Genomic DNA, 70,873 nt, shown 5'->3' on the forward strand with positions numbered 1-70,873 from the left:
ACGCCGCCGGCGCTCCTCCAGGTAGTCTACGTCGTCGCGCCTTTGATGCTCCTGCTCACCCTCAGAGTATGCATGCACTCGAGGGGAGCCCAGAGTGAGCTCGGAGGGGAGGACTGCTTCGGCGTCGTAGACGAGGAAGAAAGGAGTCTCCCCGGTAGCGCGGCTTGGCGTAGTCCGATTGGCCCATAGCACGGCTGGCAGCTCGTCCACCCATCCCTTCCCGTGCTTAGCGAGCACGTTATAGGTCCGGGTTTTGAGGCCCTTTAGTATCTCCGCGTTGGCGCGCTCAACCTGCCCGTTACTCCGAGGATGAGCGACGGAAGCGAAGCAGAGCTTGATGCCGAGATCTTCGCAATAGTCCCCGAACAAGGCACTTGTGAACTGGGTGCCGTTGTCGGTGATGATTCGGTTCGGGACGCCAAAGCGGCTAGTGATGCCACGGATAAACTGGAGCGCCGTGTTTTTTGTCACCTTGATGACTGGGACCGCCTCCGGCCACTTGGTGAATTTGTCGATAGCGACATATAGGTATGCATAGCCCCCGACTGCTCGGGGGAATGGACCCAGAATGTCCAAACCCCAGACCGCGAAAGGCCATGACAGGGGAATGGTATGGAGAGCCTGAGCTGGCTGGTGAATCTGCTTTGCATGGAACTGGCATGCCCTGCAGCGCCGAACCAGCTCGGAAGCATCCTGGAGAGCTGTAGGCCAGTAGAAACCTTGCCGGAAGGCTTTCCCGACCAGCGTGCGGAACGATGAATGGCCACCGCACTCGCCCTCGTGGACCTCAGCGAGAAGATCGCCGCCTTCTGCCTGAGAGATGCATTTCAGGAGGATACCTCCTGCGCTACGTCGGTAGAGATCCCCATCCACAATGGCATAGCGTTTGGACTGCCGAGCAACCCTTTCGGCAGACGCCTCATCCTCGGGTAGGAACTTTTCTTTCAAGTACCCTCGGATGTCAGACATCCACGAGGCATCTTGAGAACATTCGGCGAGCACAGCGCACTCGTCGGACGGCGGCGCCCTGACGGGGCTTCCCACTGAGGGCACCGCCGGGGTCTCCTGAATTGAGTTCGAGGTTTCCCCTTCATCCTGTTCGGCAGGCAGGACGGAAGGCCGTGCGAGTCTTTCTTCAAAGACTCCGGCAGGGACGCGCGCACGTGATGAGGCCAGGCGAGAGAGCTCGTCGGCCGGAGCATTGTCGCGGCGAGAGATATGCCGCAATTCGAGGCCGTCGAAGCGTCTCTCGAGCTTTCTGACTGCAGCCACGTACGCCGCCATTTGAGGATCCGTGCACTGGTACTCCTTGGACACCTGGTTGATGACCAGCTGGGAGTCCCCTTTGACCAGGAGGCGACGAATCCCGAGCCCCACCGCAGCTCGGAGGCCGGCGATGAGACCTTCATACTCCGCCATATTGTTGGATGCGCGGAATTGCAACTGTACGACGTACCGGAGCTCTTCACCCGTTGGGGAGGTGAGAACCACTCCGGCCCCTGCGCCTTTCAGCGAGAGGGAGCCGTCGAAGTGCATGACCCAGTACCCGGGCGCGTCGTGCCCGGGATAGGCAGAAACCTCTTCTGGGACGACGCAGGGGACGGGCGTCTACTCTGCCAAGAAGTCGGAGAGTGCCTGGCTTTTAATTGCCTGGCGACTGATGAAGTGTAGGTCGAACTCCGCCAGCTCTACTGCCCATTTGACAACGCGCCCGGTGCCTTCCCGGTTCCGGAGAATGGGTCCCAGTGGATAAGTGGTAACCACCGAGACTTTGTGCGCCTGGAAGTAGTGGCGCAGCTTCCGGGAGGCGATGAGCACGGCATAGAGCAGCTTCTGAGCTTGGGGATACCTTGTCTTGGCCTCCCGGAGGACCTCGCTGACGAAGTACACCGGTCGCTGTACCCGGCGGGCCCGGATGGTGGCCCCACCCGGGGGGCTGCCACAGCCCCCAGGGTCGGCGGTATGGTCGGGGTTGGCCGGGCATTCGAGCTCGATTCCTTGGCTGGGAAGAGCAGTGTGCTCGGGCTCGACCCCTCGCTCCGGGGGAGCCACGAGGACAGGTGAGTGGTTGGGGGCCTCTGGGAGCTGGGACCCAGCACCCGGCCCTGAACACTCGTCTCGCTCCACCACCAATACTATGCTCACAACCTGAGGAGTGGCTGAAACGTAAAGCAGCAGGGGCTCACCTTGAGAAGGAGCCACCAACACGGGTGGCGAAGTAAGGTACTTCTTTAAGTCGCGGAAGGCCTGCTCGGCCTCCGGCGTCCAGTCAAAATGACCGGATTTTTTCAGAAGCTTGAAGAGGGGGAGCCCTCGCTCCCCGAGCTTGGAGATGAAGCGCCCGAGGGCGGCCATGCAGCCGGCGAGGCGCTGGACCTCCTTGAGTCGAACCGGGGGTCGCATCTGCTCGATGGCCCGGATCTTCTCCGGATTGACCTCGATTCCTCGGCCAGAGACCAAGAAACCAAGGAGCTTGCCCGCCGGGACCCCGAAGACACATTTCTCCGGGTTGAGCTTGAGGCGGGTAGAGCGGAGACTGTTGAAAGTCTCGGCAAGGTCCTCGAGCAGGGTGGCGCGGTCTCGGGTTTTGACCACGAGATCGTCGATGTAGGCCTCGACGTTGCGGCCAACCTGCGAGCTAAGAGTGATACGAATGGCGCGCTGGAAGGATGATCCAGCGTTGCGCAGGCCGAAAGGCATTGACATGTAGCAATAAGTCCCCACCGGGGTAGTAAAAGCAGTTTTTTCCTCGTCCCCTACGGCCATGCGAATCTGGTGATACCCAGAGTTTGCATCTAGGAAGCACAAAAGATCACATCCCGCAGTTGAATCTACGATTTGATCAATGCGAGGTAAGGGGAAGGGATCTTTAGGACAAGCCTTGTTAAGGTCGGTGTAGTCCACGCACATGCGAAGCTTGCCGTTGGCCTTCGGGACGATGACTGGATTTGCTAGCCAGTCGGGGTTGAGGACTTCTCGGATGAATCCGGCGTCGAGGAGCTTGCGGACCTGCTCGCGGATAAACTCCTGGCGCTCTGGCGCCTGCCGCCGGACCTTCTGCTTCACCGGGCGGGCGTCCGGACGCACGGCCAAGTGATGCTCGATCACCTCCCTAGGGATCCCGGGCATGTCGGACGGTTGCCAGGCAAACACGTCCACGTTAGCCCGGAGGAAGGCGACGAGCGCGCTTTCCTATTTGCTGCCCAGGTCGCTGCCGATTCGGACAACCTGGGTAGCGCCTTCGCCCACCTCGACCTCCTTCGTTGGAACAGAGGTGTCGGCGGCGAGTCGGGGTCTGGATGAAGAGGGTCCCGGGCCCCCTGAAGAGCCATCAACCTCGGCCTGTGCTGAGACCAGAGCCATGTATGATTGTTCGGCGCAGGAGACGGCGCCGCGGGAGTCGGCGACCACGGAGATAGAGCCTGCGGGGCCGGGCATCTTAACCGTAAGGTATGCATAATGCACGGCCATCATGAACTTGGCAAGCGCCGGACGCCCGAGGATGGCGTTGTAGGGGAGAGGGAGCTCCGCAACATCGAAGAGGACGCACTCCGTGCGGAAGTTGTCCCGGCTCCCAAATGTGACAGGCAACTCAACCTGCCCGAGGGGCAGGGAGTGCCCGGGAGTTACTCCACAGAAAGGGAGTGACGGCTTTAGGCGTCGGGAAGATACTTGCAGCTTCTCAAAAGCCTCCTTGGAAAGGAGGTTGAGGCCGGCACCACCGTCGATCAGCACTCTGCCGACCTTAACATTGCAGATAGTGGGAGACACAACCAGAGGTAGCCGTCCCACGGCTGCAGTACTGACAGGGTGATCTGCCATGCTGAACGTGATCGGAGCATCCGACCACCTCAGGGGCCTTGTGGCCTCCTCGCTCGGGGTTGCCGAGCACACTTCGCGCCGCATGACCTTGATGCCACGGCGCGAGCAGGGTGTGTAAGCGCCCCCGTCGATGAAGGCAACCGCATGCTCGGGCTCCTGGAAGCCGAGCTCGGCGTTGTTGGGGACGACCTCGGCATCGCCTCCTCCGTGGGACTCGTCGCGCTCCCTCTGGCGCTGCTCCACGAGTCCTTTGACCGTACGACACTCCGTGAGGTCGTGCCATCTGGTCAGGTGTATGGGACACCATTTACCTGGCTCGGGCCCCGCGGGAGCGGGGACCCTCGCTGGAATAGGAGCTCGGCCAGGGGCCGGGGCTCTTGCTGGAGCTGACGCCCTAGCCGGTGCCGGGGCCCTCGCGGGCACAGAGGCCCGAGGAGGAGCCCGAGCAGGGGCCCTGACGGGGCGCCGATCAACACCCGGCCGACGCTCTTGCCGGCGATCGGGCTCTTGCGACTCCCTGTGAGCGGGGACTTGGGCTAGCTCAACGGGAGCGGCCTCGCGCTTCCTTCTCTTTTTCTTTTCCCGCTTATCAGAGCGGGAAGAACTTGGCTGGTCGGAAACGGGGCGAGGAGCATGCCATGCCCTGGCCTCCGCAGCCTTGGCGCACTTATCGGCCAGTGCGAAAAGCTCCGCAGGGGTCTCGATCTCGTGCGTACCTAGCTTCTCGAGCATCCGCTCATCACGGACGCCCTGCCGAAAAGCAACAATAACAGCATGGGGGGCCACTCGCGGAATAGTGTTGCGAACCTGGCTGAAACGCTGTATAAATCGCCGTAGCGTCTCCCCTTCCTGCTGTTGGACGGCGTGGAGGTCGCACTCCAGACCGGGACGTGCGAACGTGCCCTGAAAGTTGGCCACGAATTGGTGGCACAGGTCATCCCAGGAGCTGATAGATCCTGGGGGTAAGTTCATAAGCCAAGAGCGGGCGGAACCCCTCAAGGCAACATGAAAATAGTTTACCATCACCTTTTCGCTGCCTCCGGCCGCTTGGACGGCCGTCGTGTAGATCTGGAGGAACTCGACGGGGTCGATGGACCCGTCGTACTTCTCCGGCAGCTCGGGGCGGAACTTGGAAGGCCACCTCACCCGGCGGAGCTCGGTGGTGAAGGCACGGCAACCGGTGCCGTACCCCGCAGCACGAGCGGGGGTTCTTGGTGGCGAGAAGCGGCGAGCCGGGGATCCCCGGTGGTCATGCGCCGGGAGAGAGGAAGCCTGGTCCTCTGCCCCAACCCCCTGCCGGGTCTCCCGCTGACGTTCGAGAGTGACTCGGGCATCTTCGTGGCCCCTCCGCTCGTCAAGGTGCAAACGAAGGTCCCGGGCTCCGGACATGGCCAGGGGGACGGCACTCCGCCTGGAGACCCCTCGGCCCATGCGGGTGTTGCCCGCTGAGGAGCCGGCTCTGGCGGCACCGTGCTGAGAAGTGGCGCGAGGACTCCCGGCCTGCACCTGGCGACGAGCAGTGCCGACCAAAGCGACAACGTCTTGCATCCACCGGCCTTCCGGAGTGTTTGGCGTGGCCTGAATGGGCGGGTGTCTGAGGAGAGCTTGTGCTGCAAGCAACGCGCTCCCTGGGCTGGCCTCACTGAAAGCGAGCCTGCACCGAGGCGGCACCCGACGTGGTCCAGAGGCAGACCTGGCGGCCGGGGTCCCGACCACCTGCTGGGGGTCGGAAAGTACGTTGGCAGCGGCGGCGGCGCTGATGGGCCCAGCGCCTTGATCCCCTTGGGCGGGAAAAGCCGCACGCGTGGATGGCGGCTGCCGCGGGTACGCAGCAGCGACGGGGCTTTCTTCGTGGGGCAGCGTTCCATTACTGGAAGTGGAGCCGGAACGCTGGAGACGGTGCCCACCTACCATCTTTTCCTGTGGAGAAAAAAGTGAAACAAACAATCCAGGGATATTCCCCCCTACCTGGCGCGCCAGCTGTCGGAGAGTGAACTCCTGTCGCAGGGATCCCGAGAGACCCCTTTTTAGAGATTCGGCCGGGGGGATGATCCTGGAAAAACTTGTTTGGGAAATAAGCGGGAACGGAAATAAATGCGATGGCTGGCGGGAGACGATCACCCTAATGCAGGAAAAAGTGGGTACGCCGGGTTTTAGACAGGTTCGGGCCGCACGGAGGCGTAACACCCTACTCCTGTATGAACACTATATTTATCCTTGAAGGGAATTCTTCAAGGAGGTATCTGGTTCTAAGGGGAGAGCTGTTTACAAAGAGCTTGAGGCTCTTATGTTCTAGCTTAACTTGAGCTGGTTCGAGTGTCTGTCGATCTATCTTTGGCCTGGTTCGTCGGAGATTGTTCGTCGTCTGGTGGTCGAAGGCCTTTTTTCCTTTCTTTTAGTGTTCTCCATCCTTTCCTTTTATAGGCGCGCCGACCTCAACATATCCTGAATGGGAAAGAGGGGACGCGAATGCCAAGGTGCCACGGAGAAAGGCGTAATCATTTCATTTTGGCGAAGTGACAGGGGCGGTGGAGAAATGCGGCGCGCATTCGACCACCAGCCGCTGCGGAAGCCTCGGGGCGCCCTAAAAGGGGCCCACCGGTCAGCCTCAGAGGTGCCCAGTACGCCCACCCTGTCTTGTTCTTCTGCCAGGGCAGGGTGGCAGGCGGAGTGCTTCGATTCTGGCAACGTTATCCCGAGGCACCTGGATGAAACGGGACGGGACCCGTGCATTTAATGGACCCACGGCCCCCTGCTAGTGCATGGCAGGGTCTGACACTGGGGCGTGGGCAGCTGAGAATGTCAGGATGTCAGGATGTCAGACCGCGCGTGCCTATTAAATGCGGCATTGGGCCTTTGACTGGATGACACCCTGACGACGGGACCCTTCGGGTCGTTGAATGATCTTGCGCGAACCTTCGGGGCACCGAGTCCTCGGGGGCTGCCACGTGCAGCCCCGAACACTCTCTCCCGAGTACTGCGGTGGGACCTTCGGGGCACCGAGTCCTCGGGGGCTGCCACGTGCAGCCCCGAGCACTCTCTCCCGAGCACTTCGGTGGGACCTTCGGGGCACCGAGTCCTCGGGGGCTGCCACGTGCAGCCCCGAGCACTCTCTCCCGAGCACTTCGGTGGGACCTTCGGGGCACCGAGTCCTCGGGGGCTGCCACGTGCAGCCCCGAGCACTCTCTCCCGAGCACTTCGGTGGGACCTTCGGGGCACCGAGTCCTCGGGGGCTGCCACGTGCAGCCCCGAGCACTCTCTCCCGAGCACTTTGGTGGGGCCTTCGGGGCACCGAGTCCTCGGGGGCTGTACCCCGAGCACTCTCTCCCGAGCACTTTGGTGGGGCCTTTGGGGCACCGAGTCCTCGGGGGCTGCCACGTGCAGCCCCGAGCACTCTCTCCCGAGCACTTCGGTCTTAGTATTTGGACCCTGCAGATCATCGGGGAACTAGGGTGCTCGGGAACCAGAGGCGACGGCCCCGAGCACCTTCTCCCGGAACTTAGCTTTTTCTTACCTCGCAGGGTGGTGACATGTGGTGGATAGCCGGCCTGGCCTCGGGACTTAGGGACCCCTGGTTCTGAATACACCGACAAATAGCAGGGAGGACTCACCAGAGTCAATGATGGGCTCAAAGTATATCTTTGGATCGCCTTTTCACATTCCTCACCTTGCTCTAAGGCATAGTCCCAACCCGCCTGGAGGGGTCTGATGCGCAACATTGTGAATTCCTCCACGAGGTCGCGTATGCTCATCCTTCGTGCCACCCATCAGAATAGCTCCACCCTCGAAGTCATCCATGCCTCAGGCATCTCCACTATTGGGGTCCAGATGTATAGGACTTCCCGGTTGGTAGAGCAAATAGGGGACAGAGCCCACGACACAGTAAAACCACCTCCTCAACCACACGGTGTACCATCGCTCATTGATGGCCATCGTCGGGAACACTCCATGATACTCCAGTCGGAGCTGGAAGTTCAAACTGGTGAAGCAAAGGGCTTTCTTCACCCTGTCTTCCATCTAAAGCTGCGCCTGATAGTTTGCCTCATGGAGGGTGACAAAGATCTCCACGTGCCCCTCGTAGCCTTCCGCCCGCATAGCCCACTCAAAGATGGCCAAGCGGGCGCTAGCGCTGGCTGAGATCTAGGAGAGCTCCACAAAATAATGCCAAAGCACCCCGTCGAGGAGCAGCGCCACTGGGAACCCGAGCCCAACATCAAGGAAATCTTCGAAGACCACGGTTTTGTGGCTCCGTGGAACTGGGATAGTCTTCTCTTGCAGAACGTGCACAACCAATCTAGAGGGGATCTTCCCCTCCTCGACTAGCCGATCGAGCTCGGCCTCGGTGATGGTCGATATACCCAGCACACTGTTCTAAAGAGGGTATTTCCTGCTAGTGCAGCGGAGCTCTCTAGCCGATGGCGGGCTGGGCAACGACGGAAGGTTTTCCACTGCCCAGGATTCTACTGACCCATGAACATCGGCGGTTCCGCCTGTGCCACCGCCAGCGGGGGCGGTCACCGCCGTGGCAGCACGATCTCCTGATGACGCACGACCCCTCAATGGTGAGCCTGATCCATTGCAGGTGCCGGAGCAATCTATGGCTCCCTGAAAAAAAAATGGCGTGAAGAGCTTGTCTACCCAGGAGTCTGCAGACGATGGGGCTGGAGGGTGCGTGCGCAAGAACTTGTGTAGGGATCGGTGACGTCCTAAGAGGGGGGGTGAATTATGACACTTAAACTATTTTGGCTCCAAACAACACAAGGTAAACCTATATTAATTTCTATCTAAATGTGATCTAAGTTTATCTAGTGGGTCTACTCTACCGATCAAAGCGTTTGCAACCTATCTAAGAAGGTAAATTGCAAGTAAGTAAATGCGGAAACGTAAATAAGGTAGAGAGAGAAAACTCGGCATAAGGATTTTTTTCTGTGGTATCGATGGCATGAATGCCACCCCTAGTCTACGTTGGAGCTCCACAAAGGATATGCTCCCGGTCGGCACCCGGTTACAGACTTTGAGCCACCGAGTCACAAAGACCAGGCCTCTACCTGGATGAGCCACTAAGGCAAGGTCTCACCACTAGCTTCTCTTCCGGTTCCTCGCTGCTGTGATCACTTCGAAGCTTGAGCTACAAAGGCAAGGGTCTTCGCGTCCCCAGACATTCGTCTTGCTGCCACTTCACACCAAGTCGGAGGGTTAGCAAGCTTGCCGGCAAGTCACCAAAACTTCAAGGTTCCGACGTACCAAGAGGTACACTGTTGGATCACTCATTGATCCACTCTCTAGGCAACAATCACATAGCAACTCACTCTATAGGCCTATAAGCACTAATCACTCACTAATCTTGTATTTAATCACCTTGGATGATCACTTTAAGCACTTTGGCTTAGATGTCTTCTTAGGTGTATATGAACTTCTCTAGACTCTAGTACACTCAAATGACTGAGTGGAGGGGTATTTATAGCCTCAAACTCGCGCACTAGCTGTTAACCTAACAGCTCTAAAAAGCTGTTAACACCGGATGATCTGGTAAGAACAGTGCTACTAACACCGGATCATCCGGTAAGTACACTCTCACAAACTAGCCGTTGGAACCCCACTCAAGCCTCTGTGAACACCGGATACTACGGTGTATACTCTACCTTCATCATCAGACTTTCTAGTGAGTATACCTTAGCCATCCGAGCCAATATCTTCTCTGTGTAAATTGCTTCTGTGTATTTTCTGGTGCACATCACTTCATCACCGAACCATCCGGTACATTATCCTCAGCCAGCCGAGCCAATATAACCCTCTCTAAAAAAATATATTCCGGTGTATAGATTTTCAGAGCACCGTACCTTCTGGTGAGGTCACTGCAGTCTCCCTTTATCAATAATGCTCCGGTGCATTCCTCCGGTGAGTTCAAATCAATCATCGAACAATCTGGCGATGTCTTCTTCTTCTTCGTCTTTGCACTGTTCATTGTCCGATGTATTATCCAGTTCACTTCTCTTCATCATCGAATCTTCTAGCGTGTTAACCTTCGATCTTCAACAGCTGCAACCTTCTCTGGTGAAAATGCTCTGGTGTGTATCCTCCTCTAAGCACCAGATCATCTAGTGATGTCAAATGCCTCTGGACACAATGCTCTAGTGTGTTCGACCATGTAAACACAAGGCCATCTGGTAAAGTCATTTCTCTTAGGACTTTTTTCAATTCAACCAAACTTTATCCTGGCTTCGGTGGCTTCTTCAAGTATTGCATCCATTAGACTTATTAACATATATTATTGATAAACATGTTAGTCCCAATGACTATGCTGTCTTTAATCACCAAAATCACAATCATGATCTAATAGGATCATTTTCGCTACAACTTGATCAGCAAAAATAGAGATGCAGGATAAGAATAATGCTCGTTCGAAACCCTCCACCTTATAGATTAGGGAATGGGTCGTTACCTCCTCGCAGTTCATGTGCACATTCTGTTTCCTCTCCATGATGCTCTAATACCAAGGCGTCACGCATCCCACTACTGACCGAACTGACATGACTACATCACCCATCGCAGGCTGCATTTAATGTTTTTCCCCATAGGTAACATTAGGTATTTAGTCTGCACCCTTGACCGACACTTCCAAGTTCATCATCATCGGAGGGCTGAACCGTAACCGCGGAGACAAGGATCGTCGAAAGCCCTGCTCAGGATACAGCGGGGATGGCCGCACTGCTAGCCATCCTCGCGAGGGGATACTGTTGGGGGAATCATAATTAAGGACCCTCGACGTCCCTTGGCCCTGGCAGTCTGGACCTGAAGACCACCAGGCTTCAGCCCCCTTCGGACCCCTAGAGCCTTTAATCCTTCAGAAAGATCAACCAAGAGGCGGCCCACAGGCCACCCCCACGTGTAGCGAGGTGACCAGCATTTAATGTTGGAGTAGGTGGTGGCCGCTTGACACGATGGCACAAGTAGTGGCCGCCTGACACGATGGCGCAATTGGTGGTCGCCTGACACGATGGCACAAATGGTGGTCACCTGACACGCTGGTGTGGTGCGGCGCCGGAATGGACGACCTGTCGCTAGAACAACCGCCTTACTAGCCGTAGGGATAATTTACTGGGCTAGCCCGCTCTCTGATTATACAGTATAAGATATATATCTCTGTCTGTCTCCTATGAGTATATTTGTATATTTACATTCTGAATATCAGTATAAATACAGACCCTTGTTCATCAAGCCAAAGACAGAAAAAAGATTGCTCAGACAATTTTAATGTTACTTCCTTCTTCGCTTCTCCTTCAAACTTGAGACATTCTTGTGACTTAGCTCTCGTCGTAATTTATTCGTGGAGGACAGTTTCTTTCACTAACAGGAGTCAAAGTGTCAGAGAAAATCAAATTAATATAGACAGAAAAGGGAACTATAGTTTAGAACAGCAGCCATGTAATAAAATGCTTCTTGGCTTGCTGCATTTCTTAATGTGCCCCTGTTTTTCCATGTCTGCACTTTGGACTGAAGTTTTGTTCAAACTTCAAAGGCGCGTACACAAAGAGATGCGCATGTACAAACCTTAGCTGCAACTGAATATTTCCTTTCTGAAGCAGTGAGCATATTATTATTTCAGTCATAAAAAAAGTATACTACTATAACGTGGCATCAATTTTCTTCAGAGATTTTTTTTTTTCAAAGTTTTGTCCCCTACGTACAAGCAAGTAGTCTACTTGACGCTCGGTGATTTGTGCCCTACGTGACCGTCAAGCGCGCATGCATGGATTGATCCCATCCAACCATTTTTCTCTCTAAATTTGACCAAATTTCCAATCGGCAAGTGCGTGTAGAAATCGGCAGGCACACACCAGGAAAACCAACCACGTCATTGCCGTCTTTTTCAGCTTCACCTAATGACTTATCGTCACCAGCGTCTAAAATCAGCTAAACGTCAGTATAAGATCGGCGAAGTTGTGTGCCGCCGATGGCCGCGGCGGCGGCCGTGATAGGCGGACGGATTGCATACATACAGCAGTTGATGCTGCTATACAAATAGTGTTAGATAGTCAAAGCTTGTGCTTTTTTTTTCAGTTCTTCCTTTTTTTCTTCCAGTTGTAGGATTTGAATTTCTGCGCTCGTAGGTAAAAGAAGTTGAGCAAGATGTAATTTTCAGTACAGCTGTTATCCAATATGAAACTGTTTTTTCTTTCCTTTTCAACAAAGCAGTTCTGACTGATTTTGTCAAACTTAAAGTTGTATTTTACCTACCAGATCCAAAAAGAATTGACATGCTAGCAATTTGGAGGCAACAGACAGATCCAGAGATGAATTTAGAATATGCCACGAGACTGACGATGATCTGAGGTCGGCACATGTCCATTTGTTTCAAGACTTGGCGACTAATTTGCAGACGCGAAATCGATTTCTTTCTCTCCCTCATTATTAAGAAAAAACAAAGTGTCTGCACGAGATTGAACCGCTTCAAAAATTTAAATGAGAAATAAGTGAAAATATGTCTCGGTTCATATGTAATGAGTGATTGATAATTTTGATGAATTTGGTTCGATAACTTTTGGATTGCTTAAACATGTATATATACTGCAATGATAATTATGACTAACTAAAATTAGAAAGAAATGAAGTTGTTAGTTTTATCTCTCTCTCAGGAAATTTACACATATCAGAAGGTCTAGTGCACAGAAGTTTATGCACGCCGGATGCTCTAGCGATGAGGCATTAAGCACGCCGGATTGTTCCAGAGGTGGAGCTTAGAAGATCAGTATACCAGATAGTCCAGCGATGTACTCTTGTGAACGTCGGACTAATTCATATTGAGAAGAAGTTTTCGAAGGAAATCGAGCCTTGAACACTGGATGGTCCTGTGATGGAAGTATTGAACGTCAAATGCTTTGCCAGAGCAATTATTATAGAGAGGTTGCAACATTTGCTGGTCCAAAGGAGTTGTATATGCTGGATGATCCAACGATTAGAAGTGTGCACGTCAGAAAATACACCAGAGAATTTTGTGCAGAGAGATGGCAGAAGTTGATGGCTTAATGATTTGCACATGCCGGATGGTCTGTTGTTCAGGAGGTGTGCACGCCGTACCATCCAGCGTTCAAGATTTTTTTAGATTTGCTTTAACTGAGGATTTTGATTATGGACTAAACTATAATAAAGTTGTAGATATGTGTTTGCTTGTCTAATATTGTGTAGGTGATAGATGCAACTTGGCGGTCGATAATAGGATGATCGGGTGCCAAGCAGAGTACTTGGTGTCAGACGATCAAGGAGGTTGGACGAAGTTAAGGATGATCCTAACTGTACACATGGAAGCCAAACAAAGCATATGTTGATAAAGTCAAGCGATGGGGATGCCAATACAAGTGACAAGGCGATCGAATAGATCGAGAGTGGGAGAGACATCTGGCGATCAAGATCGTAAGACGGAGTACACACATCGACATCAGGATGCTTGTTTGAAGTCAAAGAAAGCAACAGTGAGTCACGCTTTGAGAAACGTGCGAGACGGTTTTATGGTTTGGCCTCAAAACCGTGGAAGGATGGACTGTGCATGGTATCATCATGAAGCTTGCATTGAGGTAAAGCTAAGTTGTAAAGACGTCACGGTCGTTCAACGAATGGAGGAGAAAATGTACCAAAATATCATCGGTGGTAGGTAGAATTGTACTACAAGAGAGTAGTGTTTTGGGAACAAAATTAGAAAACTTAGGGGGTCAAGAAACCTAGACCTACAAACAAAGGGGTAGGGCTATGTGAGAGGATAAACCAGCTACTTGAGCCCCTTTAGCTATCCATATGAGAGCCTTGTGCTAGAGTTTTAGAGGAGAGGAAAAGTACTGCTTAGCTTATGTATTAGGTAAGAGCTTTGTGAGAAAAAAAATCTTTATAATCTGTCTAAAATAGAGCTGACCTTTTGAAGTAATAAAGTTTATTTTTCTTCTCATACTTATATTCACATCCTTTTAATTTTCCTCTATTGGTTCCTTGCAAGTCTGCAAGTTTTTTGATTTCTAGTTGTGATTTTTGTTTTGATACTTATGCTAAAAAAATTCACCTTGTTAAAGTCATTTTCTTATTGCTAGAGATATAAAATTTACTACTAAGGTATAAAAATAGGTCTTAAATTCCCTTACCTCCAAATTATCAATTTCGAGAGTTTCTTTCCATGATATCTATCCTTTTGGATCAAAATGTTTCTTTCTTCAATTTACAATCTTTTGTGGTTATGACTCGTGGAATTGATTTCAATAGAACCTAGGGTTCATATACAACCATGAGAGCCATGATTTCATTTTACGTTCTTGATTGCTACTTGCTCTTTCCAGATTTTGCTTTCGCTTGAGTTTTGAGTGCATTAGGTGAAACAAAGGAGAAGGTCATCCGATTCGAAAGTATTTGGTAAGGCGTTTATTCACCCCTCCCTCCTCTAGTCGTCATTCTCGGTCCTACAATTGCTATCAGGGCCAACTTGATCTACTTTGACCTTAACCGGCTTTGTGATCCATATGCAACAGTCAAGAGAAGTGGAAAGATTCTGTTGTTTGATAGTTGGAACTTTTTCTATTGAAAGGTGCATACTAAGGCTAAGGAAGTGCAATTTGAGAAATAGTTGATTCTAACTATGAGACCCCTGGTGCTCGTACAATTCAGATTTAAATCGAATAGTATGAGGCCAACAACAAGGCCAGAAATATTTTTTTCACAAGCTTGAGTCGGAATGAGTTTGACAGGTTCCAATACCTCCGTACTTCCTGTGAGATTTGGTCTACTTTGAGTGTTTTTCATGAGGGCACCAACCAAATCAAGGCTCGACGCCAAAGCACGTATAACCAAGAATATCAAATGTTCATGCAAGGCCCTGGAGAGTCATTGGATGTCATGTTTGCTCATTTTGATGTGATTGTCAGCAATCTGAGATCCACAGGAGTTTTGCCCTACTCAGATCATGGGAGGACGATCAAGCTTCTCTATACTCTTGACCATAGCATATGAGAAGTGAAAATCTCAAGCATTGAAGAGTCATCTAGTAATGACACATTGGCGTACGAGGAACTCTTCAGCAAGCTCAAGTTCACCGAGATTTTCAAGACGACAATAATAGGTCTAGAAAACCCCCTATCTCGGAACATGGCATTAGTTTCAAGACCTAGTGGTGGCAGTCAGTCTAGAGTTGGTATTTCTTATGCTAACCCTTTAATAGGTGGTTTTGCTTTGTCTTCTCTAGTCTCTATCATAGAGGAGCAGGTGGGTATGCTTGATGATGAGGATCTTGCACTGATTATGAAGAAGTTCACCTGCTTCTACAACAACCGCTGAGACTGGAAGGGGGATGTTTCCCGGACTTGCTTTAAGTATGGTGACGATACAACTGCACTTACTACCAAACAGAGAGCCACCTTGTTGGGTTTTGCTTTCATCGTAGAAGAGTTCAGCAGCGTCAGTGGGAGTGGAATACTCGGGACATGTACCACTCCTCTATTGGTGTACATGAGCCTTTTCCTCGCTCTCACCCATGAGTTTTAAATGCTCTTCTGTTCTCTTCTAGAGGAGGTGCCCAGCGTTGGATCACGTGTGAGAGGCTTTGAGTTGCAACGCTTTGACGGACCACGTTTTTCTCGTTGTGGTACTCGCCCCCAGTGTGTTAGTGTTGATTTGCATGCACCTTCTTACACTGCTTTTGGGCAAATGACCTAGTACTAGATTCCCAAGAGGTTTCTATCTAACCCTGATACCGAGTCATCTATCTACTATTCTGCTCATAAGTAGGTGGCAGGTGGAGGCCTAGAGAACAAGTGGCTCATTAACTCTGGTTATTTGTGCCATATGATCATAAATACATGGTTCTTCAGTCTCACCCTCGTGAAGCGACACAAGTACATCACATTTGGGGATAATCGGAAAGGAATGGTGAAAGTCAAAAGTATAGTAAGGGTGAATGGGAGTTTCACTCTCAAGGATAGGGCTTTGGTGGAGCATCTGGGATATAACTTTCTCTCTGTATCTCAGTTGTTAGATGCGGACTTAGAAGTGCGTTTCAAAAGTAATACTTCTCAAGTTCTTGATTCTCCTGGTACTTTGATTTGTCGAATTTCTAGAGTTAGGAGAGTTTTTGGAGCTGATTTTTCTGAGTCTCTTAGTTCTTTCCATTATTTGATTGCTCAACCTACTTCTGAGCTTTGGATGTGGTATAGTAGACTATGGCACATGAGCTTTGATTTGCGTACTCATTTGAGTGCCCTAGGCTTAATCTAAGGATTGCCCAAACTCAAGTTTGAGAAGAACCTTGTTTATGCTCCTTGTCGGTATGGTAAGATGGGTGTCACCTCCTATTCACCAGTCAATCTGGTGATGACTGAATGACCAGGAGAACTTCTCCATATGGACATTGTTGGTCCTTCTCGGGTTCATTCAGCAAGTGAGAAATGATATGTGCTTGTCATTGTTGATGATTTCTCTCGCTACTTTTGGGACTTCTTTCTTGTGAGCAAGGATGAAGTGTTCTCACACTTTCAAAGCTTGGCTTTGAGATTGTTCAAGGAACTCTCTAGTGTATTGAAAACAATTCGCATTGATAATGATACTGAGTTCAAGAACTATCTCTTTGATGCTTTTTATCTTAAATATGGCATTGAGCATCAATTTTCTACACCACGCGTCTCTCAGCAGAATGATGTAGTTGAGAGGAAGAATCATACTTTGGTGGAAATGACTAGGACGATGATCAATGAGCATAGGACTCCTAGGAAGTTTTAGGTTGAAGCTATTAGCACCGCTTGCTACATCTCCAATCAAATTCTCTTATGCTCAATTTTGAATTTGACTTCTTATGAGTTGTGTTTTGGGAGGAAGTTGAAGATTTCACATTTGAGAGTTTTTTTACTGTCGATGCTTCATCCTAAAATGTGGAGATCTTAATAAATTCAAGTCGCATTCTTCTAATGGAATTTTCTTAGGATATTCTCTTCATGGTCATTCTTATAGGATTTATAATCTTGACACTAATACCATCATAAAATCATGTGATGTGATATTTGATGAATCAACCCTGGATGTTAGTTCTGTCTTCGAGTGTGCAGGTGATCAAGAGATGAGCGAAAGCATCTTTGTGGATAGCGACCTTCCAGCTCTCGATGATGATGAGGATGATCCACTACTTCCTGTTATCGCACTTGCTTTAGAGCTAGCTCCTGCTATTTCTATACCGGTAGAGGGTCCTACAGCCTCTACTTTCACTTTAGCTGCTTTCGAGCCTGCACTAGCTGCATTTGAGGAGGAGATCATGTCACAACGTAAGGTCCCTCAATACATTCAGCGTAACGCCAGATCATCTGGTGAGTACACTCTCACAAACTAGCCATTGGAACCCCACTCAAACCTCTGTGAACACCGGACACTCCTGTGTATACTTCATCTCTATCACCAGACTATCCGATGAATATATACTTAGCATCCGAGCTAACTGCATCCTCTCTGTGTAAATTGCTCTGGTGTAAGCATCCGATTCACATCACTTCATCACCAGACTTTCTGACGCCTTGAACTTTGTTCTACCTCTTTGTATTGTTCATTGTCCGGTATATTTTCTAGTGTAGCCTTGCTTCATCACCGGACCTTTTGGCGTGTTGATCTTTGATCTTCTATGGCTGCAACCTTCTCTGGTGAAAATGCTCTGTTATGTATCTTCCTCTGATCACAGGCTATCCAGTGGGTTGTTCCATTCTGCCTTCTGGACAAAAACACTATGGTGCTACCATGCTCTGATCACTGGACTATCCGGTGAGGTTTAGCCTTCACCTCTTCAGCATGGCACCCTTCTCTAGAAGAATTGTTCTGGTGAGCACACTTGCTAATCAACGGACCCTCTGATGAGGTATTCAGGCCTCTCTCCCCCTTTGTCAAATATGCTCTAGTGAGCTCAACATCCACAACACCGGACTATCCGGTGAGGCAAATCTTCCTAAGACTTTTTTAATTCGACCAAACTTTATCCCGACTATGATGACTTCTTCATATATTACACGCATGATACCTACTAACATATATTCTTTATAAACATGTTAGTCTCATTGACTACATTGTCATTGATCACCAAAATCACAATCATGACCTAATAAGGTCATTTTCGCTGCACCTCATAATGTTCACATCATAGGCACAAAATGAGTTTTCAAAAACAAATAGGGGGAAGATGGGTCTATAGTGAGAAATAAGGCTAGACTTGTGGCTCAAGGTTTCACTCAAAAAGGAGAGGTAGACTTTGGAAAGACCTTTACACTAGTAGCTAGGTTAGAAGCCATTAGGATACTCCTTGCATTTGCAGCATCCAATGGGTTCAAGTTGTATCAAATGGATGTCAAAAGTACTTTCCTAAATAGTTTCATAAAAGAAGATGTCTATGTTAAGCAACCTCCCGGCTTTGAGCACCCTAAATACCAACATAGAGTGTTCAAGCTTTCTGAAGCTTTGTATGGGCTTAAGCATGCTCCTAGGACTTCGTATGATAGACTTAAGTCTTTTTTGCTAGAGCATGGGTATGAGATGGGGTCGACGGATAAAACCTTGTTCACATTTAGGTATGACAAAGATTTCCTACTTGTTCAGATATACGTAGATGATATCATTTTTTTTTGCTCTTCTCATGAACTTGTGGCCAAGTTTGCAGAAACTATGAGTAGTGAGTTTGAGATGTCGATGATAGGCGAGCTCAATTTCTTCATTGAGCTTCAAATCAGGCAATGCAAGCAAGGTATATTCGTCCACCAGATAAAGTACACTAAGGACTTGCTGAAGAAGTTTGACATGAGCGACGCAAAGCCCCTGATAATTCCGATGGCTACCTCGACCGTGCTTGATCCGAATAAAGATGGTGAGGAGATAGACTAGAGGGAGTATAGGAGTATAATTAGCTCCCTCCTGTACCTAACGGTGACAAGGCCCGACATCCATTTCTTCATCTGTTTGTGTGCTCGCTTCCAAGCATCACCAAGAACATCTCATAGTTAAGCGGTGAAGCGCATCTTGAGGTATCTCAAACACACCCTTAAGTATGATCTTTGTTTTATGCATCCTCTTCGCTTTCTCTTTGATGTTTTTTGGATGCCGACTTTGCTGGTTATAGAATTGATAGGTGATATATGGGTGTTTGCATAGCCCGTTGGGTTGAACATGGTTACCTAATTTGAAATTGATATAGCACTAGTTTCTCTAATCTTTGCGCTGATTATGAAATTGTGGATGCTCTTGTGGTGACACCTTTTGGATAATTAAACAACATGATCAAAACTTGCTTTACTCCTGGTGCTTGTGACATGGAATCACTTTGAGACTTTATGCGTCTTTGAGTGATGTTGCTTACTCCTCATAGTGATTTGACATCTCTAATCCTTGCAAGTGTTTTGTAATCTATACGTGAAGCTTTGTAGGCTTGCATTTCATTTACACATATTTTACATTACATGGTGTTTTATCTCAAAGGAGGAGAAAGTTTGTCCTTGATGTTTGCATTGGCAGGGGGTATGCATTAATCCACAAAGAAGAATTGTGCATAATGAAAGGGGGAGAAAATCCATAATGAAAAGTGTACATTCATCAAGGGGGAGCATGGAGTATATGCATTTGAGCTTTTGAGGTTTTTGGCTTGCCTCTCTTCTCTTCCCAGGCTGTTGCAATCTCTTTTATGCCAAGTGACATATTTTATTTTTTTCTCAAGCTTTTTTGTCACTTGGATGAGCTTCTCTTATTGGTGTTGTTCAATCCAAATTCTTTGTATTTTGAGAGTTGTCAATGCACTCATCAAGGGGAAGATTGAGAAACTAAGTGAAAATGTATCTTGGTTCATGTGTGATGAATGATTGACAATTTTGTGTGAATTTTGTTCGATGGTTTTTAGATTGCTTGAACATGTATATGTACTGCAATGATAATCATGACTAACCAAAGTTGGAAAGAAATTGAGTTGAGAGTTTTGTCTCTATCCCAAGAAATTTACACACGCTGGAAGGTCCGATGCATAGAAGTTTATACACGCCAGATGATCCGATGATGAGGCATTAAGCACGCCAGATTGTTCTAGGAGGTGGAGCTCAGAAGATCAGTACACCAGATAGCCCAGCGATGTACTCTTGTGAACGTTAGACCAATTCTTACAGAGAAGAAGTTTTCGAAGGAAACCGAACCTTGAACACCGGATGGTCTTGCGATGGAAGTATTGAACATCAGATGCTTTGCCAAAGAAATTCTTGTAGAGAGGTTGCAAGATTGCTGGTCTGGAGGAGTTGCATACGTCGGATGGTTTGGCGATTGGAACTATGCACACTGAAGAATACATTGGAGCATTTTGTGCAGAGAGGTTGCAAAAGTTGCTGGCTTGATGGTTTGCACACACTGGATGGTTCGTCTTTCAGGAGGTGTGCACGCCAGACCATCCAATGTTCACGATTTTTCTGAGATGTGATTTAACTGAGGATTTTGATTATGGACTAATCTATAATATAATTAGAGATATGTGTTTACTTGTCTAATGTTGTGTATGTTATGGATGCAACTTAGCGGTAGACGGCGGGATGATCGGAGGCCAAGTGGGGAGCTTGGTGCCAGACGATAGATGAGGCTAGGCGGAGTCAAGGGTGATCCTAGCTGTGCACATGGAGGCCAAGCAAAGTATGGAAGAAAAGGATGAAGACGGTGTGTTGACAAAGTCAAGTGATAGGTATATCGGTACAAATGACAAGGCGGTCCGAGGGATCGGGAGTGGGAGAGACGTGTCGGTGGTCAAGATCACAAGACGGAGTACATGCGTAGACATCGGATGCTTGCTTGAGGTCAAAGCAAGCGACAGTGAATCACGCTTTGAGAAGAGTGCGATGCGGTTTCGTGGTTTGACATTAAAAACATAGAAGGATGAAGTTCACGTGGCATCATCGCAAAACTTGCGTTGAGACGAAGCTAAGTCGTGAAGGCGTCACGGTCATCCGATGGATAGAGGAGAAAATAGACCAAAATACCTTCGGTGGTAGGTAGGAGTGTACTACAAGATAGTAGTATTTTAGAAAAAAGCTAGAAAACTTAGAGGTTAAAGAACCTAGACCTACAAATAGAGGGGTAGGGTTATTTGAAAGAATAAACCAACCACTTGAGCCCTTTGAGCTATCCATATGATAGTCTTGTGCTAGGGTTTTAGATGAGAGTAAGATGAGTGCTTTGTAAGAATTTTTTTTATAATATGTATAAATTAGAGCTGACCTTTTGAAGTAATGAAATTTATTTTTTTTCTCATATTTATATTCATCTCCTTCTAGTTTCTTTCTATTGGTTTCCTTACAAGTTTACAAGTTTTTCAGTTTTCGGTTGTGATTTTTGTTTTTATACTTATGCTGAAATTTTTCACCCTGTTGAAGTCATTTTCTCATTGCTAGAGATATAAAATTCACGTACTAAGGTGCAAAATTATGTCTTGAATTCTCTTACCTCTAAATTATCAACTTGTAGAGTTTCTTCTCCTGATGTCTATCGTTTTGGATTAAAATGTTTCTTCCTTGAAATTATAATCTTTCGTAGTTCTGACTCGTGAAATTGGTTTCAATAGAACCTAGAGTTCAAATACAACTATGAGAGCTATGATTTCATTTACGTTCTTGATTGCGACTTGCTTCTTTCTAATTTTGCTTTCACGAGAGTTTTAAAATAAGTTAGGTGAAATAAAAAAGAATGTCATCCAATTTAAAAGAATTTAATAAAACATCTATTCACCATTTCTGGGTCGTAGAAAGAGATCAAATGGGCTGATCGACCGAGTCTGCGCTAGTCGAGTAAAAGATGGAATAGAGCACGTGAAGAAATTTTGTAACTGGTCTCTGAAAATATAAATAATCCCTGCACTACTTCCAAGTGCTCTGTACATGCATAACAGTCTGAAACAGTGGTCATTCTACATTTCTGCATGCTGCAGCAGGGTCACCATATTATACGTTTTCCTACCAGTAAACAGTCAAAGGAAACATCACCAAAAAGAACGGCAAGGGGCACGTAATCCGCACGCTCATTCCAATGGCGCATGCAGTAGCCGTGGAAAACGAAGAAGCCGCAGTTTTTGCCGGCGCACGAGGGCAAAGGACACCTAAGCTCGTAGCTTCTTCCAAGCGAACTCTCACTGATTGATCACTGACGCTTCTGGTTCTTCCACTTCGTTGATCTGATTCTGACCACCGGTTTTTGATCAGATGGCTTCAAAATCTTGTAGAAAACGAGTTGCATAGGTTCTAGAATTGCTCGGTACGTAGAAGTCCAGATGCACTGGAATTAATACGGACATTATACGGTCTCGCTGTCTGACTTGACATACCTGCTTTCGGTGACCGTTTTGCGCGTAAAATACGCATTTGAACGGTGTGTGCGTGTAAACTGTAAAATACGTCAACTTGTCTATTATCAAATCCTGTGTAGTACCACGTACAAAGACTTCGTTAGCCACACTAGCTCACTGAAACACAAGGAAAAATTAGCAATATTTTCCCCTTTTGCAAGTTGCTTGAACGTAGAGTAAGAGTTTGAGTATCCTTTCTCTGCACGGTGCAGCTAGCAGGACTCCTCTGGAAAACCTTTTGGTTACACCAAAGAAAGCAGAGGAAGATGCAACCTTTTTTTTAACCTGCATCGATGATCATGACTTGAGCTTCCAATAATCAAACTGGCATTGGTTTCCCAGACATCACGAGTATCCATCATGGCTTGTTTACAAGCTCGTGATGATGCGACACCTTTTTGATCGAACGGTTCAGATCAACCTAAAAATTCTACATTCATGTTTTCCGATTTCAGAAATTCAGCCCACTTATCGAAATGCGAGATATATAGCAACAACAGAAGCCCGGAGCTGCTACGTCATTTTCCACTGCTCCAAACAACAAAGTATTATAGATGTCACTCTTGATAATGCATCATCTCATCATGTCACTCACAAGTACATCCCATTCGTTATCAAGCGACCTAGTGGCGTGTCATCCTCATCTAAACCTTTGCATATAGCACCTCTCAACGCTACCTTTTTGTTCCATCATGGTGTTGTCCATTTAGCAACCCTTCTTTGGGCAACTGAAGGCAACAAGTCTCTCTACCACTTCGCCTCCACAGAAAATGGAAGCTGAATCTATCCCTTGATCGATTTTTCTATGGGTGCCACAGAACAAGGCGTGTAGGAGTGACGCACCCTCACATAGTTCACATGGGTGTGTTTGCACTGGGCAATGGCATCACTAGCACGGTGTGTGTGGGGGTAGTGATGGGTGATTGGGATGTTTTTATGCATGCATGGAATGGAAAGCCATAGGATAGGCATATCTATGGGCTAAGGTGGATGGATGCAAATTGGAATATAGGGGTTCCAATATTGAATTGATGCACATTGGAGGTAGCTAGGAAGGTCGTCGGAGATGTCGATTCTAGAACTCAATCGTCCGAAGTAATCGAACGCAACTACTTGTGTGGCTTCCCATATGTTGGGGGTCTATGTCGATCTGTACCATCGGATGACAAATCCAGTGGTTCATCGAGCTCTTCTACCCATCATGGCAAGTTTTTTTCCACGTTAGAATTATTATGGTCAAGCTTTTTTTTACATCGGAGGAACGTAATCTATTCATGAATTTGTTCGAATGCCATTGAGAAGTGAGAACAGAGGGCATCCACCATTTTGTAGTCCACATCAATCTAGCACCCATGCATAGTTGACAGTCCTTTTCCCTGGACAATCTAATTAAATCGTCTGATAACGTTTTTTTCTCTCTACAACTTAAGTTTTTGGGCGAACTAGTGCATGCAAATATTTATAACTAAGGACCAAAGGCCATCCTCTAAAAAAAAAAAAGAAGAAGGAGGATCGTCTAAAAAAAAGAGGAAGAGAGAAGAACCTATAGAAGGGAAAGTAGGAATTGGAAGTGGTACTTTGGTGGCTCACATGGGCATGTTGATAAGTGCATCCTAATCTCTTCGTCTGTACAGGCTGAGGCTACGAATTTTGTCCCAAAATGGTTTGAACATGAGCCACATGCACCCAGAGCCATACAACTAAATCCTTGTGCAATCAAAGGCAACAAGGTATACTGATCCTCCAGAAGCATGTCGTACAGAACATGCGTGCTTGCAGCTATAGCAGCTTCAACTGTGCAAAGAAGGGACTGATTAATTTGTTGATAGCTATATTTTGCACTTCCTTTCCATGTTAGTTAGACAAGAGTCTTTTAATGTTCATCTTGTGTGCACAACTGTTTCAATTTAAAAACAACTGTGAACAAATAGTTATTACCTAAAAAACCTACGAACAAATAGCAGCTTGTAATGAGTAATAACACTGGATTTAACTGGAACCATATACACCAGGACATACAGCTACAACAAGACATGGAAATTTTGCTGTTTCATCTCACTGTATCTTGATTTTCCCAACCAATGGACAGCTTTAGCTTAGACACACAGGCCTCAACCACAGTCACTCCTCTTAAGCACAGCAGGTCATGGTGCACATTGCTGTCGCCACAGAAGATCCTTGTGGCTTGTGAGCTGTGACTCTACTCATGCCAGTCTCAGTCTCCTTTTCTTCTTCTTCTTCCTCCTCTCTCTCCACCTCCATCACCTGCACACGCAAACCCTATAAAAGACATCCTAGTCCCGCTCCGAATCTTCCAAGCTCCGCACAGAACTCCTCCCCTCCCTCTCTTTCCCCACTCGATCGAATGGAGATGGTGCTGCAGCAGAGGGGGAGCATCGTCATCAACAACACCGGCGAGGTGGCGACGTGCCGCCTCGGCCCGAGACCGGCCACGCCGCCGACGACGAAGCAGGAGCAGGGGCAGGAGGCGGCGGCGGCGGAGGGGGAGCTCCGGCGGGGCCCGTGGACGGTGGACGAGGACCTGACGCTCATCAACTACATCGCCGACCACGGCGAGGGCCGCTGGAACGCGCTCGCGCGCGCCGCCGGTACGTGATCGATCGATGCACTCGACCCATTATTAGTTGCACCTTAAATTGTAAGTCATCGATCAGTGTTCAGTGATCGATCGATCACCAGCTGCATGCATGTATTTTTCCTAAAACAAAAAGAAGTATTGGATTCACACCTGATCTTTTCATGGACAGAATTTTATTTTCTTGAGAATTTCCTGTGCAAGTTGGCCAATCATTATACTGTAGTCATCTGTCTTTGGTAAACTATATCCCGGTGCATGTCTATCTCCGGTGGCTGACGTGACTGGAGCTATATAGATAGTAAAATATGCAGCATCGGCACACCATAACAAATGTGCAAAGTTCATCAACTTGGTCATATGTGTCACGTGTGTAGAGCTAGGTACTGATGCGATCCTAGCTATTATATGCTTTTGAGATCGATCTGTGTACTAGTGCTACTGAAACTAGCTCTATGCAAAATTCAGACCCGATCAGTTGATTTGATTCGACGATGATATTATATTCAAGACAAGATTATTATCACGCAAGTGTACGACTTTGTTTCGTGCGTCTTTCGTAGCACTGACGCCTGATGATGCATGGAACAGGACTGAAGCGGACGGGGAAGAGCTGCCGGCTGCGGTGGCTCAACTACCTGCGGCCGGACGTGAAGCGCGGCGACTTCACCGCCGGCGAGCAGCTCCTCATCCTCGACCTCCACTCCCGATGGGGCAACAGGTGCTACGTCCCTCCCTCCCTAATTTAGTGATGGGAGAGATCAGACTCGTGCAGACGCACCTGCAAGTTGGAAGGCAAATTCACAAGTGGCCGGCCGCCCTCTCCTTTCGCCGCCGCCGCAGTACATCATGTCACGCTCCAGTCAGTACGTTACGACTATTTAGCCCGGCCCGTGGTCGACGGCGACGTGCCGGCTGGCTCAGCCCGGCCGTGTCAACACACCTGTCCACGCACACACGCACGCACAGTGTGTCTGACGTGACGCACAGTAGCTAGCTAGCACGCAACAACGCACAACTTGGACGGCCGGTGCAACGCACAGTAGCCACACGTACGTACTATCGTAGCTTTTGAAAAATGCTACTCGATCCTATACGTATATTAGATTAGAATATTCGCATACAGCTTGAGTAATTCGCCAAATTAAAGACTGACACTGAAAAGTGGACTGCTAGCTAGTTTCGAAGTTGCACGCTTCTTCATTCGTTCTCTAATTTGTTTGTTTCTATCGTGTCTTTTAGTCTATTAATTGCTAGTTTAATTTGGAATTAATTTGCACTCGTTTCAATTCTGATTTCCAATTTGTTCTTGGATCTTTGAAATGGACAATATGTAGGTGGTCCAAGATCGCGCAGCAGCTGCCGGGGCGGACGGACAACGAGATCAAGAACTACTGGCGGACGCGGGTGCAGAAGCACGCCAAGCAGCTCAACTGCGACGTCAACAGCAAGCGCTTCAAGGACGCCATGGCCTACCTCTGGATGCCGCGCCTCGCCGAGCGCGCAGCATCCCAACAACAAGCCTCCGCCACCGTCTCCGGCGACCGCGGCCTCGGTGTCTCCGCAGCTCCGACGATGGCGGCCGCGATGGCCACCGCCTCTCCCAGCAGCGTGGTCACCACCTCGTCCTCGAGCTCGCTCACGTCGTCGGAGTCCACGCACGAGGAGAAGAGCGTGCACCTGCACGGCGGCGGCGGGGAGATGGTGAGCGGTGGGGACTGGACGATGCAGGGTGCGGACCATGAGTTCTGGTCCACGGCGTCGGTGTTGCAGCTTGCCGGCGGTGATCAGTTCCAGGACATGCAGGACCTCAGTGGGTGGGTGCAGGGGTTTTCCGAGGGCGTTTCTGAAAATCTGTGGAGCCTTGAGGACATCTGGAGGATGCACTGAATTATTTTTGCGCGCGATTATAGCGGGTTCATTGTACGATAGAATTGAAGAGAGAGCGATGATCAAGGAACGCAAAATGTTTCTTTTTACTTCTGACTATGACTATATAGCTATCACTCGGTAGTAGTACAAGTGACTAAAGTTTAAGTTAATTTCTTCTTTAGTTATTCTTTCTTTTGTGGTTGCTTCGATTCTTCCATGTCGAGTGTTTTTTAATTTTTGCCATGTCTAGGGGCTAAAGAGGGAGAGATCGATCAACGTTTGTATGGTGATAGATATGTATATATATAAATATATTTTACAAGTGCATGCACTGATAGATGATTATTATTGATACGCGCTATGCATATTGTTGTATCCTTCCTTATCTCACAGCGAATTATCTCGATCGCTCACAGCTTTCTTTTCTTTATTTCCTTAAAAGAATAAATAATGAAAAAGTCACAACATTCATATGCTACCCTTCAACAACTTGACTAGTCGAGAAATGAAAATGATCCCCGTCGCCATCAACGAATGCGGAATGAATAAAGCACGCGTTGTGAGCTAGCTCTACCTAAAGTCTCGATCTAGAACAAAACCACCACTAGATTACGTGCATGCCGGCCAGAACTAAGCTGATCAAATTGTTAAAGTACATGACGCAACGTACGCCAGAAACTGATCGAAAAACTATAAATTTCTTTCAATAATCGATTGAATTAAGCCTCAGACAGAACAATGATCTTGTCAGGAAAAAAACGTGACGAGTGAACGAATATTATTATTCAACAGTTGAAGGGTCGCAACCTGTGGTGTGAAATCCTATCCTGTGTACGCCGCAGTGCATGAACCGGCCGGCCGGCGGCGGCCAAGTGCCCGAGCGGGCCCCGCCAGCTCACACAAGGAGAAGGCGCACGTGCTCAATTGGACCCATCCACATCCGTACAGCTGGGAGGCGACGCGACGGGAGAGCTGATCCAGCCACCCAGTTCCCGACGGCGACACGTGTCAAGGCCCGCCCCGCCGTCCACGTCGGGGCTGGCGGCGACCGGCGACCAGTCGGACCGACGGCCCAGGGAATTAGATTAAGAAAGAGTAAGCGCCCGTCGATGCGTGATTAGCTGCGCGGAGCTTGCGGCGTAATCTATCGTTAGGACCGACGCATCCATGACTAATCATCACCTTCAGAGGGGCCGGGTGAGTCCAGTTCGTTCTTCTTCGTCGGCGGCGTCGCTGTTGCCACCATCGTCGTCGTTACGTCCGGGGATGGGCGGACCGGCCGACTGCGTTTCGGCTGACCATGGATACCATCGACGTGACGTGCGAATTTTTCCAAGGGTTTCAAATAGTGCGCTGTGTTTTATGAATCCTTCTGTACGGTTTTGTGGATATGTACTTAGTGTATATCGAGAGTTGATTATAGTTTTTGGTACTTTGTGGAGTATCAACTAAGAGCCTTTTTACCATCCTTGGAAGGTAACGATAATTATAACTTTGAGGGATACCAAATCTGATAGCACCACATGATAGCTCCAAAAACCTTTCAAATGTTGATCGACGAATTGCACTGCAGGGTAGAAAAGAAGCCAAGCCACAGCTACTCTACCGGTGGTCTGGGCCTCTGGACCCTCTGCTGGGGCCGTCGAGGCCATCCTCTGTTTTCTTTCTTCACAGGACAAATAAGGACTACCGGTCAGGAACGACCGAGAGACTTCCAGGAGCGAGGCGACACCGAGACGACTTCGAGCGAGCGGCAAATCCGGTCCCTCTCCTACCGTCTCCGGCTTGCCGGCAGCGTGGATAGACGGAGGGACTCACGCTGATTGGCTATACCTAGTTATTAGGTCAGTAGCTGTTGAATAATGGTGTATTCGGACTTCACCTTCTTCCCGTCGGGGCTACGACGCGTGGAGCTCGGTGCCAACCGGTCGCTGAGGTGCTAGTTGTCGCCTCTGCTCGGGGTGGAGGAGAAGGTCATGGTGGCCTTGGGAGCAGGTGTTTCAACGCAGGGCGTTGTCCAGTATCTGCGTATGCATTTGTTTTATGATGTATGAGTATTTGCATGTGTATGTGTATATGTTAGGGATGTATATGTGTATGTGGTTGGTTTACTAGATCATCAGTATTCTACCAATGATGCTAGTGTCTAGTTTAGTTTGGATCTCTGTGACAAGGTGTGATCTTCTTATCCGGTTCTCAGTTGTCTACGAGTTTAATAATGTCGGGTTCTTTTCTAGCTACCGAGGTTGTTTGAAACTTCGTTGGTCTCAATGCATCCCGATTGCGGGATGTTATTTTTTATGACTATAAAAAAAACTAATAGTGTTTAATGGTCCCTACTTGTTGGTGCAGATCTTAGAAATAGTTCCTATGACCTTGTTCAGTAACGATGGATCGGAGATGATGTTGAGATAACGGTATCAGAACCTATGTTTTTTTGTGTTTTTTCTTCTTCTTTTATATTTCTACTGTGTAATATGTCCATGTTTTTTATCTAATGAAAGTCACCCCTCTCTGACAAAAAGACATAAGGACAAAGTACCATTCTCTGCTTGTTCCCCTCTCTGAGGCTGTGACTGAACAAGTAGACACAACTACACGAAAAAGAAATATCTACAGCACAGCTACAAACCCGCCTTGTGAAGCACTACGCCCGATTGATGCCACATGTCCCCCTATCGATCTCCAAGAACTTTCTTCGACTGATTGCGAGTCATTCTGAGCAACTGGTTCCAGGCGTCATCGAGGGCGAGGCGCGGCTCCAGGCGACAGCGGAGGCGTCGGCTTCGTACAAAGCCGCTTCAGAGGAATGCAGCAAACAATAGAGAAGCTGGAGAAGATCCAAAGCAATTGATTGTAAGAACTAGGTTTGTTATTATCTTATAGTAACTCATTTATTTGCATCTCTTCTATTCTGAATAATTTTGTGTTTGTTTGGCTTAGGAATCATTTGATGCAAGTACCGGTGTTAATATCACAATACCAAACTTTGCCGCATTGTATTCTTCAACCATGATCGCTCCTTTTAATCCAAGGAAGATATACACATTTTTTACTTGGAGTTGATCAAGATTCGACACTGTGGTCCGCTGCTACAAAATTACATTTTGATCAAGTAGCAAATCACGCAATATTTAAGGAGTAGGCATTCTTCGATAAATTTTTATGGAACCATCAATCTGTAATTTTTCATTTGTGCACTGTTTTGGTGAGTTACAATCAAGACGTTTTATGCATAAACTAGTGCTCTCTTCAATTGTGATCCAAGCTTGAACTCCAATGATATCAGGAAAGTTGTATTGTTGCTAACTAATTTTTTTTATGTACAAATATGGAGCCTAGGCATGAATACCAGGCTCAAGAAGGTCTACGGCGCATAACTAGTGAAAGTACTGCAGCCAAACTGACAAAATAGAAAATTACAACGAAGCTGAAAATTCCAGGTGTCTTCCTTGCCAACCCCTCTTGAGCAACTTGTATGTTGTCAGCATCTTTCTATGTAGAAGCAAGCACTGAAAGAATTTGCACTTGTAATTCATGCTTGAACTCAAACCAAAGTTCTATTCAGGCTAACTGAATTTTCTCTTCCACATTGTTATAAACAGACCAAGGTCAGCGGTGGAGGAGAAGAAGGTCACCAACATGGTGGACCCTGAGGATAAAGGGGACTACACCAACGTCAGGGCGGCATTGGCCGCCATCCCTGACGACAACGACGATCGTGCCATCCTTGACCTCAAGCTCGGCGAGTATCGTGAGAAGATCTTTCTCAACCTTTTTTTACAGACATCTCCTCACTGCGCGGTCTACTTTAGAGACTTTTTAGGGTGCGAAATGGAAGTCGAACTTCCACCAACTCTCTTCACCTATGGAGTTTTGCCACTAAGCTACCAGCCCGTCCGCCGATCCTCAACCTCAGGAAGCCGCTGGTGACATTCAAGTCGGACCAATAAACTCGGGCAGTCATCGTGTGGAGGGGCACGGCGGCGACACCCGGCAAGGATGGCAAGCCCGTCGGCACCATGGGTAGCACCACCGTGGCGATTGAGTCCGACTACTTCATGGCCTACTAGGCGGTGTTCAAGAACGACACGCCGCTGACGAAGCTGGGCGCTAAGGGGCTGCACTACTTCGAGGAGTGCGAGATCAAGGGTAGCGTGGATTTCATCTTCAACTTTGGGCGATCGCTGTACGAGGACTGCCACATCGTGTCGGTGGTGAAGGAGGTGGTGGTGCTGACGGCGTAGCAGCGGAGCAAGTCCATCGAGGGCGCCATCGAGAGCGGGTTCTCGTTCAAGAAGTGCAGCGTGAGGGGGGGGGTGAAGGGAGGGCAGATCTACCTGAGCCGCACCTAGGGGTACTCGTCGCGGGTGTACGTGTACACACTTTTGTAACCGGAGGAATTAGTAACGATAAACCAAATATAGTAGTGGCCGAGACATTATAATTTTAAGAATCCTGATACTTTTTTATCCTCCCATGGCCCTATGATACAATCCTGGGATCCTATCAACAAGAATACGAGACTGAAAACCTTGCTTGACGATTTGTATAACTAACCTTGATTGTCTCCTACCTTAAACTTGTTGGTGAAACTTTTCATCTTCCACTTGCGCTTACCTGCTAAAGTCTGTTATGGCAAGAGACAATAAATGGTTGCAAAGACCATTTAGAGATCATACTTACAAGTCATGCAAATATTGTTTCCCCTTTTATTGTATAGACTTTTTGTTCCTTCTTAATCACATGCGTGACATGTGCTTTCTCTGAAACAAAAAGGGGAAAGAGAAAGATATATCACTTCATACTATTGTTTTCTCTGAAAAGGAAAAAAAGGAAAAGGGAATGTTGTATTTTCTCTGAAACAAAAAGTGAAAAGATAAGAAAGAAAACATCTCAACTACCACATAACCGGCACTGAAAGTGCTGTCAGTGTCGGTTCATAACTAGAACCAACACTGATAGTTGGTTCCAAAAATCGATGTTCCGAAGCCAAAATAATGGATTTTTTTTTCAACCAACCAGTGATCAAGGTTCGAGCTACCCCACATGCACATGCCATCGTCGCATTTTTTCACGTATGTGCATTCTGTTGGATTCGAAGTCATGACCTCCTTCCTCGCACATACATTCATTACCATCTCACTTATCTCTCATTGCTGATAGTACTACGAGATATTTTTCTTTTGACCCCTCTGTTGAAAATTTATCATGATTATTTCGGTATCTAAATCACTTCAAATAAAAAAATTGTAAACTACAAAGTTATAGATCTCATCGAAACCTATAATTTTCATATAAAGTTTATCTCCATCCGACACCGTATGAAAAAGTTATGAATTTTGAAAAATCGGTTGTCATCAACTGTTAGTGACGGTTTGTGACACGAACCGGCATTGATAGTCCTTTCATTATCAGTGCCGGTTGTGGGATGAACTGACACTGATAGTGACTTTTTAGTACCGGTTTTTAGCACCTCAGTCATTATTCACGTGCGGGAGTTTAACAACCGACAACAATACGTCTTCAGTAATAGTTTTTGCACAACCGATATTAATAGAGTACTACTTATGAGATATTCTGTAGTAGTGCTTATATAAGTCCACAACATAGTTCATATTAGTATACAGAGTAATAGAGCTATATAGTACATGAATAGAAATTGGATGGTTGTGCTACAGGACAATAGATGCCAAGGCATTCATACAATAACAGTATATAGGTGGAACTTTGGGTTGTCAACTTTGAAGTACATAAGCAAGCAGTAAAGCACTGGTTCACCCATTATTTAGACATATAGGATCGAAGTTTTGATGGTGATCATGAGTCCAAATCCCGTGGATGGCATAAGAATCAATTGTTTTTAACAACTTGTGGAGCTCTCTCCATGAGGACCACTGGTTTTGGTGCAGCACAGTTCATCTTCTCATTCTCCTTCTCTGGGATTTGGAAAGCTGATGCAGGGAAGGTCTTTGAAATCCCAGCAATGCTCTTGCAGATAAGTTTCCCAGTTGCTAGTTCATCAAGGGCAATCTCCTCCACTGGGACCCACACCATGAGCTCTCTGGTCTTTATCCCTTTGACCTTCTTGATCCTGCCCTTCTCTGCGTAGGCGGTGATCTCAGTGCCATAAGAGACAAGCCTTCCTAGACTCTGAAAGATGTGGTCTACCCTCTTCTTTTGCTTGAGCCACACATATCCAGTTTCCTCGACATAACCACACTCCATTATGTCCTTTAAGGGAAGCAGACCATTGGGGAGGCCTGCTTCCTTGAGCAAGAGCTGGGTACACTGTTGGCAGATCTCATCGCCATAGTAGACCTCAGCCTTGGCCTTGAGTTCATCGGCTATAAGAGCCATCGCTATGGGTTATCTCTTTTCTCTCTTACTCGTTCTTTTCCTTTTCTTTTTCTTTGCTCTGAAGCAGTTTTTGAGGCTTAGCTTTGTATGGTTTTGCAGTGCATGGCTGCCTTTATATAGGAAATGTCTTGTGTAATTGTGCCTCATCATGTATGGAATTTTCCATCTTGCCATTGTCTATTAAGGACATGACAACATATTATTGTCATAAAATCTGTAGGGTCCTCTTCTCGAGGTTAATGTTGCAGCATCAAATTGATGTCATGTGAACGGTTGGACTTGGAATTTTCCCACTGGTCATGGTAGTTCATATTATTTTACTTTGAACCCATTTTCTGCCTCGATACAAATAAAAGGTAAAAAGTCATACTGGAGAGCAGTAAATAGATAGTTGAGCAGATATATATATATATATGTGTCTACTTAAATTACCAGTTGTAAATTCTGACATATAAAAGTTGCCTCCCAGTGAGATGAGAATGCTACTGGTGTCCCAAGGCTTTTTCTCTTTTGTCGAACCTCTGTAATACTCTATAAGCTTTCTATGAAAGGTAGGTATAGCAAGTTTTCTAAAAATAGTGAGAGGAGAATGGTCATACTTTATCTTAGCTGAACGAGTGACCATAAAGATGTGGAAATTGAGCAATGTAAGATTTTCTTCGTTTTTTCTTCTCTTTTTCTTTAAGCTTGAGAGTGTGCCACAGTTAAAACTTAAAATCTTCCAATTGCCAGGACGTAGATAACCAGTAGCAACTTAGCTTAGACTAGCATTTGAATTTAGTATAGTATTTTACTATTAAACTTGTCATCTCCTTATTTGGGACTTGAGAGTCTAGTAATTTAGTTAAACATACAACAAATTACCAAGCATGTGCTCAGTTTATCCAATACAATTTTATCTTCACACTTGGGACCCTGCTGCACCAACTGTGAGCCTGTAAGCTGCCAACCAACTAATGCTATTGCGGTTCTTCCACTACTGCCCAACACCTGGCGTACGTGCCATACTGAGTGTCTGAAACAGCACATGGAGGGTATTCAATGTCGTAACATATAAGCTTGAGATGTGGCCTTCATTGTCTTCATGGATAATCTGGTCAATCTGCAGAAGGTGCATTTAGTTTTCTAACCTAACAATACCACAAAAGACAGTTTTGAGCAGTGGCCCAATTTAACTGGTCCTAAGATGAAGCTTCAGGGCTTTATCTTGCTCTAGTGTTTCATCTCTAGGTTAGATAAGTTAGTACAATCCAACTGTTGGTCGTTTTGAAAAGAACAGTTCTTATAACCGTCAATCTTGGTTTACTCTCTATCATGTTTAATATTGGTACCATGGACTGGCCCTCCCTGCCTACTAGCATTATTGTCTTCGTGGCCCTGCATGTGCCTAGTTTCTTCCTTCAGTAACACGGTATTGGAGATCCTGTTCTGATTCATGAACCTGGAGGTACAGGGTATGAATTGTTACATTATGAAAGGGGAGGGGTTGGGAGGGGTTCATGCACCCACTTTGCATTTCGTCAGGTAGCCGTCCAAGTGGGGAATCAGACGGCTGAGATCATGTCACTAGCAGTATCACGCTATCATGCTCGAGCTGTGTCTGATCTTTGCCGACCAAATTTCCGTTGGATGGCTGCCTGAGCTTGCAGTCAGTGTACTCGTTGTTGAGAGAGTCACAGCGATAGATCTTTGCTCAAAAGAGGTGCATATGGAAGGAGGATAGAAAAGGCAAGGGTTACATACATGATGGGGCAAGGACATGCATGTGCTTAGTTAGTGCCTTAATGGTGATGCTGCCTTCCCTCCTATCAAGCCTGTGCCCAATTGGCCTCCAGCTCCAATTTATGTAACTATACAAGTAGCTGGAATGGTACAGCTCTTTTTTTTTGCAGGGAATAAAAGAACTTTATTACTCATAAACAGGGTTACAATCCACAATGATTGCCGCTGTGATACAATCCGGAGAGTGAAGTAACAGAACATCTGTACCACGACTCGTCCTTGCAAAACTTGCTAACAAATATGCAGCCCTGTTTTGGTTACGGTTTACTTTCTTGAGTACAAACTCTTCACCTCCATCGATCCTCCTTCTTAGCTCCTTGATGAGATAACCTGCACTCGATTTGTCCATGGATGTACCTTTGAGTGCTTGCAACAACACCTCGTAGTCCAACTGAAGAACTATCGACTGGTTTGTGCGTTGCAGCGCCAGCGTGATGCCTTCAGTAGCCGCATGGACTTCAGCTTCAAATGCTTCCAAACAATGAGGGAAATAGCGCCAAGGTGACACCAAGACCTCACCTACAAAATTCCTAATAATGACCCCAGAACCTACGGTGCTGTTGGAATTTGAACCACCCGTGGATACTGCCACCCACCTTGGTTTTGGGTGAGGCCAGGGAGGTGAAACACTATCACACAGAGGCTTGGGGAGTCGAGCATTCGGTTGCTCTTGGCCAGTCACATGCATTCCTATGAGTAAATCTGTTCCATCATGATGTCGGATTTGGAACAGTGTATCATAGTAGCTGCATAGATACTTCCTTGTCACTTCAATTGATGGATTCCACTTCACATTGGTTGTATCATTTCTCAATTGCCAGATCCTCCAGATAAGCAATAGCACCGTACACTGATCTTCTTTAGGAATTCCACGAAGCACATCAAATAACCACTCCAGACCAGTGTACACGATATCACCTATTGCCGGTATAGACCAGGCTTCCCCCATTGCTTGCCATAGAGTGTGCGCATTGGTACAGATTATCATAGCATGGAAAGGGTCCTCATCACTCATGCCACGACGGGGACAGTTGCCAATCTCTTCTATATGGTTTTGTTTCTTCTTTAGCATCGTGGGTAGCCCCCACGGTGCATTTCCAGGCATTGATCTTCATCTTCTGCAGCACAAGCGTCTGCCAAATCAGTTTCCAGACCGATCTCTCTCCTGATGGCTTGGAACTCGAAGCCCCCACCGCTCGACTATTGATAAGTTCCTCCACATCAAGATGATATGAACTCCTGACTGAAAAGAGCCCAGTCTTCTCTGGTTGCCAAGCCAAAAAAATCCTCCTCTTGTCGTCGAGATGTTTTAATTTTCAGAACGAGATCAACATCATCAGAGATAAAATGCTTCCTTAGTAGTTATTCCTTCCACTCTCGTTTCTCATCAATGAAACTAGTTATCTACATCTTCCCTGATCAAAAATCGGTCGATGAGATGCACCGCGAGGTATCCATGGATCTCGCCAAGTTCTAGCTGTTTTGCCATAACCAGTCCTCCATATTATACCTTTTTTCAACAATTACAAGCCATGTTCAATTCCTTTCCATATAGCCTAAGGGGTTCCTCTTAACATAGTATCCACTAGGTTCCCTCTTGGGTAGTATTTAGCCTTTAGCAACCTTGCACAAAGACTATCCGGTCTATCAATTAGTCAACAAGCTTGATGGGATAGCAACGCCTGATTGAAGAGATGCATGTCCCGGAAGCCAAGACCACCATGGTTCTTTGGTAGTATCATTTTATTCCATGCAACCCAGTGCATCTTATGCTTGCTATTCTCCACACCCTACCAATAACTTCTCATCAACTTTGTTAGGTCATCACAAATAGACATGGGAAGCTTAAACACACTCATCACATGCGTTGGCAGGGCTTGAGCTACTGATTTTATTAACGCTTCCTTGGCACCACTTGACACATATTTTTCTCCCCAATCCACCAGTCTTTTGCTCATCTTAGCTTGCAAAGTCTAAAATTCTCCTCTATTCACTCTTCCTTCAAGAACTGGTAGCCCTAAGTATGTAGCCTCAAAACTCGCCCGTGTAACATTAAGAATAGTTTTCACTTCCTCTTGAACACCAGCCAGGCAAGACTAATCAAACAACATTGAGCATTTAGCAGGGTTTATGAGCTAGCCCGTGCTTAGTGCATACCAATGCAAAACATCTTGAACAATCGCTGCTTGAGCCGATGCAGCATTAAAGAATAGCAGAGTGTCATCCACGAAAAGCAGATGTGACACCACTGGCACAGTCAGGCAAATTGTGAGTGGGTTGAAACCCCTCGACGATATTGCATCTTGGATCAGAACAGATAACGAGTCAACCACAAAAAGGAAAAGAAACTGTGACATAGGATCGCCTTGGCGTAGTCCTCTCGATGGGAAAAATTGCTGGAGAAGTCTTCAATTGAATTTTACAGAGTACTTGACATTTGTCACACACTACATCACCCATCTGATCCATTGCTCCGAGTAACCTAATTTCAGCATAGCATGCTCCAAAAAAACCCAATCGACATGATCATACGCCTTGGACAGGTTCAACTTGTACGCATAAAACGACACCTCATCATCAGTGTCTTGCTATATAAAATGCAGGCATTCAAACACCACTATGGCATTGCCAGAGATCAATCTTCCCGGCACGTAAGCACTTTGAATCTCTAAGATAATTTCCTCTAACAAAGGTCGAAGTCGATTGACAAGGCACTTTGATACGATCTTATACAGGACATTGCATAAACTTATTGGTCGAAAATCCTTAAGGCTCTCAGACTAAGCGATCTTAGGTATAAGCACAATAGCAGTGTCATTCACATAATGTGGCATTACACCATCTCTGAAGAAGTCCAATACAGCAGTTGTGACTTCTTTCTTCAGAGTATCCCAATTTCTTTGGTAAAGACACGTCGGGAAATCATCGTGTCCCAGGGCTTTTATTGGCCCTATTTGAAACAATGCATCAGACACTTTTTCTTTGTAAAGTCCTTGCACAAAAGCACATTCATCTCATCTGTAACCTTCACACCCAGAAGCTCCAGAACTGCCTCCGGTTGTAAGGTTGGGTCCTTCGTAAAGACTTCCTAAAAATAGGAAGTAGCAATCCTCTCCATATCAGTAGGGACATCACACCAAGAACCATCAGCCTTTTTTAACTTCCTAATAAGATTCTTTTTTGCATGACACACCGCCTTTTGATGGAAGTACTTAGTGTTCTTATCTCCTTCACTTAACTAATTGATTCTAGACCTCTGCAACAACATCATCTCCTCATGATATAATAACTCGTTCATACGATCACATCATCTCCTCCTCAATTCTTTCAGTTCTTTAAGAACATTGCCAAACTTATTTGCACTCCAAACTTTCAATTCTTTCATTACATAGTTCAGTGACCGTGCCACTGATGCAAGATTCTCAACGAGCATAGCACGTTCCCATGCATTTGCATTTACCTCTGGCAAAGCTGAATCTCTTTCCCATATTATTTCGTACCTCTGTACTCTCCACTCAACTGCAGTAAGATTGGGCAGTGACCCAATTTCAATGGCACAAGGTGAACCACCTATGCATTGCTGAATAAATCCGTCCACTCCTGATCTGCGCATGCCTTGTCCAGATGCACTCATATGTTTTGTTGGCCACTCTGATGGTTGTCAAAAGTGAAAGGGAGACCACAAAACCCAAGATCAGTCAACTTACACACCGTCAACACATCTCTAAATACCATCATTTGCACTTCTGATCGTAGCGAGACTGAGAAGTGCTCATGTCGCCATAGTGCTTCGTTGTAATCTCCTATCACGATCCATGGTAGATCGGAAATTGTCTTCAATGTAGAGAGTGCATCCCACATCAAGTGCCTATTTTCCACTCTTGGTTCGCCATACACGAAGGTCGCCCGCCACAGTGGGACACCAACATACTCCTTTACACACACATCAATATACCTATTACTTTTTTCCAGTACCGTGACGTGTATAGATTCCTCCCAAAAAAATGCTAGGCCTCCACTTAGCCCGTCACTGCTCACAGCCTCAAAACCTCTCATTCCCAACCTCCACTTGCCTGCCAGGAATTGACCGGTGGGATAACGAATCCCATGTGAATTCATGTTTGTAACAAATGTATTCAATGTCGCCTAGAATGAATTCAGGTACCTACATGTTTACACACTTACACCACATGTACTAATAACTAGAAGAACAAGAGCCATAGGCATATTTACAGTTACATGTGGTTGTCTTGTGTATCTTACATACTTAGACTGGTTCACATGGTACTGGAAACTGAAGAAACACACTTCTTACTGCATCTAAATAATCTAAGATAGGAGCTTGATGACATCATAGTCAATTTTTAGGGAATGCACTGGAGTACTGGCTGGTCTATCTTTTTCATGAGTTCAGATTAATCTTTCTGTGAACCTTATAATTTTCCTTATTTATAATATGAATCCTAAGTCCAGAAAAAGGAGTCTATTTTTGAATAAATCATATTTATGGGGTGTATCCCACAGAAATCTTATAGTGCTAGTCCATTTTTTTTTCCCTTTTCTGTAGTGCAACACATCAGATTTGCTGTATTTTGTACTTTGATATGGTACCTCTGCCGTAGACATTACAACATCCACGGCAAAAAATTATTGAAATGGTGTTTCTATGAGGGTATTTTTTCCAGTCCAACTCAACAGAAAGGGGAACTGAAACCTGCGTATTTCTACATGCAAACTTTTGTACAAAAAAAAGTAATGTATAACTGGGGCTATGCTTGCTAATTCATACTTTTTGTTGAGAGGTTGCCAATCATACTTGTGAATTGTGAATTACTCTTCGCACGTCAACGTCATCTCAGTATGAGAAGTGCTAAATCTTAATTGGTTCATGATTTTTGTCTAGTTGAACCATTCTAATCTGCAAATAATATCTTTAGGACTCAAAATACGTGGTAATGTGCATTTTTTTTCTTAGTATTGCACTTATGTGGTGGCTTCCAGAATTCAGGGTCGTAATTATGCAGAAACAGTTCTCTTGCAGGACCCAGGGATCTCAGAGCAGCCGAGGACACTGCAACACTGTGGGTTTGTCCGTTATTCATAATCATATTATTCATGCTGTCAAATATCATATCTGGATTGCGATTGAGCCTGCTAATCTTGAGAAAACCACACTTCTCCCAACAGCGAACACTCACATGCAGAAGCTCAGCACTGAACACTTCTGAAGTTGGCGGGCGATATCATGGTACTGTGGCGGCACAGTGATAATATTAATTCTTGGCTATCTTTGGAGATGGAAGACTGTTAGTTTGGCATCTAATCACCAATGATGAACGCAAACAATAGAACAGCAGGCAACATGGCCAAATCAATACCCATCATGTGCATGAGTCTATGTCCATGATGTTGATGATATGTTTGCAAGGACAGTCTTGTTGCTGCATGCCTACAGCACTAAGTGTTCCTTGCAAATTGCATTCCTTAACACAGGCAGATGTCAGGATGCCACCATCTCAACAGTTATCCTTACCATATGTATCCCCTTGCGTGGGATGAAGTCATGCATGCACCTAAGTGTTGTACGTGGAGATGCGCTGCTGAAAACTTAACTAAAGGTTGATCCTAAGTTGGTACCATGTCCTTCTCCATTATCTGGATTCATATAACTACGTCGCTTATCGCTGCCTCTCATGTATTGCAAGAAAAAGACCTGATAATCCTGTATTTGTACACATAATACAGCGGGACTAGGATTTTCAATTTGGGTGTATATAGCCGTCGCGCTCGTGTCCGTGCCGTTATAGCCATCGCGCTCTTGCTCACTCTATAAACGGAATTAAGTTCTGTGTTAGCCCAAAATTAAAATCAGCTGCAGACTAGACAAAATTGTTTTGGTCCATGTTTCGTGGGGAAAATAAGGAACTGCCCTTGATTGTAAAAGATTAAAGAAAAAAAGAAACAACTCCGGTACACATTGAGCCTTTTCTGTCGTGCTCACCGTACATACCGCGTCTCAAAACTGTTTCGCTAAAGGCATGCACAGTGATTCATCCATGCAATTTCTAGACAATAATAAAAACAACTTATACAATATATTATTTATAAAAGACTTATATACAATACTATAAACGCCAATAACCGTCTATATAATGATTTTGACGATGACAAACCATTAGACATCATTTCTCTCCCTCCTCTCCACGTGTGGCATCTCTTACATACAGTTGACATCACCCTAGCCAAGTTTCGCGGTGACTTGAATAGTGCATTTGCATTAGCCTGCGCACAGGTCGCATAGGCGTCTACCTAACTATGAAAAAAGGGATAAAAATTAATCCACTAGGACAGCCAGCCAGTCGCGCATACCACAGTATCACCACGAATTTTGACAGGAAACAAGAATAGCACAACCAGAAACAGAAGAAGCGACGAACCCAAACTCATCAAGATGAAGGCTAAGAATTAAGCAAACTTCACGCAATCTATCTTTCAATATTCATACTACTGGCTCCGCATAAATCCGTGGCTAACAAGAAGGTTCGATTTAGGAGTAGAAATCGTTCATCGTTGCTGTAATTAAACAAGCTAGCAGCAAAAAAAGATTACTGTTATAGATGAAGAGGAGAAATATTTATGCATCGTATTCCTCGTTAGCAAACTTGTCCTCGGGATAGCAGACCGCAACAACCGGGTTCCCACCAAATTTCCTTCCATGCAAAGCTGTCTTTGCTTTGGCGGCCCCATCGATATCTGCGTATTCCAAGAACACCTGCAACGGAAAGCTCATGCATCAGAAATCATTCAACACGATACAAATGTTTGAACCTTATTCATAATACAACACAAGGCTCACCTTTCCAACTCCGGCGACAGGCTGTCCACTGGGGTCAGGACGTGGGATCACAACTTTCACCAAATTACCTGAGGAAAGCAAGTTTTTTTCTGTGATTACTACTAAACAACATAACAAAGGAGTAAGAATACCTAGGAGAATCAACTAACAGAAATAAATAAAACTACAGGTGTCTGAAATGGCATATCGAGGGACTACGGTAAAGACAGCAGAGAGACAGTGGCAGAAACAAGACCAAATTCAGAGGGTGATCAAAAGCCTAAATTAAAGAACAAAAAAAGGAGGATAAATAGAGATGAGAAGTAGATATATACCGTATTTGCCTGCTTCTAGCCTCATGTCCTCCATAATGTCATCATACTCTTCATCATCTTTCAATTCATCTGCACTTACCACCTGGGTAAGGCAAACAACCTTTGTAGGTAGCGCTCCAACTTGATACACAAGTTTCTGTTCAGAAAGAGCATATGTCAGGGACAGAGCCCAAGAACAACGTTAAATGTACAACCTAATTGGCATAAGAGAATAAACAGTTGCCATGGATGACAATAAACAGCTGATATATACCTGTAATTGCACCTGTTGCTGTGCCTGCAATAGGATACTTTCCTGCTCTGGTCTGGGCTGAGATGATCCCTGGTTTGCTCGTCTGACAGTAAGGGTTTTGTCTCCCATCTTGATACCATTTAGAGCAGCGCAGGCAATGTCAGTGACACTGAGGTCCTGGTAGACACAGAACGCATAGCCCTTTGAGTTACCAGTTTCCCTATCCTTCACAAGATCAAATCCTCGTAGAGGTCCAAAGGATTCAAGCAACTCCCGAACTTGGGCTTCTGTGAAGTAATAGGGAAGGCCGCCCACAAAAATACGGTCTGGACCTTCTAACCCTCCAGCAGATCCTGGTGTTAGGCCAACTGCAGCAAGATTCAGATTGGGGCTTGGCTGGCTTGGGCCCAGAGCAGCTGCCAGGGAAGGGTTATAGTCTGTTGGCCTTCTAACCTTCACTGGCGCCCCTTCAAACAAAATGCCATCCAGGGCCATTGCATTGCTTGCTTCCTCAACAGATCTCATTTCCACAAAAGCAAATTTCTTGTCATGGTTTATGTAGACATTAAGAACAGCATCACCTGGACCAGCAGTGTTTCCTCCAATAGCAGCCATGACTTGATTAAAATATACTGCAACTGACTGCAGAAAAGAAAACCATTTTAACCAACAGTTATACATTATACACATAAGAGTTGTAAATTAACCGATTTCAAGTATATGGACCTGTTCATTAGCACTTGGAGGAAGGCCACCGACATAAACTCGCCGAGCATGACGAGTAGCCTGAGACGAAAAGATGTTGTAAAATTGTTTATCGATACCTGAAGCAAATTATTAACAAAAGGACTCATACCTGTTGCGTCATTGCTTGCGGCTGGATAACAAGGGGATTGAACTGATTCAAACAAATGAATATGGTTACAGAGCAACAGACAATCCAGTCCAGGCATCGAAATACAAATATATATATATATATATATATATATATATATATATATATATATATATATATAATGCAAAGGTTCTTTCAATATTAAAGACATTAAAGAAATGAATAATCACCTGTCCACCAACACCAACACCAAAAGGGAGCATGTTCGGAAACATGCCAGGAATAGAAGAGCCTGGTAACGGACCTGCAATATATCGATAAATTTCTAGTAGGAGGCATAATCAATTAGCAACTAAGGTATTGTTCCTCAAAAACTGCCACCAATCCAAATCTGAAATAGATCCAGTCATCCAGATCCAGCTATGCAGTATTCCATGTCAAAGAATGAATAACACATGTGCAAGGACAGATGTAATAATCATGAAGCTAGCAATCATAGTACTCGCTAGTTGAAGATGAACAAGACGATATCAAACCAGAGCACTGATTCCTCCTTGTACATTAAAGCTACAGTAGGCAGCTCATTCCATTGGCAGCAGTGGGGCAAGTGACCCAAGATTGCCTTCTTACCATACACGGTTGCCTTCTTACCATACACATACACAAAACAGACAAACAACAAAAGAACAAAAGCAGAAAAATTTGCTCAGTTTTCAGTTATTAAGCAATGATAAAACAAAAACTTAACTTATTTGTACCAGAAGACATTATCACACATACAAGAGCATCTCCAGTGGATGCTTATGGGGTGCTTATAGAGAGAACGCAGTCACTTGTTGGTACTTTCTCTAAAGGTATATCCATCAGCACAAGTGTCTCTCCAAGCATCTCATACGTAGTTGTAACTACAACAAGTCTACAACAAATAATCCCTTTATACTATCTCCTTGTGCTTTCACCTTATAGGTGGATCCCACTAAGCATCTTTTAACACTTTTGTATTGGACTTAGGGGTGCAAGTTACGGTGCTTGGAGATATGGCACCTCCGAAAACATGTCCACCAGACATTGCAAAATTTTATGGTGCCCAACATTATTCAGTACTCACCGATGCTAAGTTCAAAATTAGTATCAGACTGGTGATATGCCAGGAACTTATAGTGATGGCAATTGTTGTAACAACAGTATAGCATTGTGATGGAACTGAATGGTTGGTAAGTCACAACTACAAATAAACTAGACAAAACTGCAAAAATAAAGATATAAATATTAAACTGAATTGATGAGAGCATACTTGGGGTTGGAAACACTGGAAATGTAGAAGCCATGGCTTGCGGGGGTGGTGCATCGAATCCACTAACTCGCTTGCTGCTTCAACGCAATGGGTATCAATGACTAGTGAGAAACTGAAGTATAAAATGGAAAACTGAATACCGCGTGAGATAAGTGAATATATTTAACAATGAGATAGATGACATCCCTTAATTAAAGCAATTAGCCACACTTATTAAAAATGCATATGGATCAACTAAATTTTCAAAGCAATAAGGGTCCATACAAAATTACAGAAAAAATAAATAAACATAATATACATCGAAAAAATATATCAATTTGCCTTTTCACTTTTCAGCATAGGTACTCTCATTAGCATGGGCAACTTCAACATGGTAACAATCATAGGAGAGAGGGGATGGAAGATTAATGTGTCTATTGTATCTGAATACGTAAAAAATGGATTATTCAGGACCTTCGCTTTCATACCTTCTTGAACGAGAGCGAGACCTAGATCTGCGCTCCCTTCCCCTAGAACGAGAACGATGCCCATCTCTTTCGCGGTCTCTTCTCCTATTTGTAGTTAGGTACACCAGAAATCAAAAGTTGATACATAATATAAGCAATACATGTGAGTCTCTCACTAACAATCTGGCATCTCCAAAACATAATTGAATAACTTCTAATGGATCCACAAGAACCAAAGTGATCACTGTTGCAAATAACACTGTTTTAAACAGGCATACCTTTCAGAATCGCGGTCTCTGTGATGATCATGATCGTCGGGACGGTCTCTGTGTTCCTTTCTTTCACGGTGATGCCTACTGTGGCGATCCCGATCCCTGTCTCTGTCCCGATCCCTGCCCCGATCCTGATCCCTGTCCCTTCCTTTATCTCTGTCACGGTCCCTGCGACGATCCCTGTCCTTGTCTTTTTCTCTATCTCTGCCTCTATCCTTGGACTTTGACAACCCATCATCACGTGGATGTGTGTCACCCTAGAGATAGGAGTACAGGACAATATTAGGTTGAGCTTACTGACATAGAACCAGGGCACGCATAAAGAAAAGTAGATTTTTCTGAATGACAAAATCCACGAAAAAAAGTGCAAAACATTCCCAGTAAATCTGCATTATGGGCAATCAAAAGATGAAAAACCTGCGGCCAGTATTTCCATGCACATGAGTTTTTGGCACCGTCAAGTAACTTGGACGGTTGCCTCAAGTGGGCAGGTGAATGGTTAAGTAAACTTAGGTTCACGTTTACAGCATAAAATAAAGTTGCACTTCCCCATTCAATTTTGCGTTTCAAAGTTCAATGAACCTTTGTGACTTGATGTGTTAAGTCGACTATTTTGACACATTAAAAACTACAAATGAAATGTGGTTTCACAATGAAAAACACTAATAACATAATCAGCACATCCCAAGTCATAAAAAGGGGTTGATCAAAGCCTGCCATTCAATCATTGCTATGGATCCATCAGCACCATTGAAAATCCTGCCCTGCCCATAAGCTCCACAACGCACAGCATCGCTGGAACCAAATCAGGTCACCCCATCTATCTGCCCCCAAACTAAACAGACACAAATTTCCTCTCAGCGTTCCCACTCTTGCTCCACTAGCTGATTAGCATATGCACAAAGCAGAACCAAATCCATCCTTGTATGCACCGCCAATTAAACAGCCCCGGCTGCTCAGTCCTCAGACCAACCAAGTCGGCGAACGAATCTACCACATCAGGTGAAAGCTACCGAAAGCAGGCACCCGCATCAAGATCGAAAGCGACGAATCTGGAGGAATCCCCCCAAGCGACTCTAGGCTACACGATCCCGATCAGGTCCGACGCGTCCGCGCCGCTCGAATCCACCGAACCCCAAAGCCTCGCCACAGAATTCCCCCCGCCGAAACACCGCACCGCAACATCTGACCCGAAACCCAGCAAGGCTCGAGGCGCCAGCACGGGCAGATCGAGCCGGCGCGAGACGAGCGCGAAAGCCCGGCGCGGAGATCGGGTTCCAACACAGCAAGGAGGAGCCCGAAGGATGCTCACCTCGGCGCGGACGGCCTCGACGCCGCCGCCGGCGCTGGGGTCGTCGGCCATGTCGCGTCGCGGGAGGGGCCGCGTGGGGTTTCGGTTCGGAGGGTTTGGGGGGCTTCTCTTCTGTCTCGCAGGCAGGGGCTCTGTTCCTTTCCTTTTTTTTAACGTGATGGGCCACAACTTGATGGGTTTGATTGGATCGTGAATAGCATCCGCGACCCAAATCCTTATGGGCCTAAACTTGATGGGCCACGACTTGATGGGTTTGATTGGATCGTGAATAGCATCCGCGACCCAAATCCTTATGGGCCTAAACTTGATGGGCCTACTAGGAGTTGTACGCTGACGATCCGATCCCTTAAAAAAAGTTTTTTTATTTTTATATATTAAATTTTTAAATTTAACAAGTGTAGACGCATGTTTGAAAAAATAGCACGAATAGTCGTTCATCAGCCGTTGAAAAATCGATGTGTTTAAAAATAAATAAAGATGTTATTTGTACTATGAGAATAAAAAACAAATTTCAGCATCTTAAAATTTATCTTTTAATTACTATTTTTCAAAGAGCCAACTAAATTTGCTAAATTTGAAAAAATTAAAAATAAAAAATAAAAAATCTAAAAAAAGGCGCTGACGAAATGCAGGGCCACCCACGAAGCAGCTGTTTCGTCACGGCCTTCGAGCTGCTGCGTGGCATGCGGGGGCGTGACGTCCCGCTCATCGGGTTCGCGCTCGTCACGGCCTGCGAGCGCTGGGGCTTGGAGGAGGGCGCGGCCTGCGGCGCCGCCATCCACGTACTCACATGGAGGATTCTGCAGCAAATGCTTCCTGATGCTTTCAGATTCGCGTCACAGTGGAGTAAGGCCTGATGTAACGACTCTGTGTAGCTTGATCTCTGTCTGTGCTTCATCGGATCATGCCACCCACGGAAGTGGGATTCATTCCCTTTGTCTCAGGAGTGGTCTGCATTCTTCTGTTCCTGTTATCAGTGCCCTGGTTAATATGTATTCTGCTGCTGGGAGATTAGATGATGCCGAGTGTCTGTTCTGGAACATGAGAATAAGGGATATGATATCATGGAACACTATGATTTCATCTTACGTGCAGAATGATAAATGCATCGATGCATTGAGGACATTGGGTCAGTTACTTCAAACTGGTCAAGGTCCACCAAATCACATGACATTTTCCAGCGCTCTGGGAGCATGTTCAAGTCCAGGAGCCTTGATGGATGGCAGACTGGTTCATGCGTGATATTGCAACGTAGTCTTCACAATAACTTGTTGGTAATTCTCCCCTCACAATGTACAGTAAATGCAATTCGATGGAAAACGCCGAGAAAGTTACAGTAAATGCAATTCGATGGAAAACGCCGAGAAAGTTTTTCAGTCAATACCCACTGTTAGTTACAATGTGCTTATTGGGGGCTACGCAGCACTTGAGGATGGTACAAAGGCGATGCATGTCTTTTCTTGGATGAGAGGTGCCGAGATAAAGCCAAATTACATCACAATTATAAATACCCAGGGATCTTTCTCATCTTCAGATGATTTGCGTAGCTACGGAATGCCCCTTCATGCGTACATAACACGGACTGGATTGTTATCAGATGAGTACATTACCAACTCGTTGATCACAATGTATGCAACGTGTGATGATTTAGCATCTAGCACTGATATATTCCACAGAATCATCAACAAGAGTGCCATTTCCTGGAATGCCATGATATCTGCTAATGTACAGCATGGGCATGGAGAGGAGGCTCTAAGGCTCTTCATGGATATGCGGCTTGATGGAAACAAACTTGATCGTTTTAGTCTAGCTGAATGCTTGTCATCCAGTGCAAGCCTGGCATCATTAGAAGAAGGCATGCAGCTGCATGGCCTTGGCGTGAAATGTTGTCTGGATTCAGATAGTCATGTTGTTAATGCTGCAATGGATATGTATGGGAAATGTGGAAAGATGGATGAAATGTCGAAAATGCTTCCTGATCCTACCAGTCGACCCACGCAATGCTGGAATACATTGATATCAGGTTATGCAAGGTATGGCCATTTCAAGGAAGCCGAGGATACGTTCAAGCTCATGGTCTCAATGGGGCGAAAACCAGACTATGTAACATTTGTTTCCCTCCTCTCGGCCGTAATCATGCTGGTCTAGTAGACAAGGGCATTGGTTACTACAACTCTATGGCATCTACATTTTGTGCTTCCCCTGGGATAAAACATTGTGTCTGCATAGTGGATCTCCTTGGGCGTTTAGGGCGATTTGCTGAGGCAGAGAAATATATTGAAGAAATGCCAGTCTTGCCAAAGGATCTAATTTGGAGGAGTTTGCTGTCTTCTAGTAGAACCTACAGGAATCCTGATGTTGGGTGGAAAACCGCCAAGAAACTTCTTGAACTGGATCCATTTGATGACTCGGCTTATGTTCTTTTGTCAAACTTATATGCTACAAATGCGAGATGGGTTGATGTTGACAAATTAAGAAGTCACATGAAGACCATCAATTTAAACAAAAGACCTGCTTGCAGTTGGCTTAAGCTGAAGAATGAGGTGAGCACCTTCAGTATAGGTGACCGTAGTCATGTGCATGCAGAAAAAATCTATGCAAAATTAGACGAAATCTTGCTAAAGCACAGGGAAGTAGGTTCCATCGCTAATACCTCATCAGCACTGCATGATACAGATTTAGAGCAAAAAGAGTTGAACCTTTGGAACCACAGCGAGAAGCTTGCGTTGGCATATGGGCTGATTGTTGTTCCAGAAGGATCTACAATAAGGATATTCAAGAATCTGAGGGTCTGTGCAGACTTCCATTTGGTATTTAAGCTGGTTAGCATGGTATTTCACAGGGAAATCATTCTGAGAGATCCTTATAGGTTCCACCAATTCAAAGGCGGATCATGCTCTTGTTCAGATTTTGGTGTGATAGTTATACACTAGTGGCAGTTGATTCAATATATAAGATTGTACATGTCAACACAAGACTCCCTTCCCTCCCTCCTCTAAAGCTCTAAAGCACACATATGAAAATTGATGGAGCTGGGTATCAAACTCACACCATCCCTTTGTGTGTGAACATATCCACATGTGAGTACCCTTTTTTATGCTTTCGCCATGTTGATGTTTTGTATCCGATACTAGCTCCCTTGACACACAATTCTACATGGAGAAACCGGTGAGGTAATTGCAAAATGTGGTACTTGAGTTCTCTTTTCTTTGTCTCAAATTTCTTTGGATGCACTTAACTAAGAATGCACATGTGGTTTTTTTCCCCATGGACCTTTGAGTAGTTATGAACTTGCGATGAACTTTTATGCTCAAAATTGTAGACCCAGACCAGTGCTGCTAAATGTTGTTGCCAACTTGTTTGAAACTTTGGTTTTACTATGGAATCTGCACTATCATATATCTATGGAATCTGCAGAAGCAAACTCCTTTAAGAAATATCTAATTTGATTAATCGGGTGAGCCAGTTGAAGCTTATGGTTATCACTTCGATGGTATGTTAATGAAGGCATCAAGAATCTGCTTGTGAACTTTCGAAACTAGTTTCTGGAACCAGCAGAAAAGTTAGTGCACACACTGGACACTATAGTCATCCTTATGTTCTTCTGTTCAATAGGTTTTTTGTGTGTGTGTGTGTACAATCAAGTGGCAAATATAGATGGCGTCTGTTAAACTAGTTAGATATCCACATGGGGCTTCTACAGCAAGTCTGATACCTAAACAAAGACATATGGACAAAACCTTTTTGCATACCCTGTAAGGCCACTTTTCACAATAGAACTATTTAACCCTCGATAGATAAAGTTATGCTAAAATCTATGGGACACAATCCAAGTAAGTTGTATGTATAATTTGGACCGTGAAATCCAGGAAAATATAGCCATTGTAACTCCAGGAGCCTGAGTGTATTTTCTAACCCGAGGTATTTGGATTTCGAAATTAATGCCAGTGATGTTACCGACAATCCCATTTTCTTTGGATGAATGTAGGCCAGCCGTTCTTCAATACTCGGAAAAGGAAAGCAGACATCCATGTGCATTGCCCACGATAGATTGGCGACAAAGATGACAATGGGATTGACGCCCGTCATAGCATCCTTCGAGCACATCCGTGCATGCATTGCTGATGGACATTGGAAATGCTGCCACACGGCTCATACTTGTCTTCTTGGCATCCCTCAATGCATTGCGGCTTCAGGAAGTGTTTCTGAGATAGAGCTGGTTGTGCCTTCAAAGGGGTGGGAGACGAGATGCCGGACTGTCTAGCAGCATTGGCACACTGTTCAAATCCATAAAGCGAAAAGCTACACAATAGCTGGTGTTCACGTGTGCAGAAAGGTAATCAACCCTCTTTGTTACAGTTGAAATTGATGTTTCTGTAGAGCAAGTAACCAATAATTAGATGGTTTGACCTTGTAAGGTAGGTCTAATGCAACCAATGGTTTAGTTCTTTAAGTTTTATCCGCCTCATGTTGCTTTCTTGGCTTTGCATCGCATTCACTGATTCACTGTCCTCAGATAAGTTAAATTTGTCGTATGTGTGATTGGATTTATATAGATTGGAATCATTGAGTTGGGGAGATGACCACTTTAGCAGTACCGGCAGTACATTGCATGTGAGATATGAATGGTAGTGCTGGGTTCCTGGATGGGGTGGGACGGAGTGGTTTATTCTGTTTTCCAGCTGTTTAGATAGAAAGTAGTGAGATAAAATAGTTTAGAATTAAAAAATATTTTTTAAAGATTTGGGACGGAGCTGTTTTAAAAAATGGTGGAACGTAGCCATTCCACTTCGAACGTGACACTGATGATGAGTCCGAGATATTAAAATGGACTCGTTTCATTCTACGCATCAAACAAATATCTATATATGAATAAAATCATTACATCTCACCTCGGTCTCCAACCAAACACTATGTAAATCTCTAAATCTATTCACAGGGATGTCTCTGAACCCTCTTATTCCCATCTATTTGTTAGACCTCGCTTGCTGTAGGTTGCATTGTGCTAGTAGATACGCTGGGACGAATAAAAGATCAATTATTGACATTAACCAAGAAACCTAGCTCAGATCTCAACTGCATTTTGCTGCTATTGAATTGAGGTGATTTGAGAGCCATGGCATTTAACCAATGAATGATGTAATGCAGCTTGCAGAATGCTTATCTGTAATGAACCATTGTTTCCTAGCTAGCCTTCTCCCTGCATCACCGGTCTTGACAACGTTCTACTCTTAAGATTGGAAGTTTGTGCTTCCCAAGTCCCAACTGGGACCCAATCTTGCTATCCTGGAAACGTTGTAGAAGATTCTCAGTTCTGGTTTTGTGGAAATATTTGCGCAACTGATCGTTATTCCTTTTCATTCTCATCAACTCTATCTCTTGTTGTGCCAGCATTGGGCTCTATGATTAAGAGAAGCAACTGGTGATAAATCTACACGATGTTTAGGCTTTTATCTTACCGGCGGTCAAGGACCTCACCGCTGATGATTGCTGCTACGAAATCATCCAAACTTACCAGGTATCCTCTGAGCAAACCCTTAATCTAGGTATCGGTCCGCATGAATAGCATCTTGAATCAGATGAGAGGACCACAGTAGCATACAACGCATAGCATGTTGCATGTGATACATGAATAGTGTGGGGGCTGGCATGAAATTCATTCTAAAGGATGTCCACAGTTCGGACTCCAAGCCCTGACATGAATAGGAGGACCACGGTAGCTACGTACCACAGATTGCGTAGTGTACTGGAAAGCTATAAAAAAAATAGAAGGATGGATAGATCAATGATTGGCGTTAGGCGAGGAAGCCCTGCCCAGATCTCAACCACATTTCCATGCAAATAAATTAAGACCGACCGAGAGCTAACTCGGTTAACCGAGTAATGATGCATCGTCATAATGCTTCTCTGTGGCATGAATAATTGGTGTAGTCACTTGAGATCTAGCCTTGTTCACTTCATCGCAGGTCTTGGTTCAATTCCACCGCCCCTCGTACACTTGCAGGTAGCTACTACCCAGTACAAACAGTAGTGAGCTGTGCACTGGTTTTCTTTTGAGGCCAGCTTTATGGTGTCTACCTTTACCTCTGGTCCAGTAGTAGGACTGACACCCGAATCCTTCACACTGCACTGAACATGTACTGTTCGGATGTTCATGGCCTGGTCTGATCCGATCTGCACTGAACACAAGAGATTACGCGTTTGCAACTGGCTGCAGCAACCGCTGCTGCCTGCCTGACACGACGCTGAGCGTCACTCTCTTTCTCAGAATGCAGGGCCTCCCTTCGTCTTGCCGTACGTGGTCCCGTCCCTCGGAGATCCTGATCTTGTGCTGGGTTGGGTCGGTGGCGTTTTCTTTCAGGCACCGCTGTTCCATTCAGTCACCGGATCACCCCATCTGGTATGCATCATATGGCGAGGTTTCTAGAGGCTGCTGCAGCTTTAGTTGGCTTGTGCAGGATACCAAGGTCAAGGGTTTGTTTATTTTTATTGTAAAATAATTTAGATTTTAATTCTTATAATGTAGAATCTATATCTTTAGAATCTGAATTGTATAATCTAAAATAAACAGTACTAAATTATTATGACCTCTCTCCTCTCATTCCTCCCCTACAGACTCACTCTCTCTCTCTCGGACTCTCTCCCCTACAGACTGCCGCCCTTCCCTTTTACTACCTACTGTTGTGTTGCCTCTCCCCACGAGCAGCAAAACGACGACACCGCCCACGCCGAGTCCTCTAAGCACCAGGCGCACTTCGTCGCCTATGCACTACGCCTGCCTGGACACTGTCTCTCCAGCATCTGTTGGACTCGTGCCTCTGGTCGCCCAAGCCACATCCGTTGCCGCGTCCGAGACCAAGTCTATGCGGTTCGCGACGCGCGTCACCATGAGCCTAGCCGCCGCGACGAACGTCCGATGGAAGCAGTTCACATTTGGGCATAGGGAGGAGGTGGATGGCGCTAGCGTTTTTGGACCCAATTTCTTCTCTCCATAGTGAAACGTTATGTTTAGAATGGTGGATAAATATGTGTCATAATCTGATAAAAATAATATTTATTTGAATTATGGATTGTGATATAATCTGGTCCCAGATTGTAGATTTTAGATTGTAAAATCATCCTATTTATTTTAAATTATGATTTTAGAAGCTAAAATCTACTATCAAAATAAAAAATAAACATGTGCCTGTTTGGGAAGCTAGAGCGTTTCCAACGTAGCTTTGAATAGCTGGTATGCTTGACAACTTAGCTTTTGAATGGCTGGTTGGTGGCTTGAGTTATGTACATTATCCAAAATACCCTTTGGGGGAAAAAATAAAATATTACAATTACTCCAGTGGAGAGGTCTGAACATTCACCTCTCTAATCATTGCATAATCACAGGTTGTATACTAATCCATTGCAGGTTAATCTAAACATTGCATAATCACAAGCCCAGAACTAATCAATCGCAGGTATACAGACAAAAATGAGACCAATCCAATAAACGTATGAATTAACTAAGTTGAGAAATAACCATCACATGAAAAAAACAAATTTGAGGCCACTGTTTCTTGGCTGGATCTGAAAAATAACAGACAAATACGTGTGGCAGACAATTACTCCCTCTGCGGCGCTGGATGTGCGAGCTGACGGGCGGCGCAGGGGACGTGCGAGGTCGCAACTCCGGCTGGCTAGCTAGTAAGGAAAAAAAATTATACGAAAAATCTCTATAAGATTATGATTTATATTTTTTTTATTCAACGGCTAATATATATAGTTGAGAGTAAGAAGCAGACACGTGACATATACAATAAAATTTTTCTATAAGATCAGATCCCATATAATTTGCTTACGAAAAAATAACCCGATAATACTGTAGCAGTCTCACAGAAATACCCGATCTCACTGGAGTAGCTCGTGCACTGATTGAGGGCGAGGCATGTACTCAGTAAGTGCAGTCAACAGAGCACGTAGGCATCGCTGCCCATGACCTTAATGAGGATTGATTGGTCGGTCACTGACACTGTAGCGGTGGCCGTGCAAACTTGTAAGGTTGCCGCTTACTCCGGCGTCTGCTTCGGGGTCACCGATTAGTCCGGCGGTGGCGGCGCATTGCAGGGCACACGAGGCTGGCTCCATTGCTTGGTGCTTGAGGGTTGCCGTCACTGTTGCGGTGGCACTGTGGACTGCGGCAGACAACGTAACGCGCAGCCATACTAATGTGCGTAGCATGGAGCTTGTACTGATGCCGCGGTTCAGGGGCACTAATCCTTCTGTTTGAATTGATCTCATCTTGCCAATGGTATCAGTGAGTACTTATAGAAGTAGTAGTAGCACTACTTCGCTGACAAAAGCACGGAGCATAATATGTATGTTAATAATCTAAACTGGATTCCCGCAACGATACGATACCTGGACTCTTCTTTATGTACTTCTGGTTCTGAAATGAAATCAAATATCATGGGATGTTTTCTGCTCTTGTATTTGGCATGATGAACCCATATCTGAGGCAAGTTTTCCCAATTACCGGCCTTCTATTGATGATAAATAAGTCCTTTTACAGATATATTGTCAATGTCTACAATTAAAAAGCTGATATTAGAAATAGCAAATCGCTACCAGTTCTTGAATTTCTTATAAGACATCATTATCGCCAAAAACATTGTCATGCCGTTGTTGTAAGTCGTTAATGTAAATAAATCGCCGCTAACGATGTCTAAAAAGAAGAAATAATCCCATGCTGTATTCAGCATAGCTTTCTTATAAAGTTGCTAATCCAACTTGCACATCTGTCCATTTTCTATTTGAATGCTCTATTTAATTTCATCCATTTTTAGCTCAGGTGGAGTCATCACTAGGAATGAACTACTATACCACTTGACAAAGATTTCCATAAATCTAGTTGTGTGTTAAGTTCTTCAAAGGTTGACATTTTCTTCATTCTGTATTACCAAAAGGGATAAATAATAAAGTTTGGACTTGCTTGGGGTAAGAATATGAGAATCTGGCTGTGTACTTTGGCAGGGAAAAGAACAGCTAAAAACAGGGGAAGGGACGCAGTAGAACACATGGTCTCTTTGAACTTGCAAGGATGCATGATAAGAGAGTAGAAATCACAAGTTTACTATTTAATTCACACTGTAGTGGTGTTTCTACAGTACAAGCTCCCTGATACAAGCTTGTTGTTTCTTTACAGTGCATAATAAATAAAATTACAAAAACCCCTAAAAATAAACCTAAATAATAAATAAATAAAAACTAAAGAAGGAAGCTATCGGTGATATGGGGAACCGGGGGTCCCGAGTCCCGAAGTCAGGACAGCAGAGTGCCACGTGGCGCTATCCCTAGGGGATTATCTCCCCGAGGTCCAGAAGATCAAGTTCTGGAAGAGGGTGCTCGGGCCCATGAACAGTGACCCCCGAGCACCCAAGTTCCCCGAAGACCGAGAAGACCAAGTTCTGGGAGAGGGTGCTCGGGCCCATGAACAGTGGCCCCCGAGCACTCGAGTTCCCCGATGACCCGAGAAGACCAAGTTCCGAGAGAGGGTGCTCGGAGCCATGAACAGTGGTCCCGAGCACTCGAGTTCCCCGATAACCCGAGCAGACACAGTTTCGGGAGAGGATGCTCGGGGCTATAAACAGTGTTCTCCGAGTACCCGAGTTCCCCAAGGACCAAGAAAGGGCATATCCGGGAGAGAGTGCTCGGGGCTATGAACAGTAGTCCTCGAGCACTCACAGTTCCCCGAGGACCTAAGAAATCCTTCGTCGGTGGTCCCCATAGGGGCTCAGCGGTGAGATGTCAATTGATGAGAGGCCCGATGCTGCATTTAAGAGGGCGCGTGGCCTGTCACTTCCAACCACTCCCCCCACGCCTGCTGTCAGTCCCTGCCATAGCCTGGCAGGGAGGCGTAGGGATATTTAATGCGGTGGGTTCCATCGCGCGTCATCCGGAGGCTCGAGGCATATCACCTGCCGCTCTGCTGTGTCAGGTTCGCTCTGACCGGGCGGGCACGCGGGGTGCTCGGTGGCTGCCGGTGGGCCCTCTCCGTGGCACCCGCTGAAAAGCGGGATGATGACGATAAGACCGGACGGGGGCGCGTTTTCAACCCCCCATCACATCAAACTGCAGTCTATGATGGTTACTTTTCATTTATGGTACCTTGGAACTCACGCCATCCTTTCTGGGCACGCTAATCGCCCCGACGGGTATAAAAGGAGGGCGGGCTCCCTGGAAAAAAGAAGGAGACCAAGAGAGTAGTACGATCGAGCTCACTGCAGACCGCACAGAAGACAACAGCTTCTTCAGGACGAAGAACAAGAAGCACGAAGTTCTAGACTTAGACAAACATCCTTATAACACAAGAGATCATCAGAGAGGCATTTACAAAGTATTTATAGCATACATACAGGAGTAGGGTGTTACGCTCCGTGCGGCCCGAATCTGTCTAAAATCTTCTGAGCATTTATTTCCCACCTGCATCTCATTTACTCCCATTTATTTCACATACAATGTAAATTCAGAATCATGCCCGACCGAATTTCAAAAGGATCACTCCGGATCCCCGCTTGTGGAGTTCATCCTCCGACAGAAACAAACAGCACTAATGAACAGATCAACAACGAAATGCACCAAACTTCCAAGTCTAAATCCAGAAAAGTAGAACTAAATATCTCCTTTTCTTCCTTTCTTGATTGTTCTTTTTAATTTTATCGACAAGCTAAGTTTACTTAGTTGTTCTTTTCTGTACTCTTCTTCTTTTTCTTCCCTGCGGCAGTGGCGGCGGCAGACGCGGACTGAGACTTGTCATCGGTTCTGACGATGCCGTCGTTGCCGGCGAGCATGAGGTACTTGTCCTTCCTGGTGAGCATGGTGCATCCGTACCCCAGCGCGTCCCCCATCTTCCTCTGCACGAGGTTGGCCATGTCGGTGCTGGGCGCCGCCCTGTCCCTGACCGGCGACGTGTCCACCTTGTCGAGGAACTGCACCGTGTAGCACATCCTCGGGTTGACCATGTAATAGAGCGGGTCGAAGCACTTGAGCCCGCCCGCTGTGGTGGCGTAGAACATGGACGTCTCAACGGCGATGCCGACGGGGACGACGTCGTCGCTGAGCTCGGCGAACAGCGGGCTGAAGCGGAGCAGGTACGGCTCGCGGCAGGTGGTGCCCTCGGGGCAGACGACGACGAGGTCGCCGCGGTCCAGGAGCCGCGCCATGACTTGCCCGTCGCTGTCGCGGTCCCGCGTGAGGCGCACGGTGCGGCCGATGGGGGAGATGAGCTCCGACAGGCGGCTGAGGCTGTACGACACGGCGCGCACCTGCCGGTCCAGCGCCACGGACACGTACACCGGGTCGATGAGCGTGCGGTGGTTGCACACGAACAGCTGTCCCCGGCCGCCGCTCGGCAGGGGCGGGCGCTCGCCCTTGAGCCGCCACGACATGCCGGTGGCGGCAAGGATGGGCGTGGAGTACTTGTACGGCACGGTGAGCGCGACGGCCAGGCGCGCGGCGCCGAGGGCCGCGCCGAAGGGCAGCCACGCGAACATGGCGGCCGTGTAGGCGGCGGTTGGCCGGAACGCGAGGCGGCCGTCGTGGAACACCATCGGCTTGGGGTACTTGTCCCTCGGCAACGGTCGCCACTTGCTCTTCTCCTCCGAGCTCACCACGTAAATGTCCTGCACAGAACACAACGCAAAATGTCAAACACTCTACTTACCTAGGTTGGTAAGTACACTTCAATTACTTTGCAGAGTACAATGGATCAAATAAAAAATAAAATTAAGGATTACTTATGACCGATCTCAAGTCTCAAAAGATGTGAGAGAAGGATCTGATATTTTTCGAACTTGTTTGAACCATACAAATACGTAACTCTCTGCTCTACTGCCTTGTATAACTAGTACACAAGCTAAACATATATAGGTCATATTAAACTCATAAATCATACTACTTTCATGCACAAAGAGTAGGTTATGTGTGAGTGACAACCTCTTAAGCATACTACATATGGAAACAAAATGCAACATGAATGTAAAACTGAAAACTAGTAGGTGAAAGTGAAACTAAGCTCATGCATGTCATATATTTCTCAGCCTCTGATCATAACAACAGTAAACTGTTCTAAAATTCACTATTCTACTGAATAAAAAAGAATCACAATTATATACTCTCTGTCCACTTTCACCTACTCAAACTTAATTAACAAGTTAATTACTTAATTAACAAGTTATTATCACAAAAATACATGCTTAATTATGGTATGATGTTGTACTACCTTGCAGGAACGTGAGAGAGGATGCTTGAGAAACTCCATTGATCCGGAGAAGGCTACAACAATATTCTTCTCCTCCTCGGTCGCCATCACCACCTGCTGCTCATCTTCTTCTTCCTCCTCCTGCATGAGGCCGGTGTAGAAACCCCACAGCACCTTCATCTCCCTCCCCACCACCGCCTCCGCCTCCAAGTACTCCCGCAGGAACCCCTCCACCATCACCCGCGGCATCCCGGTGACACAAACCCGCCTCCCCGCCGCCCGCACCGCCTCGAAGCCCTCCGCCGCCACGTCCTCCATGAACCACTTGGGCAGCACCGCCCGGCCCGCGCGGAACCGGCTCGCGCGCAGGCCGCAGAAGGCCACCGCCGCCATGAGCTTCATGGCCACGCCTCTGCTCACGCAACATACCAGAGGGTAGAGGAGGAGCAGGAGGAGGCCGCGCAGGAACCCGCCGGCCTCAAGCGCGACGAGCATGAAGTACGGGAGCAGGTCGCCGGACCGCAGCAGCGCGGTGTCGACGTCGACGACGAGGGTTGTCTGCTGATCGGCGAGCTTCTCCGTTGGAGGGGAGGCATTGTGGTGCACCAGCTGGCAAGGGTGTGGCGGTGGTGGTGCGGCGTTGCCCGTGGCAGTGGCCGCCCTGGAAAGGGGCCGCCGGCCGTGCAGGAGGAGGGAGACCATGGTAGAGAAGAGCTTGTGTGCAAGCAGCTTCTTCTTGGCCATGGTGACTTGATATGTAGTAGTGTTGGTGTTGCTGCTCAAGTAGGTGTTGGTGCTTGCTTGATTATTTGTGTGGGGATGGCCCCTTTATATTATATAGCTGGACGACTGGCTATGGCTCCTTAGATTGATCATGATCCATGCATGCATGTCTCAATGTGTGTGTGGCTGCTCTTGGCTAGATGGCAGGTCAAAGTCATGCACTGATTGCTCCATGCAAGATCACAGAGGCGTATCACGCATGCATGCGTGTCAAGAAAAATCATACCGTGGTGAATGTACGTACTCTGCCAAGAGAGAGCTGTACAGAGCTGCTGATTGTTTGCTTTATGATCCGTGCGTTGCTTCTATGGAGAAAAGATGGGAGCTGATCATAATGACTCCGAGAAGTCGATCAGAGACTTTTTCAGTAGCATACGCGCCGATGTTAATTAATCTGTCGATCAGCAACACGGCCTAGTGGTTAGCAGGTAAACAATGTTGTCAACTGTTTATAAAAAGACAGCACCAAAAACATGAATTTTCCAGTCTTTCTTCCTACTGGATGCAGCGATGTACATTAATAGGCCGGCACAGACCACAGAGAGGTAGTCGTCAAATGCTGTCGGTAACAGCAAATATCAATTTCTTGCTCGCGGTACAAAGCTGCCGACCTGATGAGGATGAAAAAGAAATACGTATCTATTTTCGTTTATTGGTCACTATTTTTTACTATAGTAAATTTAATCAAGTGTTTTTTAAACAAGATGTATAGGTACTTGAAAATATACTATACTAATAAAGTTTATTTTATAATAAATCTAATAATATAAAAAGTTTAAATATTTATAAATCTACGTAAGGTCAAACTTGCTACAGAATGTAGGAGCCGTTTCAGTTTGGTCTCTGTGTAGGTACCATTGCTGGTAAATGTGAAGGCACCGATCGAGCAGCTTCGCACCATGCAGCTGCCGAATTTGCAGTACTTGCACAGTTGCACGGTCGTTCGAGCAGCCTGGGGTATGAATCGAAACCGAAATAGTAAGCCTGCATGCATGCGTGCAGGTCGTAGGTAGACGTCAGCATCCGACCAACAGAACACTGGCACTATTTTTCTCCCGGGGAATGGGACCTGCTTGTCCTCGAAAACGACCTAACTTTGTCGTCTTCCGGTCGGGTCAACTCCTTGCTTCCTGTGCTGCGTCAGTGTCAACGACCAAACAGATGACACGGCAGCCTCCTCTGCCATGCGTCCATCTCCTGGTTCCGACACGTCACCGTTTGGTTTCTGCAGCCTGTCACGTTGACCGCCATACGGAGTTGAGACGACGAAGAAGAAGAGGAGAAGAAGGGTTTAATAGCATTTGTATGACTTTTTGGCTGGACAGGATAATTAATAAGCTGATTATGAAGTGATTATGGCGATCAGGTGCTTCCGGGTTTCCTCCCTCGGACACGACGGATCAGGATCTGTTTGTTTCGACTGAAGATTGTGAAAAACAGCTTGTAGATTGTGGATTATAAGAAGTTGGATTGTAGATTATTACAATCTAGTGGAAAGCGGATTGCTGAATTGTTACAATCTGTTTGTTGGATTGTAATAATCCAATTTTTCTAACCAGCTGTTTGTTTCAGCTTTTGAATTGTAATCACAATCCAACTTTTACAATCCAGCTGTTTATTTCAGCTTTTGAATTTTGATCGCAATCCAGTTTTTATAATCCGAAACAAACAGAAGATCAATCAGTTCGGCCAGTCGCTGCAGGATCGGCGACGTGATTTCTCGGCGGTGCAAAGGTCGGTCGACGCGACGGGGGTAAGTCTGCTGTGCAATAGAAAAGTGCGTGGCGGATAGTAGATTTCGACAGCGATTGCTCTACCTGCATCAAGATCCAACTTCGTGTGAAACATCGAAAGTGTCTCTCCTGTTATGCGGAAAATATATGTTGCGCAAAATTCAGTTCTTAGATTGCAGTTCATACCCTGCCTGTTATAGTACTATCAAGTTGGTCGAGAATTGGGTATTTCGGTTCCTACTTACTACAGCAAAAGTCTGGAATGGCTGCACGAGATATTATAGCTGAGGATTTTGTCAGAACCGTGCAGCCCTTGCTTCTGGGCGACAAATCCTTGTCAGCTCCAGCATTGTGATCCAAGTATCTGAACCGAAAAGGAAGATGTGCAGCACTTGTCACAGGCTGGAATTGTCAGGAAATACAAGGGGAAAAAATGTTCCACGCGTGCAAAATATGCTGTAATCGCAGTCCTTATCTCTCTGAAGAATTCAGATTTGGGAATGTGGTAATTTGATATCGCGCTCGCTGCACGGGCATCCGAGACGGTTTTGTTCAAGGTTGGAGAGCTGAAGCAACTGAAATGTGTTCTCCTCGGAACAAGGAACAGTAGCCTGCTCTGTTTTGAACGAACGAAAGAAAAAAATTGTAACAAAGCACCTTCTTATTCTTATTCCATACACAATACATATGGATGAAACCGCTACCCTTCTGAGTTCTTGTTGCCTTTACATGCTTTCCTGTAACTCAAATCCTCGTGCTCTTGAAGTTGCTCATTTACATCGGACTCAAAACAACCTCTGAACAATTACATCAACTGATGAAAGGAACAGATTTCATATAAAGCAACACAAAGATGCTACAGTCAACCAAAAAAATACGACTTATAGTCAATGCAGAAAACTTACGCACCAAATGTGATCTCTAGCGCCTGCCACACACAATCGAGCTGATGTTTTGTTTCACTCCAACTTCTCAAAATCAGTAACAACATCTGCACCACTAGCTAGATCGCCTGTCTCTGTCTCTGCATGCATCGCTCTGATAATGCATTGGCTGGATTTCTCTATGAGCTAGCAAGTAGCAATGCCATATGCTATATATACACATACTAGGAGAGTAGGAGTTCCATGTCAGCCGCATGAGCTCCGGTTGCATAGCTTCTCTGTGCAGACGGCTCAAATCATAAACATAATGTTTGTGCATCTTTTTCACTTCATGCCTAATGACTTGCTGCTATACACGGGACGATCACAAGTTTAAGAGCTATCATGCACATTGTTCACGCATGTCATCCTGTATGTATGAACATTTCTTTTCATGAGAATTCGATTCTGTGCGCTAGGATTACTTGATTGACCTTCTCTCCAATTTGGAGTTCCTGCAAAAGTGGAGGGACCTGCTCTCGATCATTCTTGCGTCCTCCTTATCGAGAATTGTCCTCAATGGAGTTCCTGAAGAGCCGATTCACCACAGGAAAGGCTTGTCCCCCATGTTATTCACTTTCGCCATAGACCCTCCGCAACGTCTTCTTGCCTTGGCTACTCAGAGCGGGCTGCTAGGAGGGGGCTTCAATGTTGATAGGACGAGGGTCTCCATGTATGCGAACGACATGGTGATCTTTTTAGCTCCCAAGGCTAGCGAAGTCTCAACCCTTGCCAGTATCATGCATTCCTTTGGTGAGGCGACAGGCCTTGTAACCAATTTCTCCAAGATTTCGTGACTCTGATCCGTTGCACAGGCCTTGATCTCAACGAGATTCTCTCAGACCTCCTGGTGGTCATCTCTAATCTCCCCATCACCTACCTCGGGCTACCACTTACGCCTGGGCGTCTCAAACTAACGGACTTGCAGCAGATGGTGGATAAGGTGATTGACAAGATGTCTTCCTAGAGGGGGGGGGGGGGACCTGGCACCTTCAGGGTATCTGGCCCTGGTAAAAGCTGTCATGACCTCTCAGCCAATCCACTTCCTGTTGGCTATCAAGACTCCACTGTCAATCCTTGAGCAAATAGATAAAGTTAGGAGGCAATTTTTATCGGCTGGATGCAAACAGATCACAAGGGGAAATGCAAGGTGAATTGGAAAAGGGTTTGTAGGCCCAAGAGCCTAGGTGGCCTCGACATTCTCCACCTTGAGCTATTTGGTAGAGCGCTTAGGCAAAGGTGGCTCTGGCAATAGTGGGCCGCACTCCAGAAGGCTTGGGTTGGCTCGCAAGTCCCTTGCGACAAAACGGATTATTTGCTTTTCGTGGAGACTTCTAACATCCTTGTTGGTAGCGATGAGATGGTGTCTTTCTGGCACTCGGCCTGGGCCAAAGGACCGTGCTCCGCTGCTCTTCGCCTCCTCCAGTACGAATCTTAGCTCCCTCAAGGACGCCATCCTACATAGATTTTGAACCACTAACATGGCCAGCCTTCAACATGTTACCCTGAACACATTGACCAATCCATTTGGCTCTAGGAGGCCACCAACGACATAATTCTTCAATTTAGCATCCAAGATTCAGTCACCTAGAAGTACTCTATTGGGGTTCTTATTCGGCCAGATCGGTCTACTTTGTGATGTTTTATAGGTCCACCATGACTAACTTCAACCAGCTAAACTGGAAGGTGTGGGCACCACTAGAATGAAAGTTTTTCGCCTGGCTGGCGCTCCAAAATAGGCTCTGAACTGCGGATCACCTAACGCGAAGGAATTGGCCTTGCAAACCCATTTGTCTGCTCTATGAGCAACTTAACGAGTCTAGCTTGCACCTCGTTGCAGAGTGCTCCTTCTCTAGACGGGTTTGGCAGACCTTGGGGGGCAAAGCTTAAGCAATCGACTATTCACCTTGACATGTGGCCAGGTTGCGACTCATTGAACGCTTGGTGGATGTCACCCATTTCCACTGTCCCGCCCTCCAAGAAAGCCCTCGGTTCACTAGTCATGCTGGCCGCTTGAGAAATCTGGAAGGAGAGGAACATACGTATTTTCGAGAAGAAGAAGCAGCCTGTTGCTTTGATTGTGGAACAAATCTTTGAGGAGGCGGACACTTGTTCTTCGCTCGGGCGCACCATTTAGGGTGCTTTCTGTCGCGAGATTAGCTCTTGCTTGTGTTTTTTTGGTTCAGGTAATGTGTTTTCTGCTCCCCGCCGTGCTTTGCTTTGCCTTTTGTTTCGTTCTGAATTTTTTTGCCTCATGACACGTCAGACTCTTCTATCTTATTAACACGATTCTGGCAGCTCTCCTGCCAGTTCAGTTTCTCTCTCTCTCTCTATATATATAAGGGAACGAGCGCTTGCTCTTTTGTAGAGCACTCCATCAAGAGCGATGTCACCCGGGCCCAAACCCGCTGCCCAGCTCCCCTCTTAAGAGATCCATTTTCAAAACTCCCGGGTGTACATACTCCCCTTTTAATAGATATTTAGAAAAGAGTATGTACATCTTCAAAAATAGTATGTACATATAAAAAAATATTTCATTTATATATTTTAAAAAATAGTATATACATATTAAAAAGTAGTATATATATTTTAAAAAATAATATGTATTTTAATTATAACGAGATCAACTATGAATCGAGTCAAGATTAGAAGTAGTTTTACTAGGCTCATTTTCTTCCGGTCAATTCACCGGCCTGCTTGCAAGCATCTCTGAATCCTCGTGCCAGGCATGCAAGTATGCAACACATCACTGTTAGGTTTCTGCTGCCTTTCAAGCTGTACAAGATAAGCTGGTGGTGATGATGATTAACTGGCGAGAAGGTCCTCTGTTCGTCTATGTGTCGTCAAGACACGAGATTGCGGTGTTTTCCCCTGAAACGACGCTCAGGTTGGGGTCACTGCACGATCAGCGGCTTGATTTCTCATAGGTGGAAAAGGTTATTGGTCGGTCAGACAGTGGGTGCAAAGTATGTGATACAATAGAAAAGTGTGCCTGACAAAGAACTGAACGAATTTTCAAGATGTACAGTTAAAAGAAAGGCCGTGCGAGGTGAAAGTATCTCTTCTGTTATGCCGGAATGTCGCAGAAAATTCAGCTGTTGAATTTCAACCCTGCATGTTATATCATGTTGGTCAAGAAATGGGTATTTGGGTTACACCGTTACAGCAGCAGATGTCTGTAATGGCTGCAAGAGAATAGCTGCGGAGTTTGTCAGTACCTTGCTTCCTCTGTAGAAATCGTGCAGCCCTTGCTTCTCGGAGACAAATACTCGTCAGCTCCAGCATTGGGATCAAAATACCTGAACTGAAAAGGAAGATGTACTCCACTTGCGACAGATTGAAAACGTCAGGAACCAACATGTTCCGTGAGTGCAAAATGCGCTGCATCCACCGTCCTTATCTGGGGGTATGTGAAAAAAAAAATCCAGACTTAGGATGAAACTGTTATCACCATCCTTGTCTTGGAGAAATATGGAGAGCTGCAGTAATCTGAGACGGTTTCGGTGTAGGATGGAAAACTGAAGGAACTGAAAATTAGTTGCTTCCCAGGCAGGTCTCTTGCCTGTTGCTTTAGAAGAAACGAAATTGTTGCTTAACAAATGATTCTTCAAGGAAAGTGCATGAACCAAGGAGGAACTGATCATACACTAGACTGCTCTGTTTTGAAGGGGAGAAAAAGATAATAACAAGGCTATCTCGTGCTTCTTGTCTATTGTTGTGCTTTAACTTGGTGTCCTCATATGCATCAATGCATGTAAATGTGATTATTTAAACTGTACATATAAGTATAACCTCCTCATTCCCGGGTAATATTCTCAGACTCAGCTGCACTTACATGCTTCATGTTATTCAAATCCATGTGCCTGCAAACAGGTCTATCTGCATTGGACTCGATACAAAATATGAACAATTACATCAACTGATCAAAGAAAGAAATTACATTTTAATCCACAAAACGATCGGTGGTGCTGTGGCATGCATGTTCACTTGGAACTAATGCAGCAAATTTGCAAACTAAATGCAAGCTCTGTACTATTCGCTACTAACAGTCCGGTCATCAGATAGCTAGATCATCTGTATGTCTGTCGCCACATTGATCTGATAATTTCTGGTTTTCTCCCTAAGTTAGCAAGTGGCTCCATCGCCTTTGCATGAAATCCAGTTGCATAAGCATGACTGATGACTTGTATTAGCAGACGACCCCCTAAGGGTGTACACTCATGCCTAATAACTTAGTGCTATACATTCTATTTTACCCCGTGCAAATCCATTCAGAATTGCCCGCGAATCTAGCTCATGTTTTATTTGTTTCGCGCCAATCTCTCACCAGGTGCGGCAGGGGCAGGGGCAGGGGCAATGAACGCACGGGCCAAGTTTCTCTGGTGTCTGAGCTGGCGGCGGCAGGTCCCTGTCCAAACACACACATTGGCATCACTACTCCAGGAGGGCAGGACCAAGGCGATGCAGGCAAGGGAGCTGAGGACCAAGGCAACGCTGGAGAGAACACTGACGCTGAAGAGTTGAGCAAAGTCTGCATCCAAACACAAGGGCCGGCAAAGGAGGCCTAATCTGAGAGTGTTTGGGCCGGAGTGGAGTAATTGAAGGACAGCCCATGTAACCTTAGGCCTGTGAGTATTGATGAGAAACCTGTTAAGACAGGATGCTCTGGTCGGAAAGGATCGGACGAGAACAGAACGAAGAACTAGAAAGGAGAATAGAGCACGGCTCGTTGCCGTGGCTCTGAACTATCCCTGATCCCCTTTATTCTTGCTTAGATGTCTTAGCGTTCTCATAACAATTGGTACCAGAGCTACGATCCTGGCGCATCACCACGGGACAAGGCTCCAAAGCAAGATGAAGACCGACGAACACTACTTGGAGTTGATGGCTGTGTTGAAGGATCAACATGCGGAGACTCAGCAGTCGCTCTCAGAAATGAGAACGGCAATGGCGGAGTTGAAGGTAACCAAGGGGGATTTCGAGCAGTGGAAGCCACTGGTCGAGACCAACCTAGTGGATCTGCAGAAGATCATCGCCGATCTTCGTGTGCAAGTGGAGCAGCTCCATCCGGTGCCCGGATCTGATGGAAAGAGTGCGGCCGAGACCTCGCGTGTTCGGGCATCCGAAGCTGAGGCGATGAAATCAACTGGAGCGCCAGCCACCGCTCATCTGGGGGCTCCCTCACCCGAGGCAGCGTTCGGGCTGATCGGCCACCGCTCTGCACCAAATCACCGGGGGTATGGTTTTGGGGTGCATGCCACCCTGACACCACCTCTGGTCATAGGTGCGTCTAACTCACATGGATACACTTCCATTCCTCTACACTTGCGGGATTCTGTTGCCCATAGTGCTATGAGTATGAGTTCCAGTTTATTAGCTGCCATGCCTCAGTTGAATTTTCCGCAATTTGATGGCAGTAGTCCTAAAATGTGGATTAGACGTTGCGAAACCTTCTTCGAGATCTATGAAATTCCACCTCATATGTGGGTTAAGCTGTCTACCATGCATTTTATTGGCTCAGCTGCATTTTGGTTACAATCCTTGGAATCTGTAGTTCATCAGTGGGCTTGGACAGATTTAAGTCTTGCTATATGTCATAGATTCGATAGAGACCAGGGAAATCTTCTGATTCGACAATTCTTTCATATCAGTCAATCTGGGACAATAGTGGATTACATAGAACGATTTGATGATCTTGTCCACCAACTTCTAGCTCATGACCCCTCTATGAATAGAGCTGTTATTACTAATCGTTTCATAGATGGGTTAAGAGGGGACATCAAGTCTGTTGTATTACTGCATAGACCCTTAGATCTCGATACTGCGAGCTCTCTTGCTCTATTGCAGGAAGAGGTTTTGCAAGAAATGCCAAGAAAAGAGATAAGAAAATTTGAAGGATTATCTTATTCAAGAACTCTGCTCAGATCCCCTATCATTGGGCCAGCTACAACTCTCAAGGGTCAAAATACCCATGCTATTACTGAAGACAGGAAGTTGAATGACATTTCAAGTGTCAGAGAAGTAGGCACAGATGATAAACTGTCCAACTTAAGAGCATATCGACGAGCAAAAGGTTTATGTTTCAAATGTGGAGAAAAATGGGGTTTAAACCACAAGTGTTCTACAGTGGTACCACTGCATGTAGTAGAGGAGTTGTGGCAGTTGTTACCTGATGACACAAGTGATAAAGATATTGTTGCACCGTTGAACAAATCAGACTCTGAAGAAGATTTAATGGCCATTTCACTTCAAGCCGTAAATGGGACAGATGGTAATTCTACAATCAGATTACCAGGCTATCTACATCATAGTGAAGTGCTTATGCTAGTGGACTCAGAAAGCTCTCACTCTTTTATCAGGGAGCAGTTAGCAGTATCTATGACTGGCTGGACAGAAATTGGTACTCCTATGAGGGTAAGAGTGGCTAATGGCCATATCCTTATGTGCACTCATGAGTTGCAGGAACTCAACTGGGTTGTCCAAGGACACACCTTCACCAGCAATTTCAAAGTTCTTCCTCTCAGCTGCTATGATATTGTTTTGAGTATGGACTGGCTACAAGCCCACAGCCCTATGCAGGTGCACTAGCTTGAGAAGTGGATGATATTCAAACTCAATGGAAAGGATATCAAATTACAAGGACTTCAATCTCAAGCACAAATTGGAGCACCAATATCAAAGGCACAGCTCCAAGCCATACAAAGAACAGACAGTTTCATCTATATGTTACAACTCAATGCAGTTGAGCTAAATCCAGACAAGTCTGATGCTTGGCCAGCTGAGATAAAGGAACTGATAGAGAAATTTTCTGATATCTTCTTGGAACCCACTGAATTACCTCCACAAAGGCATTATGACCACACCATACCATTGATACCTGGAGCACAACCATTCTGAATTCGCCCATATAGATACAACCCTGCTCAGAAAGATAAAATTGAGAGGCAAGTAACTGAATTACTTCAACATGGTATGATTCAACTCAGCTCTAGTCCATTTGCCTCACCTGTTTTATTGGTTAAAAAGAAAACTGGTGAATGGAGGCTCTGTGTAGACTATAGAAAATTGAATGCTTTGACAGTTAAGAACAAGTACCCATTGCCAATCATAGATGAACTTATGGATGAACTATTTGGTGCTTGTTGGTTCACATCTTTGGACTTAAGGGCTGGGTTTCACCAAATTCGGATGGCTGTTGGTGAAGAAAGCAAAACAGCCTTTCAAACACATCATGGACATTTTGAGTATAAGGTCATGCCTTATGGTCTTACTGGTGCTCCAGCAACCTTTCAAGGTGTCATGAACCAAGTCTTAGCTCCTCTTCTCAGAAAATGTGTAGCGGTTTTTATTGATGATACATTAATCTATAGCAAATGTTGGAGGATCATTTGCAGCACATAAGTCAGGTGTTCACAATTTTGAAGGATCATCAATTGAAAGTGAAGCTTTCTAAGTGCCACTTTGCTCAACAACAGCTCTCCTATCTGGGCCACATAATCAGTGAGAAGGGTGTTACAACTGATCCAAGTAAGATCAGTGTGATCAAGGAATGGCTTACACCCACATGTGTTAAGGAACTCAGGAGCTTTTTAGGCATGGCTGGGTACTACAGAAAGTTTGTGAGGCACTTTGGTCACATTAGTAAACCATTGACCAATTTCCTCAAAAAGGGAGAGTTCTTTGTTTGGACAAAGGCAACAGATGATGCTTTCAACATATTAAAGCAAGCCTTACTCTCTGCCCCTACTCTGGCTCTACCCAATTTTCAGCTACCTTTTGTCATTGAAACTGATGCATCAGATAGAGGCATTGGAGCAGTATTACAACAAAATGGACACCCTATTGCTTTTGTAAGCAAAGCTCTAGGGCCTCGAAACCAAGCACTCTCCGCATATGAAAAGGAATACTTAGCAATTATCATGGCAGTGGACCATTGGAGATCCTATTTACAACAAGCTAAATTTCTGATTAAGACTGATCAAAAGAGCCTGATTCATTTAGAAGAGCAACGATTGTCTACACCTTGGCAGCACAAAGCATTGACTAAGCTGCTGGGTCTTCAATTCAGGATAATCTACAAGAAGGGGACTGAAAATAGAGTGGCAGATGCACTATCTAGAGCACCTCATGCATCATTTAACACTCTAGTATCTGTAACACAACCAGTATGGCTGGAGGAGGTAGTGGCTGGATATCAACAGGATGCTCATACATTGAAACTATTGACTGAGCTGTTAGTAAAAGGAACAATTGGACAGTTCACTCTCAAAGAAGGGTTAATAAGGTATAAGCAACGAATTTGGGTGGCCAATGATCCCTCTATGCAGGACAAGATACTGCAAGCTTTACACTATAGTGCTATTGGGGGTCATTCTGGAATTGAGGTCACCTATCAGCGAGTTAAAAGTATCTTTGCTTGGCACAAACTCAAACAATCAGTCCAGCAATTTGTTGCAAATTGCACCATTTGTCAGCAAGCTAAGCCTGAAAGAACAGCTTATCCAGGGCTATTATCACCCCTACCAGTCCCTCAAGGTGCATGGCAAGTTGTCACCATGGATTTCATTGAAGGACTCCCTAACTCCTCTAGATTCAATTGCATTTTGGTGGTAGTGGACAAATTTTCAAGGTACTCCCATTTTATACCTTTAGCTCATCCCTTCACTGCCTTTCAAGTTGTTATGGCCTTCATGAATAATATATTTAAATTACATGGATTGCCTAGAGCAATAATATCCGACCGAGATAGAATCTTCACTAGTTCTGTGTGGCAAGAGTTGTTTAAATTAGTGGGCACTGACCTGAGAATGAGTACCTCTTACCATCCACAAACAGATGGCCTCACTGAGAGAGT

The 70,873-nt window shown here is 45.9% G+C and overlaps 4 protein-coding genes, 1 long non-coding RNA gene and 2 pseudogenes across 7 annotated transcripts; 4 read left to right on the top strand and 3 right to left on the bottom strand.

Moving 5' to 3' along the window:
• Positions 1-24,413: 24,413 nt before the first annotated feature.
• On the top strand, positions 24,414-26,967 carry LOC133900564 (transcription factor JAMYB-like). The gene is made up of 3 exons (XM_062341743.1): positions 24,414-24,786; positions 25,365-25,494; positions 26,111-26,967. Exons 1-3 carry the CDS (start codon positions 24,543-24,545, stop codon positions 26,661-26,663), a joined length of 927 nt encoding a protein of 308 aa, XP_062197727.1. The 5' UTR covers positions 24,414-24,542; the 3' UTR covers positions 26,664-26,967.
• Positions 26,968-27,785: 818 nt separating this feature from the next.
• Positions 27,786-29,737, top strand: LOC133900629 (uncharacterized). Its single transcript, XR_009906570.1, has 3 exons — positions 27,786-28,121; positions 28,219-29,512; positions 29,589-29,737. It is a non-coding gene; the product is annotated as an uncharacterized LOC133900629 (long non-coding RNA).
• Positions 29,738-29,924: 187 nt separating this feature from the next.
• LOC133900994 (probable pectinesterase 53) lies at positions 29,925-31,039 on the top strand (annotated as a pseudogene).
• Positions 31,040-32,383: 1,344 nt separating this feature from the next.
• On the bottom strand, positions 32,384-33,074 carry LOC133900565 (uncharacterized). The gene has a single exon (XM_062341744.1). The coding sequence runs from the start codon at positions 33,003-33,005 to the stop codon at positions 32,499-32,501; it is 507 nt and encodes a 168-aa protein (XP_062197728.1). The 5' UTR covers positions 33,006-33,074; the 3' UTR covers positions 32,384-32,498.
• An 8,165-nt stretch (positions 33,075-41,239) lies between these two features.
• LOC133900336 (splicing factor U2af large subunit B) lies at positions 41,240-46,497 on the bottom strand. Of its 3 annotated transcripts, none has more exons than XM_062341427.1 (11): positions 46,349-46,497; positions 45,043-45,293; positions 44,786-44,869; positions 44,319-44,392; positions 43,255-43,328; positions 43,046-43,087; positions 42,916-42,975; positions 42,211-42,831; positions 41,958-42,093; positions 41,644-41,711; positions 41,240-41,559 (listed from the first exon to the last, which is right to left on the bottom strand). In XM_062341427.1, the coding sequence occupies exons 1-11, from the start codon at positions 46,397-46,399 to the stop codon at positions 41,422-41,424; spliced, it is 1,599 nt and encodes a 532-aa protein (XP_062197411.1). In that variant the 5' UTR covers positions 46,400-46,497; the 3' UTR covers positions 41,240-41,421. The 3 variants fall into 3 exon arrangements, with proteins under 3 accessions (XP_062197411.1, XP_062197410.1, XP_062197412.1); XM_062341426.1 differs by having other exon boundaries at positions 44,319-44,395; XM_062341428.1 differs by lacking the exons at positions 44,319-44,392; positions 44,786-44,869; positions 45,043-45,293; positions 46,349-46,497 and adding an exon at positions 43,527-43,550.
• A 477-nt stretch (positions 46,498-46,974) lies between these two features.
• LOC133900995 (putative pentatricopeptide repeat-containing protein At5g09950) lies at positions 46,975-49,281 on the top strand (annotated as a pseudogene).
• Positions 49,282-56,694: 7,413 nt separating this feature from the next.
• On the bottom strand, positions 56,695-59,481 carry LOC133899888 (probable glycerol-3-phosphate acyltransferase 3). The gene is made up of 2 exons (XM_062340920.1): positions 58,602-59,481; positions 56,695-58,002 (listed from the first exon to the last, which is right to left on the bottom strand). The coding sequence occupies exons 1-2, from the start codon at positions 59,322-59,324 to the stop codon at positions 57,058-57,060; spliced, it is 1,668 nt and encodes a 555-aa protein (XP_062196904.1). The 5' UTR covers positions 59,325-59,481; the 3' UTR covers positions 56,695-57,057.
• Positions 59,482-70,873: the final 11,392 nt, after the last annotated feature.

The sequence above is a fragment of the Phragmites australis genome, chromosome 19 (assembly GCF_958298935.1).
Source record: "Phragmites australis chromosome 19, lpPhrAust1.1, whole genome shotgun sequence".
NCBI classification, from domain to species: domain Eukaryota; kingdom Viridiplantae; phylum Streptophyta; class Magnoliopsida; order Poales; family Poaceae; genus Phragmites; species Phragmites australis.

What these genes read in the sequence shown, in the direction of transcription:
- LOC133900564 (XM_062341743.1), top strand. Translation starts at nt 24,543, where the DNA reads ATGGAGATGGTGCTGCAGCAGAGGGGGAGCATCGTCATCAACAACACC. An exon ending in CGCGCTCGCGCGCGCCGCCG is followed by an intron (nt 24,787 to 25,364) that starts GTACGTGATCGA and finishes TGCATGGAACAG; the next exon opens with GACTGAAGCGGACGGGGAAG. An exon ending in CACTCCCGATGGGGCAACAG is followed by an intron (nt 25,495 to 26,110) that starts GTGCTACGTCCC and finishes GACAATATGTAG; the next exon opens with GTGGTCCAAGATCGCGCAGC.
- LOC133899888 (XM_062340920.1), bottom strand. Translation starts at nt 59,324, where the DNA reads ATGGCCAAGAAGAAGCTGCTTGCACACAAGCTCTTCTCTACCATGGTC. An exon ending in CTCTCTCACGTTCCTGCAAG is followed by an intron (nt 58,003 to 58,601) that starts GTAGTACAACAT and finishes TGTTCTGTGCAG; the next exon opens with GACATTTACGTGGTGAGCTC.
- LOC133900565 (XM_062341744.1), bottom strand. Translation starts at nt 33,005, where the DNA reads ATGGCTCTTATAGCCGATGAACTCAAGGCCAAGGCTGAGGTCTACTAT.
- LOC133900336 (XM_062341426.1), bottom strand. Translation starts at nt 46,399, where the DNA reads ATGGCCGACGACCCCAGCGCCGGCGGCGGCGTCGAGGCCGTCCGCGCC. An exon ending in TCGAGGCCGTCCGCGCCGAG is followed by an intron (nt 45,294 to 46,348) that starts GTGAGCATCCTT and finishes TCCTATCTCTAG; the next exon opens with GGTGACACACATCCACGTGA. An exon ending in GTGTTGGTGTTGGTGGACAG is followed by an intron (nt 43,088 to 43,254) that starts GTGATTATTCAT and finishes TGTTTGAATCAG; the next exon opens with TTCAATCCCCTTGTTATCCA.